The following is a 72,089-nucleotide window of genomic DNA, read 5'->3' as shown; positions in this document are numbered from 1 at the left end:
CAGGTTCCAGTTTCCTAGGAATGTGCCAGAAGATTTAGTGAAGGCATATACAATGAAGCAATGTGCGGTTAGTTTCCGAAATTGGAGGTCGGAGATGAATGTCAATGTCGACGAAAGCTAGTCGGCAGTCTACCTTGGGGTATACCCACGGTAGTAGTTTATCGGTAGACGGTGCGCAAACTACGAACTCGATGGTGACGCAAGACACGGACAAGCTTTTTATCCAGGTTCGGCCGCCGAGTTGGCGTAATACCTACGTCCTGCGTCTGGTTGTATTGGATTGTGTTGAGAGATCATCCACCCTAGGGGGGTCCCTTGCCCCTCCTTATATAGTCTGGAGGGCAGGGTTACAGATCTAGAAACTAATCCTAGTCGGTTACAATTGCCATGGATAATTCGATATCAATTCCTATTCTAACCGACTAGAATCCTGCTTGATCTCCACGTCTTGTTTCCTTGCACGAAACACAGGCTGTCGGATCAAGCCTTGAACTCGTCTCGTAGTGGGCCAAGCTTCCTAGCTGAAGTCTAGCCGTAAGGGTATAGGGGTTTATACCCCCACAGCTAGTCCCCGAGCGCCATGTATTGTGATGTAACACGCCGTCTTGAGCTTCTTCAATCAGAGAGGCTTGTCGTCTTTAATAAGCGGGAAAATCGGCCAAACAGTCGCAACGGTTCCTTGACCGACTCGAGGGACAGTTGATAATCGTCGACATCGAAGAAGCAGGTTGTTCGAAGAATGCATGGTGCTCTAAAAAAAAATTTCTTCCTTGGTGAAGTGTGCCCACTTTGCCTTTCTGAAAGGTTGAAGCATCAAAAAAGGCAAGCAAATTCACCGCTAGGTGAAGTGTGCCCACTTAGTCCCCGAGCCTGGTAGTAGGTGACGTAGGCACGTGGTGCCAGGGTCAAAAGAAAATTCCCCAAAGTAGTTTTGAGACTGAGATGCATCGCTAGATGCATCGTACCGATGTAGTCCCCGAGCTTGCTGGAAGGCGAAGTAAGAGCCTTGTAGCAAGGTCTGAAAAATTGAATTTACCAATCCCCGAGCATGTCATGCTCGTCTGCAATCGAAGATGCCAATCGACCGGTCCCCAGGCACTTAATGTGCTGCGTAGAATTACATGTTATTATACTTGTATGATCAGTCCCCGAGCATCGAGTGCTCAATGGTCGGTGCGTGCCTTAAAGCTTTGAACCGATAGACTGAGCGACCAGTCCCCGAGCGTCGAGTACTCGGTGGTCGGTACAGTCCTTGAAGTTCCGAGATGATAGACTGGGCGACCAGTCCCCGAGCGTCGAGTGCTCGGTGGTCGGTGCAGCCCTTGAAGTTCCGAGCTGATAGACTGGGCGACCAGTCCCCGAGCGTCGAGTACTCGGTGGTCGGTGCAGTCCTTGAAGTTCCGAGCTGATAGACTGGGCGACCAGTCCCCGAGCGTCGAGTACTCGGTGGTCGGTGCAGTCCTTGAAGTTCCGAGCTGATAGACTGGGCGACCAGTCCCCGAGCGTCGAGTGCTCGGTGGTCGGTGCAGTCCCCGGATTGCTGACTCACTGGCGTATGTGTCTTCTTACTTTTGAAAAAGTCTTTCCCATTAAAGTTGACATGACGGGGTCTCCTGACGATATGTCAGACGGATGCATGAAAAGCCGCGCCTGGCAACTGTACAACCGCTCTTTGCATGGTTTGAGAAAAGGAAACCATCAATTGGTACGAAAACTCCGCCGCATTAATTGCCTATAATCATTGTAAACTGAAACGCCGCGTCCGCCGCATGGCCTGCCCACTTCCCGAGAATACAGGAAGTGGGAGAGGTGGGGTCGCGGGTTTATAAGGGCCTAATAGGACCTCCTGTACCGCTTCTCCTGCAATTGCCGTCAAATCTTCCGCTTTCATCTTCTCCAATCTCCTGCACTTTCCTAGCTCCAGCGCGCACTCGCACCTCTAATGGCGAAGAGCGATTCCAGGAAGAGGGCCGAACTGATGGCCAAGGAGTGGAAAAAATCTCGCAGCACCACAAAGTCTCTTGGTGACCTCGTCGACATGGGGCTTCTGCACGGCGCAGAGCTCGGCGGCTGGAGGGCGCCGGAAGGGGAGAGCTACCCCGACCCTCGCGCCGGTGAGATCGTCGTTTTTGAAGATTTCATCAAGAGAGGCTTTGGTGTTCCTGTTCATCCCTTTCTACAGGGTCTTCTTTTGTACTATGAGATCGGGATTTGCAATCTGCACCCGAACTCGATTCTCCTTATTTCCACCTTCATCCATCTGTGCGAGGCCTATGTTGGCATAGAGCCGCACTTTGATCTTTTCCGGTACCTTTTCTGTCTGAGGAAGAAGGGAGCAGTTGGAGGCTCCAAGGTTGCAGGTGGAGTATACCTCAACCTTCGTGATGGGATGAAGAACCGCTACCTGCATTGCCCATGGAACACCTCTTTGACCGAATGGTACAGGAGGTGGTTCTACGTCAGGGAGGAACCGGGCAGCTCCACGTTCTGCGACGTGGGGTACGTTCCCGAGAAGAGGGCGAGCTGGAGCGACCGCCCGGAGTACGACGGTCAAGTGGCGGATCTGATGAAGCTGATCGACTGGTCGCGCCTGGATGGGCTTAGCGTGGTCGGCAACTTCATTTGCCGCCGGGTGATGCCCTGCCAGAAGAGGGTGCACTCGGCGTATGAATATGCCGGAAGCGCAGACCCGACCAGGATGCGGTCGGAGATCCTGGAGAAGGCGGAGGTACAACAGCTGCTGAACGAGCTGTTTAACTTTGCCGATGGGGGCTTCACCCGTAGCAGTGATCGGGTGCAAGCCTTCAAGCTAGGACGACCAGCACCAAAGGTATGTAGCATAGCCCGTTTGATCATTCTTATGTCGTCTGCAGTTGGCTCACCTCTGTTGCTTTTGCAGGTCGGTGATGTCGACCGGTGCGTAGTGTACGCATCACTGGCACCGGGGATGGAAGATCCTGTGGGAGAGGTCCCGTCGGAAGAAGACCGAGCCCGCCCCGTCCCGACCTCCGAGGAGAGGGTAGCGGGGAAAAGGCCATTGCCGGCGAATCCCTTGCCAACGCCGGAGCTGCCGGCAGACCTACCGGCGGAGAGCAGCCAAGCGCCGAAGCGTCGTCGGCTCGTGCGGATCGTCGACGACGACGAGGACGACGAGGAGGCTGCGCCGTCGCTGGTCCGACGGCCTCGGGACCGCCCAGACGCTGCGCCGGTCGCCACTGATCGAGTGGCCAGCGACGCGGCTGCCCCGCAAGTTGCCGAGGTGGGGGCACAGGCGCCGACCGGCCGGGCGAGGAGGAGGTTCACCGCGACCCATCGGCGGTCAGACCTGTAAGTGTTCAACTTACGTATTTTGGACTCCTCTCTCTTTTTTTTTTTTAACTTTTGTTCCTGTAGTGCGGCATCGGATGTCGACCCTGGCCAAACTGCTGGCCAGGGAACGGGCGAGCCTGCCCGCGGTTCTGGGGATGCGGCCCCCCAGACTACGGAGCAGCCGACAGCTGCAGTCGCGCCTGGGAGCACGGAGGGGCTCCCGAGCGCGGCGCCTACTACCACAAGCAGCCCGACCAGGGCTGGGAAGGCTCCCCCAACTGACTCCTCGGAGAGGAGAAAGTCTCCGACCGCTCCTCCTGCCGGGGGGAGTGAAGTCCCCCTGTCACCCCGAGCAGGAGCCTCTCCGACTGCGGGCTCCCCAGGCTTGGTCCAAGGGATGGTGGCGCCTGGGACCACCACCGGGGGTGACGCAGCCCAGGAGGAGGAAACCAGAGCGGCCTCCGACGACGAGGTAGAGGAGATCGAGGGTCGTCCCCGTGATGGCCGCCAACACGTGTATGTGTGGCGCCAACGCGGGGATCACTTTATCGGCCATGAGGAGCTTGCCGAGTCCGAAGAGGCCGCCAGGGTGGAGCGCGCGGCCAAGCGCCTTGTTGACGAAGTCAAGGTAAGCAGCGTTTTGAGCTGCCGCGCGTTCTTTTGCCTTGTCTTCTGCGCATTCTTATATGCTTGCTTTGTAGGACGTCATGAAAACGGCGAAGTACCGGAAACGGTGCTTTGACCAGATAGAAGGCGTCATGGCCGACAACAAGGCCCTTGCCGCTGAGGTGGACCGGTTGCGGGCGGAGGTCGGAGAGAAGGTGGTCGAGATGAGCGCCGAAAAGGAGCGTCGTCTCGACCTCGCTCGTCGCCTGGCCGACCAGTACCGGCTGCAGGAAGGTTAGTCACACGCTCCGAGCAGTTTCGCATACCTGTATAGTTTGCTTTGCTGACCAGTTTAGGATTCACGCAGACTTGGAGGAGGAGGTGGCGAGCCTTCAACAAGAGAAGGAGCGGCTCGGCCAACAGCTCGCCAGTGCACAGGAATCCAGGCGGCGAGCGGAGGAGCAGTTGGGTCGAAAAGACCGGGAGTTAGCTGGTAATGAGTGTCGCCTTGTTGATTGCTGCCTGCCCTGTGCTTGTCTGGTAACGTTTCATTTCGTTTGCAGTGCTCAAGGTGAACACCAAGAAGCACCTGGATGAGCTGATCAGGGACCGGGACTCCTGGAAGGCCAACTGTTGCAAGATCTGGAAGGGAGTGTCCCCGGTCCTGGACCTGATCAGTCCCGAGCTCCCGGAGAGCCAGCCCCGCGCGCCGCAGTTGACCCCAGTCGAGAAGGCGCAACGGGCGTGGGACTGGCTCCAGCAGTTTGTGAAGGACGCCGGGGAGTTTGCCGGCGCGCACGTCCTCAGCATGGTGCGCGCCCACTACCCCCTGGTTGACTTGAGCAGGCTGGAGAAGGGGTACCCGAAGGAAGTCGGCCCACAGGAAGCGGACGAACTTCGGGGTAGTCTGCTGGATTTGTCGTCGACGGTGATCGGCGACATCAACCTGTGCGGAACGGCCACTCCTCCAGACCAGCCGAGCTCAGATAGGTCGGCCAGGGAGTTGTCGGGCGCGTCCGTTGCTGGAGATGGGCGGTCGACGCCTGCGGTCTCGACCAGCCAGGCGCCGGTGGCCCCGACCCCTTCGTCCGGGCAGCTAGGCCAGTAAAGTAGTCTGTAGGAATAGACTAGTATCTGCCCGTCAGGGTGTTTATTGTAAACTTTGTATGTAAAGTTTGTAATAAAGTTTCTTTTTTGTCATGACTGTTGTTTTGAGCGCTGTAAGAATGTCTGAGTGACGTGTCACCGTATTTGTCTTGGTTGTCGCCAAGGGCATCCATTGCAGGAGTTTTGCCGGGTGCTGCGTACAACAACGTATAGGCGAGAGACATAGAATCTTATTATCAAAAACTATAAGATATTTACAAAAGAAAATCATTAAAACTTTATGGATAGAATCGTCGCAGCTTGTCGATGTGCCAAGAGTTAGGCACTCGTGTTCCGTCTGGGTATGCCAATCTGTAGGACGTAGGCCGTGTGACCTCGGTTACCACGAAGGGTCCTTCCCAGGGAGTGGATAACTTGTGCATTGCCTCCTGGTTCGTTTTCCATCGAAGCACCAGATCGCCGACCACAAAGGAACGGTCCTTGACGTTCCTGTTGTAGTATCGCCTGATTGCCGCGAGATATTTTGCTGTTCGGAGGCATGAAACTAAACGATTTTCCTCCATGCAATTGACTTCGAGTTCTCTGGCGTTGTCGGCAGTCGCCTCGTCGTAGTGCTCGATTCTAGGAGATCCGAAGTGTATGTCAGCCGGCAGGACCGCCTCTGCACCGTATACCATGAAGTAGGGAGACACCCCTGTGTTTCGACTGGTCTGGGTTCGGAGGCCCCAGACTACTGCCGGCAATTCTCTCATCCATCGACCGGGTGCTCTGTCGTTTTCAGTGTACAGCCTCTTCTTTAGGGCATCAACAATCATTCCATTAGCACGTTCGACTTGACCATTAGCACGTGGATGTGCTACTGACACATATTTTATGACTATGCCTCTGTCATCGCAGAAATCCCAAAAAGTGGTGCCAGTAAACTGAGTGCCCAGGTCGGTGATTATGCTGTTCGGGACACCAAATCTGTGTATGATTTGATTGAGAAACTCCACGGCCTTCTCGGAGGTTGCCTTGACCAAGGGCATGTATTCGATCCACTTGGAGAACTTGTCGATCAGCACGAAGACAAACTTGAAATTGCCCGGGGCTGGTTTAAATGGTCCGATCATGTCAAGCCCCCAGCAAGCAAAGGGCCAAGACGACGGGATAGTCTGAATTTCATGAGCAGGTACGTGGGTCCTCTTAGCGAAAAACTGACATCCCTCGCAATGCCGAACCAGTTTTTCTGCGTCGCCGACCGCTGTTGGCCAATAAAAGCCTGCTCGGAAAGCCTTTCCGACCAGCGTTCTAGACGCGGCGTGGTTGCCGCAGGATCCAGCGTGTATGTCTTCCAAGAGCTTAATACCATCATCTTGGGGTATACACTTGAGCAGCACTTCGGAGCTTGCGTTTTTCCGCATGAGTTTTCCGTCGACCAGGATGTAGTTCTTTGATCGTCGGATGAGGCGCTCGTTTTCTGTTTTGTCCTGGTAGCCTGTTCCGTCTGATATGTATTTGATGAACGGGGTACGCCAGTCACGCCCACCGGTTGCCGGAGTGGCGTCATTTATGAGCATTGCCTCGGTGGGTTGCTTGTCGACCAGGGGAGGGCTTACGCTTGGCTCATGGATGTCCTGGACAAAAATACCCCGCGGGATCTGGGCCCGAGATGAGCCTAACTTTGACAACGCATCTGCTGCTTGGTTCTTGTCCCGGACCACGTGGATGTACTCTATGCCATAGAAGTTAGTTTCCCATTTGCGAATTTCTTTGCAGTAGAGATCCATCTTTTCGTGGGTTGCGTCCCACTCCTTGTTGAGCTGGTTGATGACCAAGGCAGAGTCGCCGTAGACATAGAGGCGCTTGACCCCCAGTTCAACGGCTAGTCGTATGCCGTGTAAGCATGCTTCGTATTCGGCGACGTTGTTTGACGCCGGGAAAAGGATCCTAAGGACGTAGCGGAGTTTGTCCTTGTTGGGTGATACGAACAGTATCCCAGCGCCTGCACCGTTGATGTTCAAGGACCCATCGAAGAACATGGACCAGTGGTCTGAGACATCGGGAACGGAGGGTTCGTTGAGATCCGTCCATTCGGCAATGAAATCGACCAGGGCTTGGGACTTGACAGTGGTGCGACTCTGGAACTCCAGGGAAAATGGACATAATTCCATTGCCCATTTCACGATTCTGCCATTGGCGTCTTTATTGCGCAGGATGTCACCGAGAGGAAAGCTGGTTGTCACCAGGACTCGATGGCCGTCGAAGTAGTGCTTCAGTTTTCTTGACGTTATCAGAATGGCGTATATAAGCTTCTGTATTTGTGGGTACCTGGCCTTGGATTCGTTTAAAACTTCGCTTATAAAGTAAACGGGTCTCTGGATCTTAAAGACGTGACCTGGTTCATCTCGCTCGACCACTATTGCCGTGGAAACAACCCTGTCGGTTGCAGCAATGTAAAGGAGCAGGTCTTCATTAGGCTGAGGCGCTGTGAGGACAGGCGGTGAAGTGAGGAAGATCTTAAGCTGAGTGAACGCGGCGTTGGCTTCTTCGGTCCAGGAGAATTTTTCTGATGCTTTTAATAATTTGAAGAAAGGGAGGCCTTTTTCTCCCAGCCTCGAGATGAAACGACTGAGGGCGGCCATGCATCCGGTTAGCTTCTGAATGTCCTTGACGTTCTTCGGTGGTCGCATGTCGAGTACGGCTTTGACTTTTGAAGGGTTTGGTCGTATGCCGTCGCGGCTGACGACGTTGCCGAGCAGGAGACCGGAAGGAACGCCAAAAATGCATTTCTTGGGGTTGAGCTTCCACTTGTACCTATTGAGTGCCTTGAAGGTTCGGTCTAAGTTGTCGATCAGGGTGCTCGCGTCCCTTGTTTTTACGACCACGTCATCCACGTAGGCGTCGACGAGGTCATCGCGAATCTCGTCGTGGAGGCATTGCTGGATGGCCCTTTGATAAGTGGCCCCGGCGTTTTTAAGTCCGAAAGACATGGTAGTGTAACAGTATGCGCCGAAGGGTGTGATGAAGGATGTTTTGATCTGATCTTCTTCCTTTAACGAGATCTGGTGATAACCAGAGTAGCAATCTAGAAAGGAGAGGAGTTCGCATCCGGCCGTTGAGTCGACCACCTCGTCGATGCGAGGAAGACCAAAAGGATCTTTAGGACAGTGCTTATTGAGATCGGTGTAATCAACGCACATTCTCCATTCATTATTCTTTTTGCGTACAAGAACCGGATTGGCGAGCCAATCGGGATGATACACCTCTTTTATGAATCCGGCTGCTAGAAGCCGTGTTATCTCTGTCCTAATAGCCTCCTTTTTGTCACGAGCGAACCGTCGCACTTTTTGCTTGATTGGTCTTGCGGTCTTCGAGACGTTTAAGGAGTGCTCGATCAGGTTTCGTGGGACACCGGGCATGTCTGCGGGTTTCCATGCGAAAACGCTCACGTTGTCCCTTAGAAACCTGACGAGCGCGTCTTCCTATTTTGGATCCAGATTAGCCCCGATGAGGGCTGTCTTCTCGGGGTTACCTTCGACCAGCTGCACTTCTTTGTACTCCTTGGATTTCGAATTCTTTCTGGCTGTCTCTTGTTCGGGTAATCGGAGCTGATCGGGGGGCAGCTGTGCGGCTTGGGTTGCTGTTTCTGCCATGCGGATTGAGAGGTCAATTGCCTCGGTGATCCTGAAGCTTTCTTCTTCGCAGGTGTACGCAGTATAGACGTTGCCTCTGACGGTCAGGACGCCCTTCTCCGTGGGCATCTTAAGCACCAGGTATGAGTAGTGCGGGACTGCCATGAACTTTGTCAGTGATGGGCGGCCCAGTATGGCGTGGTAGGTCCCGTCGAAGTCCGCGACTACGAAGTTGATGAACTCCGTCCGGAAGTGATCGGGTGTGCCGAATTGGACAGGCAATGTTATCTGTCCGAGGGGCACCGAACTTTGACCTGGCAAAACCCCCCAGAATTGGGCGTCGTAAGGTTTCAACTGCGCCAGTGATATCTTGAGGGCGGGCAGGCTGTTGCGGAAGAGGATGTCGATGGAGCTTCCCCCGTCCACGAGCACGCGCTCGAATCTGATACTATTGATGCAGGGATCAAGGATCAGTGGGAAACGACCCGGCTCTGGGATAGCAGCCCACTGGTCCTTCCTACTGAACGCGATCTCCCTGTGGGACCAGGCGGGAAATTTCGGGTCTGCGATCAGCCCGTCCGTGCTGTCTATGTTGAGGCAGGCTCTCTTTAACAGTTTTCTTTCTCGCTTGGACTCAGTGGAGACCTTGCCCCCGAAAATGGAGTGAACCACGTCGGTAGGGCTGACATATTGGTGTCGGGGGTCCCTGTCTTGGTCCTCATCCTCGTCTTCGTGGTCGTGCCCGTCGCGTTTGCTACTTTTCTTGGCGGTGTCTTCTTGGGCGGCCCGCCGTGTATAGATACTTTTGAGGACGCGGCACTCTTCCATGGTATGGTTAGACTTCGGGTGTAGCTGGCACGGTCCCTTCAACGTTTTGTTGTAGTCGTCTTGGTAGTCCCGTCGTCCATTGGGACGTTTGATCGTGTTTACTTCGTGGTCGTATTCGCGAGGGCGCTTTCCTCTGAAGTCGTCGCGGCTGTCGCGCCGCCGATCCCAACCTTCTCGGTGATCGCGGTTGTCGGAGCGGCGATGATTTCTATTGTCGTAGCGACCACGACCGTCGTCTCGCCGGGAGGGCTGGTCGGTACCTCTTGCGTCGTCTCGGATTAGTTTTTCTGCGTCATCAGCATCGGCGTAGTTTTTAGCCGTGGCGAGGAGCTCTGCTACTGTTGATGGGCGCTTTCGCAATAGCTTGTTCCTCAGCGCTTCATGGAAACGCAAACCCTTGATAAAGGCTGATATAGCCTCGTCATGAGAAATCTTCGGGATTTTGAGACGCATATCCGAGAATCGTCGGATGTATTCGCGCAGAGGTTCATTCTTCCTGTCTCTTATCCTTTCAAGGTCATACTTGTTTCCGGGCTGCTCGCATGTGGCGATGAAGTTGTCGATGAAAGCCTGACGTAGCTCTTCCCAAGAGTCGAAGGAGTCCTCGGGCAAGCCGAGAAGCCACTGATGACCAGCCTGGTCGAGGACTACGGGGAAGTAATTAGCCATGACGTGCTCATCTCCTGCCGCTGATCGGACGGCGATTTCGTAGAGAGTGATCCAGTTCTCTGGATTTTCCTTGCCGTCGTATTTTTTAAGTTTTTCGAGCTTGAAATTGCGGGGCCACACGACTTGGCGGAGGTGTGACGAGAACTGCCTTAGGCCCGGGGGGCCGTGGGTCGCGTCGTACTCGATGCGGCGCAGGTTTTCGTGGACTGCTCTTTCTGCGGCGCGCCTGTTGATGCGGTCTCGGGCATCTTTGGGAGGGATGTTGTGGCGGAGATCCCTGTGTTGATCTTCTTCTTCTTGGCCGCGTACGCGGTCCTGCTGTCGGCGGCCATCGGCGTCCCGACCGCCATCATCGCGCCGTGAGTCCCCTCGACGGTTGTCGGGGGAGCGGCTGCGGCGACGCCTGCTGGGTGAGGCCCGGCTACGATGAGTCTAGTCGGAGGCAGCTTCCGTATAAGAGGCGTCCTGGACTCTCTTGAGCAGGGTGGCTGTCTGTCCCATTGCGGCGATCAGGTGTGCTCGGATACTGGTCCGGACTCCCTGGCATTCGGGGGTGTTAGGAAGCCGGTCCAGATTGGCCATGGCGACAGCCACGTTGGCGCTTGGCGTTTTGTAGACCGGCTGGTCCCCGACCATGTCGAAGGCATCGTTGAGGTCGCCTGGCGGCGTCTGCTGTTGCTCGTCTGCACGCCGTCGGGCGCGCTCGGCGTTACGCTGTTCGCGGAGTTGCCTCTGGTCATCTGTTTCTCCGTCAACGGCTGGTTCGTCGGCGCTGACATTGAATACAATATCCCCTCGCCGGGGGGGGAATACCGGGAATCGGTCGAAACCCGGAGGGTGCGAAGGGAAATCCGGGTCATAGTCCTCGTCTTCGGTGTTCACAACCTCGGTGGGGACGGAGCCGGTGCTTGAGTTGGTGCTGGAAACCTGGCCGTCCCGTAGCTCTCGGATGGTCACCATGTTGACATGGTGGCAATTGTTCCTTGTCGGCGACCAGCCCGCTTTGGTGAAAACGGATTGGACGTGCCGTTAATAAACAGAGGCCGAGTTGTTCAGGCCGCAAGGATGGTCATCCTTTTTAAGCTCGACGGATCGTCCTGAGGGGGTTGAGGTTATCGTCAGGGATGTTCCCAGCCGTTCGTGTGTGGTGACACGAGTTGGCCGGCGGAATTTCGAAGAATCCGCTTGAGCGGCTTGGTCGGGTCTGCGCAGAACTCCATCTATTAGCTCGGAGACTTCGGATAGCCTGGAGTCGGCGCGATCGAGCGCTTGGAGGAGGCCCGAGCAGTCGATCTCCCTTCCCTTGTAGAGCGGGAGCGGTGGTCGGGAGCTTGGTGTCGTCACGCGCGTGGTCGGAGACGACGTGATCTCAGATTGGATCTGGACCTCTTTCGGAACCGTGGTCGCAAAACCGCCGCTGCGCGTCGTCCACGTGATCTGGCCGACGGTGAACGTGAGGCCTTCGGGCACGGTCGCGGAAGCTGGGATCGTGACCATCTTGTTCGCCGGAAAAGTTGCACGCACACCCCCTACCTGGCGCGCCACTGTCGACGAAAGCTAGTCGGCAGTCTACCTTGGGGTATACCCACGGTAGTAGTTTATCGGTAGACGGTGCGCAAACTACGAACTCGATGGTGACGCAAGACACGGACAAGCTTTTTATCCAGGTTCGGCCGCCGAGTTGGCGTAATACCTACGTCCTGCGTCTGGTTGTATTGGATTGTGTTGAGAGATCATCCCCCCTAGGGGGGTCCCTTGCCCCTCCTTATATAGTCTGGAGGGCAGGGTTACAGATCTAGAAACTAATCCTAGTCGGTTACAATTGCCATGGATAATTCGATATCAATTCCTATTCTAACCGACTAGAATCCTGCTTGATCTCCACGTCTTGTTTCCTTGCACGAAACACAGGCTGTCGGATCAAGCCTTGAACTCGTCTCGTAGTGGGCCAAGCTTCCTAGCTGAAGTCTAGCCGTAAGGGTATAGGGGTTTATACCCCCACAGTCAAGTATGCAAAGACAGGGATGGATCCGACATCCAAATACAATATTACTAAAGGGCAGTGGGCTGTTTTTCTAGAGCAGAGGAATGACCCTAACTTCTTAGCTCGGAGCGAAGCCAACTCCCAGCTCGCAAAGAGGAACAAGTACCACCACCATCTAGGCACAGGTGGTTACCGGCACCAAGTTCCAAAATGGAGGCAAGAAGAGGCTGCGAAGAAGGCAGCAGGGTTGCCAGTGTTGTCCGAGCAAGTCGGTGAAAGGTCCGCGAATTGGATCCGTGCTCGGAAACCAAAGGAAACCGAGACGGGTGTGTCCTTTGAAGACCCAATGCTTGATGAAGCAATGAAGAGCATCTTTGCTGTGGCAGGCATGCAGCAGGAAGGCAAGTTTACGCCACGAAGGGAGAGGGACATCCTTAGTGTTGGCCTCGGTAACCCCGAGCATCCTGGCCGTGTTCGAGGCATCTCATCCAAAGAAGGATGGAAGGATGGATTCGGCCCTCAATGGGCAAATGAGTATAAGAAACGTGATCGGTACAAGGATCAAATGGCAAATTATTTTCAGGAAGAGGCTAAGAAAGACTTCCAAGAGATGATGGGGAAGTTGCTAGAAAATCCTCCTCCTGAGTTGATGCAGAAACTAGCGAGTGCCATGTCAAATGCAGCTACCCAAGTGAGCACTCAAGCTCCCCAAATACAGCTAGTCCTAGTGGTGTCGCAACCGTTGGTGGCATCAAGTGAAACAATCATTCCAAGCAGTGTCGCATCTACGGCAAATAAGGATCACTATCCAGTTGACGACATTGTTAGTTCTACAGCTTGCTCCCTTGTCATAAGATATGGGATTAACAATCATTGTACAAGGGAAGTAGCCACGGGCAAAGCGATCCCAGGAGGACCTAAATACCATGGTGCTGACATCCCTAAAGACTACTGCAGAGTAGAGGTATCAACCGTGGTCCAAGGATATGAGGACGAGATTCTAGACATCCCTGGTCCCGAGGACATTGTGAAACTGGGACAAGCGATAAACAATTTCATCCTATGGCCTCGGAGGGACGTGCAACTAAGGGAGCCACCACCACCCTCTCAAGAGATGCCACTAACCCAAGAGTCGTCAGCTCATGTCGATCCTCTTCCTAACCCACCGCCTTCACCTCCCTAGTCTCTTCCTGACCCACCAGAATCACCTCTCCATGTTTTCCCTGTCCATCAACCATCTCCTCTCCATGATCTTTCTACCCCACAGTCAACACAATCTCCACCACCATTCAATTCCACCCCTTCCCCACAACTCAAAGATCCAGAACCAATAAGTGAGCCACCAAAGGTGCCAAAGAAGAAAGTATTTCCGATACCTAAGTTGATTTCACCATTCGAGCCAAAGAAAAAATCAGCTGGGCAAGTGAGATTTTTGTCAGGCATTTCTTCGAAACGCACAATACAAGAGCATGAGATTTCTGAGCTAGCAAAGTCAGAGGTGCCGGTGCCTAAGGTCATAACTCCTATCAATTTCAAGGTGCCAACTGCAGAAGACTACAAGACTATCCCCAAAAAGTACGTGTGGGGAAAGCCTCTACTCAGTCGGACCAAACTTATGAAGAAACCAAGTGGGATAAAAAGGTTTCATGACTGGTACATGAGAGCCTCTTCTGCTGGCATCGACACCATAAGCATGCGCATACCACAAATAGCATTTCTCAGCTAGAGTACTGACAAATGCATGCTTACATTTGATGACATGTGGGCACTGATGAACCATGAGATGCTAGATGTACAGATCGTAACGGCATTTGCATTGTAAGTGTTACATAGTTACACACATTGTAGTTGCATCAATTTTCAATATCTGACATGCTTCTGTCTTGCAAAATGTTATATGATCAACAAGATATGTATTTTGGTTTGGACCTAAATTATTGTGCCGAAGAAAGGAATGCATATCTCTGCCCAATAGATATAGCCGAAGATCGGCACACATTCTGGATCGGGAATGACAGCACAGAGGTACAAGGTTTGGAAGGTGCAGAACGGGATGAGAAACTCCGAAAGTTGAAACTTGATTTTGAAGCCAAATACGCCTTCTACATTGGACATTCACTAATAAAGTTTCAAGACAGGAAAGCGGTGGTGGCCCCGTACCACTTTGGATAAGTGTGAGTTTACAAATATCTATCTAAATTATTCAAATGCATAAATGCATCATGGATTTAATTCGAGCAGGAGGCACTGGATATGCTTCATCATTTATCCCAAGGAGGGAAGGGTGTTGGTACTAGACTCCGCAGATTACACGAAAGAAAGCTATGCTCCATTCATCAAACTGCTAGAGCTGTAAGTCAAGCTATGCATGCATACTTAAGCATAGTGAGAATTTGACAATAACATGGTGATTCTATTTGAGATCATAGGGTATACAGGTTCTATAAGATAAATCATGGAAAGTGCGAGTCCAAGAGACCAGGGCAACCATTGGAGGTTATACATAACTGGCCGGTACGTATAAAAATTTACTATTATGAATACAAATCATACACATACGACCACAGTTGCAACTATAATTAAATAACCACTCTCCTGTTATACAGTGCATGAAGCAACCACCGTTATCTGTCTCTGTGGCTACTACGTGTGCGAGAACATGAGAGAAAACGGACGATATGCAAGGAACCCTGACAAGGTAATATAAGTAATAGTCTATTAAAGTTGGAAGTCATAAAATATATAATGTTTATAAACTTTCTTTGCAGGTATATAAGCAAGGGATGGCGGAGCGCATGGACGAACGTGCTTTAGACAACATAGTTGAGGACATCTGCTCGTTCATCATGAAGCATGTCATTCCACGTGAAGGCAAATATCATGATGATGAAAGCCAATTATCCAGGCCAGAGTTCCGAGTGCTAACAGAGATTAGTAAGCTCAAACTTACTAAAGAGGGTTATTAGAGGACAGAAACAAACTTTGATGTATATATATATATATATAATGTGTGATGATGGATATACTCTTGTAATTAACTTTATGTCTTTGAGCACCAAACTTTGATGTATACAAATGTATGTATGAGATGAAGTATTTAAATTACATGTTGCTATGTTAGAAGACCAACCAATATCAATATGAAGTATTTAAATTACATGTTGCTATGTTAGAAGACCAACCAATATCAATATATTTAAATAATAACAATAAAATAATAAATAGATAAATTAAAAAATAAATAAATAATATATATTTTAATAGGTTTACACAGGCGGCTCTCTTAGGAAACCGCCTGTGTAAATGAACATTTACACAGGCGGTTTCCTAAGAGAGCCGCCTGTGTAAAAGGTTTATACTGGCGGCTCTCAAGTGACCGCCAGTGGAAATGGACGATTTCTACTGGCCTCCAGCGCAGGCGGATCCGGAAAACGCCTGTAGAAATATGTTACCAACCGCCTGTATAGTGTGCCAATGTACTAGTGTCATAGACTAACTAAGCTTAAAGACATGATTTTATTGATAAACCATGTAATTGGTTATTATTTTTATCTATATTTAATGTTCTGTGCATATGTTATAAAATTCGATGTGATGAGGAATTGTATAAACTTTTGAAATTTTGAAGCCATCTAAAGCCCTTAGCCACATACATAGCATATCGCGAACGCCTGGTAGCCTTGCCTACCTGGCAGCATCAAACAAGCCTTTAGTTTCATTCGGAACGACCAATATGTATAGTCTCTCAATTCTAAATTTGTAAGTTATTTAGTGTTTTTAAGTATATTATTTTTACTACTCACTCTATCTGAAATTGTAAGTCGTTTCAAGAATCTTAGAGAGTCAAAACATCTTAAGTTTAACCAAAGTTATAGAAAAAATTATAAAGTTTTGTGGCGTTAAATAGATATACTATGAAAATATAATTAATAAAGAACTTAATGATACTTAGTTGATATCATAAATGTTATTATCCTATCATATAAATTTGATCAAACTTGAGATGTTTTGACTCTCCAAGATTCTTGAAATGACTTATAATTTGGGACGGAGGGAGTACATATCTAAACATGATATATATCTAGATATATAAGAAAAATTACTCCCTTCGTATAGGATTTGGAAGTCATTTTGTACAAGGATTGGGTCAAAAATTAGGAGTATAAATTATCAATAACTTTTAAATTATTGAGTTTATAAATGTGAAAGTTATACGAATAGATTTATCTTTAAAAAAATACTTTCATAAAAGTATACATATATCATTTTTTCCTAAATATTTTTATAAACGTAAGAGGTCAAAATTGAGTTTTGGAGACCGTGTCGCTGTCCTAAACGACTTCTAAATCCTATACAGGAGTATGTATCTTAAAAAGTCAGTCAAAGTGACTTATAATTTGAAACCAAGGGAGTATATATTATACAATTTAACAACTACTCCCTCTATCTCAAATTATAAGAGGTTTGGCTTTTTTTATCATAAGTTTGATCACTCATCTTATTCAAAAAATTTGTACAAACATAGATAAATTTAAGTCATTCTTGAAGAACTTTTATTAATAACCAAGCCTAGTGATATTTTACAAGTGGTCAAACTTAGTATCAAAAAGGTCAAACATCTTATAATTTGGAATGAATTGAGTATATATTACTTCCTCCATTCCTAAAGAAATTAACAATTGGAGTTGTTAAACTTAAGTTTGACCAAATTTTATAAAAAATAATATTTATGACATAGATTTTGTGGGCAACGGACATGCTGGCTTCTGTTGGCTGAAGTAGCAGTAGTTGAGGCACAGTTGGACATGAACTTTATCGTAGCTATGTCTTGCTGGTTGCAGCTACTGCCTTCTCACAGCTACTCCTCCGTTCCTTTATATCTGTCGTTGTAGCTGCTCAATTAAATATTTAGATGAACTTATGCTAGTCTCAGTGGCCCGTTTCAATGCACTGTTTCCAAAACAAATCCGCTGACAGAGCATCAATGAAACGAATAATGAAACAACCTCCACAATGTATGAGTTTCATCTTGACGTTTCCTAGGTTGGGCAAAACATTTAATTACTGCAAAATGATTAGATCACATGTAAGATGGTGAAACGATTTAGCCCTCAGTGGGGATTTCATCCTGTTTCACCGCGTGGGAAACAACGCCCGCGGGGTTTCACCATGGTGAAACTACTTCCTTCTCTCTCCTCTTCGTTTTATGCAAAAAGTGCAGTTTTGCTGACATGGCGCTCTAATAAATATGCATGACATCCTGATGAAACTCGCACTGAGACTGGCCTTAATCGTACATACATCATACATCTATATCCAGGGTGTGTCCAAGTTCGCCGAGTGTTTGATGCACTTGGTCCAAAGCTAAAACGACTAACATAGTGGGACATAGGGAGTTATAGTCACTAGTACACATAACCACTAAAGAGGTGGTTCCCAACCCCTTTCCATAGGCGGATTGAAGAACCGCCTACGCAGGGTGCCTGTGGAAATAATTATTTTCACAGGCGGATAATATGGAACCGTCTATAGAAATTCATTTCTACAGGAGGTTTATTATGCCACTCGCCTGTAGAATACAAAACCGCCTATTTTAAAATTTTTAAATCTCCCGCCAATTTTTAAATTTTCCCACCAGACTCTATTTTCATTTTATATTTTAATATATACATACAACATACATATATATACACATAATATTAAAACTACTAAAGCCTAGAGATCATGTCAACCATTGCAATATGCAATTCATTTATATATATATACTGTTACTTTATACATAAAGTTACATTAATTACAAACATGATCACACATCAAGTTTTTTCTGTTTACAAACATCAGAGGTTTCACCTATGAAACCTCTGCTCTAATAACCGGATTGAGTTAGCTTTAGCCTACTAATCTCCCTTAGCGCTCCTATTCAGGCTTTGCTAGGGTGTTGGTCTGATCATGATATTTTCCTTCGCAGGAATGACTTCTCTCAAGATGAATTTGCAGAGATCCTCAACTATGTATAAAGTGGCTTCACTCACGCTCTTTGTCTTTTCAAAGTCTTTTTGCTGCGTAGGAAGTTAGAAAACATCATATATTTAAAGTTCATAATACATAATTAATAACCTTAATCACACAACCTTAATTACTTAGAGCATTAATTACCTTATAAGGGTTAGTGACATATCTCCGTCCTCTTTCATGAACTCGTAGACGTAGAATCTACAGTGGACCGATCTGAGTGGTTGCTTATGGCACTATATAAATAAAAAGTGCATATTTGGAGCACTAGTGAAGTCTTTAGAGCATTTTAGCTTATTTTTAATGTCTAAAGCTTGAATATGGATCTGTGTACTAATGAGTCTAACCGAAAGTTAGCTAAAAGCTGAAGGGTCTATTTGGATCTCTAGCTCTAAAAACTTTAGAGCATTTTAGCTTATTTTTAATGTCTAAAGCTTAATGTGAGGTGGACTAAAATTTAGAGCTAACTTTAGACCACCTATTTAGAGGTTTATCTCTAAAATTTAGAGTTTTAAAGTTTTGAGGGAAAGATCAAAAGAAAAAGATAGGTCATGGAATGGAAGAAGCTAAAATAACCTTATCAAACTAGCTGTTACAAGTGCATGCATATATCGCGATCCACCAAACGTGCTACAGTAATATCCTCTGGGAGAGCGATCGAATTATACGCAGCCAAAAGATTACACCAACCACGCGACCATTAATCTAATATAACCGTCATGGTCCAAATGGTAGGATGCGTGTTGCCTTGTTGGTTTGGCCAATAAAAATATTAATAATGCTGGCCAGGCACGTTGCTAACTCTTCTCTCGAGAAGTCGTCCCACCAATTGTTGGGGTGCACGGTGCAGCTCTTGCCGACCTGAGCCGCTGGAAGAGCGCCCGCTGCCGGAGGTGCTCGCGGAGGCGAAGCCAGTCGTGAACGCAGTCCGGCACGACGGCAGCGATGCACCACTGGACCCGGTGCCCGGCGTTGGGTACGCAGAGCGCGCCGTGCCCGATGCAGCCCACGGCCGCGTGCGCGTACGCGTCGGACGTCGGCACAAATGGCGAGAAGCGCTTGGCCTTGGCCACGCTCGACGCCATCTTGGTGTCCACGAACAGCGGGGCCTGCAGTCAGCCACCAGTAATTTTTGTCAAAATGAATTAGTTACTTGTAGAGTTATCCTAAGTTAAAGCATCTACGTTTGACTAATAAATTTATAAAAAAAGACAGATGTATCATTGTATACACCATAAAACATGTTATCATTTGTATTTGATTATTGGGTTCATAGATATTAATATTCTTCTACATAAAGTTGATTAATTAACAAAGATGCTCCAAGTAGTATGCCTTTTTGTTGGTTTTTTTACGAGTAAACCAGAAATATATTAACAGCACAAAGTTGTTAGAACCACTACAGCACTAATGGTTAGAGCACTGATTGCCCGAAGAATGGGACAATCATTTCTATAACTAGGATTAGTATACACTCCTGAATAATTAAGCTGATTGGTTTGTAAATCACAAAGTGCCTATCTTGCTAAGCTAGGGAGTCAGCCATCTGATTTTGGGTCCTTTTGATCCTGCGCACCACTGAGTTTGTTCATGATAATAGAGCAGCAGTGATTTAGGTATATGGCTTAATTCTCCAGTCAGGAGGATTGGAGAGATTGGGGCGGAATCTGCAGCTATGGGTTGGGCAGCAGCTCTGCTCAATCAACTCCAATCCCATCAGGCGACGCTATTGTCAGACAAGCAACAGGTGGTCCACTTCCTTAATGGCCTTTTTGGTGGTTGAGCCCGAGTCCCACAACCACTCACATGATGTCTGATATCGTCTATTCCAAAATGGAGTTCATTAGAGTTTTGTTATAAAAAGTTATGCAATTTTAGCATAGTTTATGAAAAAGATATAGGCATCTATCATATCAATTTAGTTTCGTTAAATTTTTACTGCCTATACAGAGAAGTTTGATTTAGGAGGAAACTAAAACATACTAGTATATTTTAGAACCAAACAGTATTTGTTTCCCTCCTTCATAGAATATAATTTAAACATGATTTGGACTTGTTGCGGTTTATAAGATCATACTTTAACCGATATTTTTTCTTCCAATACAAGATGTATATGCCAACAAAAGTTTAAACATTAAAAGTATTACTTTCTCTATCCAAAAAAAATAAAACTCTAGCATAATACCAAGTTAAAGTACCTCATGTTTGAATAGTCATATATACAAAAAAAAGTATAAATAGTTATCATATCAAATATGTATCATTAGATCTGTCGATATATTTTGATAATATACTTATTTATATGTTTTCATAATATACTTATTTTATATCATAAATATTAATATTTTTACCTATATATTTGGCCAAACTTTTGACACTTTAACCAAGAATGCACGTAGTACATTCTTTTGTGAACAGAGGTACTAGTACAGAATAGAAAGATAATATAGTCGATTTTATATAGTATTATATGTGATTATATATTTGTTGATTATAGGCAATAAAGTCTTGACTTTAAAATATGTGCAGGTCTTATATTAAGGGTGAAGGGAGTAACATCTATAGGAAATATGATAGATCATGGACTAAGGGCATTTCAAGGGTGAGCATTGCTCACCAGTATTTGGAAATTAGTATATTTCATCTGTCTCATATTAAATGATATTTTAAATCTCTCATGGAAACAAATGCTCAAGCCAAAAGACCGAAATATCTTTTAAGAACTCGAGATAAAGATGCGATGCGAAAATAGAAAGATGTATTGGAAAGTAAGAACAAATATTGTTAGAAAAAAGTTGATTGCTATAAAATCATCTATTTTGAGACGGAAGGAGTAATACAATCAAATAGCTCTACCTTTGTATTTTTTTGTGGGACACAAAAAAAATGTGATTTTGTCCATATAGCACATTATTGAACTCATCAACAATGCCTCCCGCGCACTGATAGAAATCCTAGCACTTCAGGCCTTGTTTAGTTGCAAAAATTTTTGTAAAATGAGCATGGTAGCACTTTAGTTTGTATTTGACAAATATTGTCCAATCATTAGACTAAATAGGCTCAAAAGGTTCGTCTCTCAATTACAGGCAAACTATACCATTAGTTATTTTTTAATCTATATTTAATGCTCCATGCATATGCCGCAAGATTCAATGTGATGGAGAATCTAAAAAACTTTGCAAAATTTCTCAGGAACTAAGGCTCTGTTTGGTTCCACCTTATTTTTTAAATTCCCATCACATCAAATGTTTGGACACATGCATGGAGTACTAAATATATATTATTTACAAAATTAAAAACATAGCTAAAAAATAATTTTCGAGACGAATCTTTTAAGCCTAATTAGTCTATGACACTAATTATCCAAGAAAACAAAATACTATAATACTGTTAAATTTTAAAACCTCTAACCAAACAATCACCTAAACAAGGCCTCAGTCTTCAGTAACCATGTGAGCAAGCAAGTAGAGGTGAGATGTAAAAACTACTATAGCAATTAAAACACATGTACCTGTTTCTAACCGTGGCAGTAAAATTATTGACCGTACAAATGCAAGGCTGCAAGCTGCTGCTGCCCCAGCAGCAGTTGTTGTCCCGAAAGAGAAGGGGTTGTTTTTTTTTTGCACACGTATAACAGATCATATAATGATATATTTAATCTTAAGATATAAATATAAGAGCATCTCCAACCATTTGGCAAAATTCGTATCTCAAATCTTATTGTTTGCCAACTCTCAAAATAATATAAGGAGACAAAAAAACTCTCATCTTCAACAGCTTGGCAAATTTTATTTCCAAAAACTCAAAAACCCGTTAACGAACAAAGAGGCCCACTAAGCAAACAAAGAACCCCGCTAAACGAACAAAGAGTCCCGCTAAACGAACAAAGAGCCCTGCTAAGCATAAGGAAAAATATCGATGTCAAGCACGGAGCCCGCACGCATATTTGCATGCTAGATAGTGAAATATGACAAGCTAGAAAAGACGGGGAATTGAGATGACAGAGTGTTGGAGATGATTTTTTCTTACTTTGCTAAAAAATTATGAATGGGAAGTCATTTGCTAAACTATTGGAGATGCTCTATTATCAAATCTGCAGTACTGAACCATTCTACTGCTAAAAGCATTTCCATGAGTTTAGTATAATTTAGTTGCTAAACTAATCAATTTAGCAAGTTAACAAAATAAATAGCAACCTTAATTTTTTGTTCTTCTCCAACAATCTCCTATAATAACTTTCTATTATTTTTTTTGTTTATTGTGTTATTCATAGAAAATTTGAAAAGAAAATTGCATCTAGTCTCAATACTGTACTAACGCGAGCACCGATCCAATCCCAACATTTGGCTTGGCCAGCTACGTATGGCCACCAAGGCATGCGCCGGCAAGGCGTGCCCAACTCCATATGCCTTCCGGCCAAAGACCAATAAACATTGGCGCAGGCAAGCCCTGGGCAGCGGCATTGGACTGCAAGGCAGCGACCATGGAGACAACTACATAGCGGTGGCCGCACCAAAGGGCGTCGGAGAAACACATCATACCAACAATATATCTCACAGCAAAAACAAACTCTCACACGAGAAGGTGACAATAGGTCTATGGAAGAGAAATAGTGAGTTCTCTTGACTTTGCAAATCTATGAGCTGAGAAGAATATTTGACAACTTTTTATTTTTAAAGAGCTCTTTTACTAAACTATTGGAAGAGATTTTTTTTCTCTTTTTGATAAAAATTAAGATAGCGAGTTGTTTTACTAAACTCCTAGAGATGCTCTAATTGTATTAAATATTACCACCCTAGTCCCAAATTATAGATTGTTTTGTCTTTTTCTCTAGGTCATAGCTTTTGCTATGCACCTAGATTTACAATATGCCTAGATACATAATAAAAGTTATGCATCTAGAAAAATCGAAAGAACTTATCAATTGGAACAAAGAAACTATATATGAATGAATATATAAAAATGGCAACTTATCTAAGTTACCTGACATTGGATATCAATCCCTTTGGTTCTGTACTCAACGTAGAGGCTCCTCGAGAATTGAGAAACATACCTGCTTGAAATTTGTACTCCAAATATTAGACATTTATCGTAAAGTTTATTGTGAATACTTTGCATTTTGGATAATATTGACACAGCTCTAGCCAGATCAAACACTATTTTCTAGTATTGGAACTTATTAATAAGTCTAATACATATATGAGCCAAAAACCTTTTTTTGAGAAAGATGTAAACGGACTTTTGTGTTTTAACAATATAATAGTCAAAGTTATAATTTACTAGTAGAATATTGCTAAATGATCAAGTATTTGAGATTGGATTACATTTACCCTTGTGTTAAAAGAAATTCAGTAGAGCTTGCTCGCTCGGTTCTAAGATGAGTGCACCTCTCGTAATTTAGGAGTTAAATATTAAGTTTGACTAGATTTTGTAGAAAAAAATTATTAATATTTGTAAGTCTTTGTAGGATTAGTATGAAAATATACGATGTGATTAATCCAATGATAATTATATACTATAAATCTTAGTACTTTTATATGTAAATTTGGTCGAAGTTAAATTTGTTTGAATCTCGGAAGTGCCAGGTGTAAACTTATTTTAGCACGGAGAGGGTTCCGCCGAACTAGAAAAAACATCATTCCTTGTGTAATAAAGAAATGAGTAGAGTACGGGGCTGGGAGGAGAACATGAATTGCAATAGGACTAATAAAATTCACATAAAAAAAAGATGCCAATTGATTACTACTGTAAATTATTACCGTTTGGTGGCGGCATAGATCGTGTAGAGGGGGAAGGAGGGTATGGCCTCCGTTGACCCAGATCCGATGTTGACGATTGTAACACCCTAAAATTTGCTTGCTTTTAAAATAGATGAATTTGAATTAATTAAATAATTTTTGTGAGCATTATAATATAGAAAAAAAAATAATAAATAAAGTTTGGGATAATAAAATTTAATATAAGTCTAGAAACATGTTGATGCATTCATGCTGCAGCACATATTTTTATGATGTGTGAATTTGTGCAAAGAAATTTATTCAAAATTCAATTTGAAAGAAGCTTTGAAAATTAGTTTGAAAAATTGTTTTGGAAAAAAAAAAAGAAAAATGGAATTCCTTTTCTCTCCCTTCTCTCTTATTCTCGGCCTGCTAGGCCCAACTCTCACCCGCGCCCCCTTTTCTCTCTTGGGTCAAGGCCCAGCCGATAGCCCCCTCCTTTCCTCTTCTCTCTCACCGCCATACGGGACCCACCTGTCAGATCCATCCCCTCCCTCCAACCGTTCCCGCGCTCCCATCACGGCAGTGAAGAAACCGTCGGCCGAAGCCGCGCGCCCCGCTCCCACTCTCCCACGTTCTCCCCGTGCCTCGCTCCCTTTGAGTCGTGCCTGAGCCCGCGCCGTTGCCCCGCATTCATTTCTCCCCCAGACCCCGCTCCCTCTCTCTCCCGGCACTTTGCATCTCGCCGAGCCGCCCGCCATCGCCATTAGCGCCCACTGTTTCTCTGAGGCCATCAAAAACCGCTTGGCGAGCTCCGCAACGCGATCACGAAGCCGTAGGTGCACCTTCCCCTCATTTTCCCGATCTCGGGGTTGTTCTTAACACTGCAGAACGCGCGCAGGGAGTTGCCGTCCGTCGGTTCGTGTGGTGTGCTCGCTCCAAGTTGTCCTCACTTTCGTTTTTGCCTTAGGTGAGTTCCCCTTGCCTCCCTCTATCTCCCCATGCTCTCGGATTTGAGTTTGGTGCTCTAGAACGTTGTCCCGACGAACTCCGGCGGGGCTCGGTCTTTTCCGGCCATGGAGCCACCGTGGTCTCCCTTCTGTTCCGGCCAGCACTCTCTCCCTCCCCCTGAATCGTTCCTCGGCCCTTAGATCTAAAATCAACGGCTATGATTAGAACTTACCCCTTCATGGGGATTTTTATTAAAGAGTCCCTGAAATCTTTACAAACCAACCCGCGGTCCAAAGCGCATAGGAGGAATACGCTTTTCAGATTGGAAAACGTAATTCAGTTCGGGTTGTTTCAAAAGACGTTTTCAGTAATTACCAAATTGCCACTGATTTTCTTTAGCTCATAAAATGTTCGTTTTAACTCTGATTTGACCCGTTCAAATTGCGTTAGATTCGTTTTCGCGAGATCTACGTGTTAGTAAACTTGGTTTAACAATTTGTATCATTTTAATTTTGTGACCCTATTTAATTAATTACTTTTCTAAAGAAAATGTTAGAAAATTCATATCTTCTCTGTTTTAGCTCCGATTCGATCCGTTCAAGTTGCGTTAGTTTTATAATTTCATAAGCTTCGCGTTGGTACCTTTGTTGGCTAGATTCACCACTGTTAGATTCCCTAGTTAATTACAAGTCCGTAAACTACTGTTGAAATCCCGTTAAAGCGTAACTTTCGCGTCGTAACTCCGTTTTTCGTGAATTTCCCGTTGACGTGATCGTAGCAGCACGTAGATGATTTTGGAAAACTTTTATTTAAATTTATTTACTGCTGGTGTACTGTTCTAATTATAATTTTGTTTGCTTCATGTATGTTTGTCCCCGATTGCTTGTGTGTTGATGATCGATGATCGAGTCTAGTCGGTGAGCTTTACTTCGGTAATCAAGATCAGAGCCTTGGAAGCAAGTAAGATCAACAGGAGCAATTGGATTCAAGGCAAGTATAGCATTTGGATTTTAATTCTATGACTATGATCTTGTGACTAGATTAATATAAAGCAACAAATGATAATAATGACTTTTTAGCAACTTGAGGATTTATTCGTAAGTGATAACCGGGATGAAAGTGCAACCATGAGGGCTATAATGGCTCTGGCTTTGGTCAAGTATGAGTAATTTTTCTAGCTTGTTAGAGGTTACCCGTGTGGCGCAAATGGGGGATAGCAGACCGTGGATTCCCTGCGAGTGGTAGAATCACACGGACTGACTACTGAAACCAAGCGGCCCTAACTTGTTAGACGAACCTTTGAAAGACTTCATAGTGATCCCTACCGACCTACCTTGGTAGTGGGTTACGAGGCTGATCACCTCAGGCGAAAGGGTAAATCATGACTCATGGGTAAAGATGTACAACCTCTGCAGAGTGTTAAAAACTGGTATACTAGCCGTGCTCACGGTCACGAGCGGCCTTGGGAACTCTTACATTAAGGGTGATGAATCTTGTGTTAAGAAACTCATTGATTATTGTTTAATGCTCTATATTATTTATGTCACATTGATCATGAGATTGTGGGATCTATACAATCTAGTTGTTATACTTGCGGAGTTCGTCATGGACTCACTCTTGCTATCTCCCCCACACCTCAGGAGAAGTTTTAGGCTTGTGATCAACCAGTCAGTTGGATCCTGTAGAGTGAGGTTAACACCCGAAGTTTGGAGTTCTCTTCCGTGTTTGCTGCCCAAGGTTGTCTCTAATTTATTATCTACGCTATATAATTTATGCGTTGTCCTTTGATATTACCTCTTATTTGTAGCTATATGTGAGGCTTGTCTTCTAAAACTCACATATGGTGCATATCTGATTTTGTTCTTAAAATCGGGTGTTACAAAGTGGTATCAAAGCAATACTGACTGTAGGACGCAAGCCTAGTTAGAATCGGACATTTTAGAATGCTTCTATCTCTGCTTACTTCTTGCTTTCACCTTAACCTTGATAATTGCTAAAATTTATGCTTACCTCTGCCCTATTCTGTTATAAAACTTTGTCTCTATTCTAAATCCTCCCACCTTGTCTATTTAGATGGCTCATAACAAGGAGACCTTTGGCATGAATGAACAAAAGGACTTAGAGATGCCACTCGTAAAAGCATTCGACAAGGAGGAGCTTCTAGCCATGCAAAAGCAAGTAGTGGAAGGAATGACTCATAATGGGAACTCTCAGCAGTGCATCTCAGGACCAGTGAAGAGACAAGTAGCAGAAGCTTGGAAAAATATGAGAACCCATGGAGGTGTTGGTAGTAATACGTCGGGATATCATGATCAATGCCATTGTTGTAGGCACTATGGTTTTCCTTGTCTTCGGAATAGGTCATCTAAAAAGGAAGTTAAGGTAAAACCAAATTGTGGGACTAATGAGGATAAGAAGAGGAAGGCAAAATCACTAGAGCCAGCATTGGGAAATGAACAACATTCAAATCCTAAGTTGTCACATTTAGCTTTGAACTCTGGCCATGAAAATCCAAACCTTGGAGATGAAGAAACTTCTCAAGCTAACCCCACTACTCATGAGGTATGCATAGATGGATGGACCATCACTTATAAAGAGTTTCAACCTCGAAGGATCAACCAAGTTAGGAAGAAAGCTAGCCAGACAGAGACAAACCTTCAGAGTCAGCGAGCTGATAACACACCGAGCAACACCTCAGTGGAAAACGATCTCACGAAGGATCCATCTAAGAAAAAGTGTTATCTCTGCCGACAGGAAGGACACTATGTAAAGTCTTGTCCACAGAAGAACCAACAGTAGTATCATGAAAGAAGCCACACTGTGTTTAAGATATAGGAGTTTGTGCCCTTGTGTAATAAAAACGCTAGTAGCGAAAGTCGAGTTTGTGTGCCTTGTGAACCTTTACTGCTTGGTTGAATTGTCTTTATGCTTATGTTTGATTTGGATCTTTGTAATGAGTGTAATGATCTTGTGAGTTTCTTCACAATTTCATTTAGTTTATATGTCTAAGGCATAAGGATTAATGACATAAATAGTTGGGTTTTGGTTTCTCTCTTGTTACCTTATCCTGCATTTCTAAAGTATCTCATCTTTATCGGTTTATTTCTCTGTTCTTGGATGACTAAAAATCATGAGAAAATTCTGGATGATAGTAGACTTCAGAATCTTTCTCTGACCGCAAGAATCACCCTCATAGCTATTATGGTTTGGAAGTTACAAAAACCACAAGACGATACAGATGTCCTGTCAAGAATCTGGACCAGTTTTGGTTGCCTGCTGTTTTGGACAAATATAACTATAGAATTTGGAAAAGTGTTCTATAGAAAGGTTGTAGCAAATTATCTAAGCTTTCTAGCGGTATAAGCTATAACCTTACTGGATTAACAGAACAAGAGTTATGTCCATTTTACTGCGCTGGTGATTTTCATATCGCGAGGAAAATCAGGATATTTGTTTCTTCCTTGCACATAATTTCCTTGGGATGTCAAAAGAGTCTCAATGCAAGACAACTTGTCAAGAAAAAGTGCAAGCTACCTTCCTTGTGCCTCCTAGTCGACCTTTCTTAAGGGGGGTAGTACCTTGATATCACGGGTTGATGCATTCTCAATTTATCTTGAAGAGAGTGTTGTCTCTTGAGATATTCTATGATTATGATCATCTCTCCTTCTCGTGCTACTGATGTTGGTCACCTGATGACAGGGAGTGTAGTGTCCCATGGATCAGGAGCCCTATATGATGCCTCTTACTGATACGTGGGAAGAGAATGATGATCCTGCCCTTGATGGATGTTATGAGTATGATGAAACTGAGTACTATCAAAATAATGGTACTGAAGAGCAAGTTGGAAGTGAAACAAATCAGAATCCACAACGGCGAAAGAGAAAGAGGAAAAGCCGTAAGAAGCCTACTCATGGAAATAAGGTGCAACGAGACTATATCAATGGAAGACTGAGAAATGTGGATAGGCATAACATTCATGGAGTTACCAAAGTGGTTGGTGGCTATATTCAAGTAGACTCAGTGCAAGTTTTTGCTCTGTTTGACCCGGGTGCTTCGCATTCTTTCATTTCCACCGACCTCGTAAAGACAATCGAGAGGTTGAAGTGCCCAACGAGGAAGCCTTTGTTAGTGCATACCCCAATGGGAGAAATACAAGCAGATCAAGTGTGCTCAAATATCAATCTGGTCATAAGCAATGAAAACTTCACTGTAAACCTCGTTGTGCTAGAGTCACTTGGTATTCCCTTGGTCCTTGGTAATGGATGGTTGTGTGCACACAAAGGAGTGATCTATGGTACCCAGTACAAAATGCTCTTAACAGCACCGTCAGGAAAAAGAATTGAGTATCATGGTGGTCCACTCCTACCTGATGAAGCAAATGCATATTAAGTTTCTATGTCTCTTGGAGTTGTAAGCTAAAAGAAATTAGTAGTCAAGATAGACTTTGGTCAATTATGAATAATAGTTCTTCAATGGAAATTTTGTTCACGAGATGTGACCTTGAGGTATAAGTGTTTAAGTTTGGTATGCAAGTTGTGAAGTTGAAAGGATTATCAAGATATTTTCCTGTTTCTCTCAGAGGATCGGAGCCTCTTCCGAATCTCGAGGACGAGATTCATTTTAAGGGGGTAGAATTGTAACACCCTAAAATTTGCTTGCTTTTAAAATAGATGAATTTGAATTAATTAAATAATTTTTGTGAGCATTATAATATAGAAAAAAAAATAATAAATAAAGTTTGGGATAATAAAATTTAATATAAGTCTAGAAACATGTTGATGCATTCATGCTGCAGCACATATTTTTATGATGTGTGAATTTGTGCAAAGAAATTTATTCAAAATTCAATTTGAAAGAAGCTTTGAAAATTAGTTTGAAAAATTGTTTTGGAAAAAAAAAAGAAAAATGGAATTCCTTTTCTCTCCCTTCTCTCTTATTCTCGGCCTGCTAGGCCCAACTCTCACCCGCGCCCCCTTTTCTCTCTTGGGTCAAGGCCCAGCCGATAGCCCCCTCCTTTCCTCTTCTCTCTCACCGCCATACGGGACCCACCTGTCAGATCCATCCCCTCCCTCCAACCGTTCCCGCGCTCCCATCACGGCAGTGAAGAAACCGTCGGCCGAAGCCGCGCGCCCCGCTCCCACTCTCCCACGTTCTCCCCGTGCCTCGCTCCCTTTGAGTCGTGCCTGAGCCCGCGCCGTTGCCCCGCATTCATTTCTCCCCCAGACCCCGCTCCCTCTCTCTCCCGGCACTTTGCATCTCGCCGAGCCGCCCGCCATCGCCATTAGCGCCCACTGTTTCTCTGAGGCCATCAAAAACCGCTTGGCGAGCTCCGCAACGCGATCACGAAGCCGTAGGTGCACCTTCCCCTCATTTTCCCGATCTCGGGGTTGTTCTTAACACTGCAGAACGCGCGCAGGGAGTTGCCGTCCGTCGGTTCGTGTGGTGTGCTCGCTCCAAGTTGTCCTCACTTTCGTTTTTGCCTTAGGTGAGTTCCCCTTGCCTCCCTCTATCTCCCCATGCTCTCGGATTTGAGTTTGGTGCTCTAGAACGTTGTCCCGACGAACTCCGGCGGGGCTCGGTCTTTTCCGGCCATGGAGCCACCGTGGTCTCCCTTCTGTTCCGGCCAGCACTCTCTCCCTCCCCCTGAATCGTTCCTCGGCCCTTAGATCTAAAATCAACGGCTATGATTAGAACTTACCCCTTCATGGGGATTTTTATTAAAGAGTCCCTGAAATCTTTACAAACCAACCCGCGGTCCAAAGCGCATAGGAGGAATACGCTTTTCAGATTGGAAAACGTAATTCAGTTCGGGTTGTTTCAAAAGACGTTTTCAGTAATTACCAAATTGCCACTGATTTTCTTTAGCTCATAAAATGTTCGTTTTAACTCTGATTTGACCCGTTCAAATTGCGTTAGATTCGTTTTCGCGAGATCTACGTGTTAGTAAACTTGGTTTAACAATTTGTATCATTTTAATTTTGTGACCCTATTTAATTAATTACTTTTCTAAAGAAAATGTTAGAAAATTCATATCTTCTCTGTTTTAGCTCCGATTCGATCCGTTCAAGTTGCGTTAGTTTTATAATTTCATAAGCTTCGCGTTGGTACCTTTGTTGGCTAGATTCACCACTGTTAGATTCCCTAGTTAATTACAAGTCCGTAAACTACTGTTGAAATCCCGTTAAAGCGTAACTTTCGCGTCGTAACTCCGTTTTTCGTGAATTTCCCGTTGACGTGATCGTAGCAGCACGTAGATGATTTTGGAAAACTTTTATTTAAATTTATTTACTGCTGGTGTACTGTTCTAATTATAATTTTGTTTGCTTCATGTATGTTTGTCCCCGATTGCTTGTGTGTTGATGATCGATGATCGAGTCTAGTCGGTGAGCTTTACTTCGGTAATCAAGATCAGAGCCTTGGAAGCAAGTAAGATCAACAGGAGCAATTGGATTCAAGGCAAGTATAGCATTTGGATTTTAATTCTATGACTATGATCTTGTGACTAGATTAATATAAAGCAACAAATGATAATAATGACTTTTTAGCAACTTGAGGATTTATTCGTAAGTGATAACCGGGATGAAAGTGCAACCATGAGGGCTATAATGGCTCTGGCTTTGGTCAAGTATGAGTAATTTTTCTAGCTTGTTAGAGGTTACCCGTGTGGCGCAAATGGGGGATAGCAGACCGTGGATTCCCTGCGAGTGGTAGAATCACACGGACTGACTACTGAAACCAAGCGGCCCTAACTTGTTAGACGAACCTTTGAAAGACTTCATAGTGATCCCTACCGACCTACCTTGGTAGTGGGTTACGAGGCTGATCACCTCAGGCGAAAGGGTAAATCATGACTCATGGGTAAAGATGTACAACCTCTGCAGAGTGTTAAAAACTGGTATACTAGCCGTGCTCACGGTCACGAGCGGCCTTGGGAACTCTTACATTAAGGGTGATGAATCTTGTGTTAAGAAACTCATTGATTATTGTTTAATGCTCTATATTATTTATGTCACATTGATCATGAGATTGTGGGATCTATACAATCTAGTTGTTATACTTGCGGAGTTCGTCATGGACTCACTCTTGCTATCTCCCCCACACCTCAGGAGAAGTTTTAGGCTTGTGATCAACCAGTCAGTTGGATCCTGTAGAGTGAGGTTAACACCCGAAGTTTGGAGTTCTCTTCCGTGTTTGCTGCCCAAGGTTGTCTCTAATTTATTATCTACGCTATATAATTTATGCGTTGTCCTTTGATATTACCTCTTATTTGTAGCTATATGTGAGGCTTGTCTTCTAAAACTCACATATGGTGCATATCTGATTTTGTTCTTAAAATCGGGTGTTACAACGATGCACTACTGCATACGGAGGCTTTGCCGAGAGCCACAGACTCTCGGCAAAGGCAATCCTGCTCTCGGCAAAGCCTTTGCCGAGAGGGACTCTCGGCAAAGCCCTATCGGCACATCTCTTATCGGCAAAACGGTCTTTGCCGAGAGTCATTCATCGGGCTCTCGGCAAAGAGTTTGCCGAGAGGCAAACCGAGCTCTCGGCAAAGAAAAGTAGTCGTTACGGCTGTTGGCGGTTGACGGCAACTTTGCCGAGAGCTACCTGACCAAGCTCTCGGCAAAGAAATTTAATTTTTTTTTCCTGGGAAAGGTCTTTGCCGAGAGCTGGCAGGAGAGCTCTCGGCAAAGTATTTAATTTTTTTTTTAAACCTCTTTGCCGAGAGCCTCCAGAGGGCTCTCGGCAAAGCTGGTTATTTTGGCCATGCAGGTGGGCTTCTTTGCCGAGAGCCCTGGCCCCGGCTCTCGGCAAATCGACCATTTTTCAGCTTTGCCGAGAATCTCTCTCGGCAAATCGACCACTTTTTCAGCTTTGCCGAGAGATGCTCTCGGTAAATGGACCAAAATATTTTTTTTCTATTTTTTCATCCAATTTCTACTGAGAAGATCATATGACACATATATTTTCAGAAAATAATATATTTCACATCCAGGAGCCTATAGCTCACATAATCGACATCGATGACAATATATACCACATAAATGATTATTTCCATCACTTTGTCCATCGTAACAAGTTCAAATACTCCAAACTAAAGTCACATACATCCAAACTAACTCCAACATGTTCAATAACCACATTCCACAAAGTTCACATGTTTAAACAAAATAAATCCATCACCACATACTCCACATACTCCAAACTAACTGCATCTCAAGCTAAGTCGACCTGACTCACTGTGAAGGCCCCCAATTGATATGAGGGACACCTTGGCCGCGTACCGCAGGAGAGCCATCATCTGGAGGTGTCGGCGAGATGGCAGGTGTTGGAGAAATGCCAGGTGCCGCGTTTGAACCCGCTGACGGAGGCTGCACAAAGGAGAACATAGTTTATTAGACAAGATGACGGCAATAACTAGTTTAGGACTTACTTGTGTCATTGAGTTTCCTCACAGGAGTATTAATAGGAGTAGTAAATACATGAGAGGGTGGACGTGGAGCCAGTAGCGTAGCTGGAAGGGCTACACCCGTTTGGGCCCCAACCGACTGTAGGAACGCTATCATATCTGCCATCTGTTGCTGATGGGCAAGCTGGTCGGCCTCTCGCTGGCGCTCTTGAGCCTCCAACCGCTCAGCCATCCTTTGCTGCTCGGCCCTTGATGCTTCGAGCTCAGCCTACAACATTGGAAATCAAATGTTAGAGTAATGCAAAGGTAACAAAAGCAACGCGAAGTAGAACTATTGAAAAATGACGAACAACCTGGAGTGCGTCGACCCGGTGCTGTGCCGGCTCCGGCCGTGGGCGTACGGGTGGGCGGATGCTCACGCTCGTGGTCGATGCTCGGATCTGGGAGAGGGTGGGAGTAGTCGACCTGTCGATGACGCTGTTGCCAATCCAGTAGCGCCCATGCTTCTTGCCGCCTCCTATCCTCATGACAAGGTCTCCATCAATGTCATCGGTGGATGGATCGTAGTCCGGGCCATGGACCTGCCTTGCCGCCTGCGCGTAGGCGGTGACCTTGTCGTAGACGCCCGCGTTGGTGTACGCCTCGGGCGGGTCGTCCACGCTGAAGGAGACGTCAGACGACGCCGGGCCCTTGTGGGACATGCCATACGCGGCGAACAAGGAGCAAGGCTGTCCCCCGTGTGCCGCCGACTGCGAGAAAGATAGCAACAGGGTTACAAATGAGGCATAATTGAATGAATTGAAACATTACCACGTACCCATGCTTGTGCGTATCCAGAGAGGCTACGGTTCCCCTGATGGTGTGCTACACCAGGCATACGTCGACGCCTTTCCTGGGCCGCCCTGTGCGCCTCACGAAACACGGGGTCCAGCCACTTGTCCACCATCGCCTCCCAGGCGTCAGGACAGTTAGCGCACCACCAGGCCCTCATCTTCACATCAAGTATGTTACATATAAGAATATGAAACAATGCACTGATAAAAGGCTAAGGAATCAATATGAGAATCTACCTCTTCATCCATGTACTGCTCACGGGTCAAATCTATTTCCCTTGCCTCCGCCTTGGTCTTCCTCTGTCCAAGCCTTGTCGCATAGTAGTTGATGACGGTCTGGACGCGCACGTCGTAGTGCATCTCACTGACGCGCGTCCTTGCAGACGCGGCAACCACGGTGTCGGCATAGTCCTGGTCAATTCCATCCTCTAGTTTGAAGTGGCGCTGCATATAGACATGGCATTATTGCAATGATAGACCAAAGATGCAATGTATTGAGACTTGTAGTGCGAGGAAGACTTACCCAGAACTCCTTGATAACCTTATTGGCCACATTGCCTTCTTGCGTGTCGGTGGCGGCCGCGTAGTGAGCAAACGTGTAGGCCGGCTCCTCCTTCCCCGCGAACTTGACAATTCCAGGGAAGTGTTCCCTGCACAAGAGACCTAGGATGCTGTTGACATGGCGAGTGCCACCACGTGCCCCTGACACAATAGTCCAGTTCCTGTAAAAGTCATTAAGAAAACATTTAAGTTTATATCTCCATGATCAACATACCATAGGAAGTAGTAATAGTATGTAAGTAACTTACTTAGTCCCCTCGGGACGAATCACAGCGCGTAGGGCTGGGTGTGGTGGCTGAGGGAGGGACGCGGGTCCTCGCAAGTAGACGCTCGACGTAGTCGAGGAAGTGCTACCTGCAGTCCTGCCCTCTGCCCCTGCCTCCTCCTCCTCCTCCTCCTCCTCCTCCTCCTCCTCCTCCTGCTCCTGCTCCTCCTGGACCCTCTCAGCACCTGCCTCCTCCTCCACCTCGTCCTCCTCCTCCTCCTCTACAGGAGGCGTCACAGGAGGAGGAGGCACCGGCTGGCGGCTCCTGCGTCCACGCCTCCTCTGAGACGGCTCCGGAATGTCCTCTTCAACTACGTGTTTGGGTTGAAGTTGTAATCTTCATCGTTCGGTATAGGTAGTCGGCCATGTGGCGATACCTTGTGCACAATGTACCAACCCTTGAGATCAACATTGGTTTGGCAAGCATAGGAGAGATAATAAACCTGTGTGGCCTGTGACGCCACAATATACACATCTTCTCCTAGATAGGCAGAATCCTGTCGAATTTCGACAAGGCCAAGATGAGGGGTCTTTCTTGTTACTGTAGGATCAAACCAATGGCATTTGAATATGACAGCACGAAGATTTGTGCGTCCATAGAATGAAATTTCAAACATTTCTTCAACTCTTCCATAATAGTCTAGGCCATCAGTGCCAGGCGTCAAAACTCCACTATTTGTGGTTCTTCGATTGGGCCGACTTCGCTCATATGCTGATGTGTGAAATCGATACCCATTGACATCATAACTAGTATATGACTTAACCTTAAAGGCTAGGCCGCCGGCAACCTGTCTGAGCTCATCACTCATAGACGCATCGGTGCGGGACTGCAAGTTCAAGCAGGATAGATCGCTCTATTAGTTGAACATACGAGGTACTGAATAAAAAGAGGTATTTTCAACAGTACCTTGGTTTTGAACCAACCAATGAAATCAGGGCTCCCTGGCCCCGCACCCTTTGAGAGAAGGGTATCTAATTCTTGCGGGGTAGGGTCCCTTGCTTGTTGCCAGTACTGATGAAGAAATTCCCTGTAACGAGAATCGAGGTTAGAAGGAGAATTCTAAGGAATTATTGAAACTAGTCTGTTAAGAACTTACCCAATGTACGGGTCCACCTCGTCAAGGTTGGTCAAGACATATAGCATGATACAACGCCAATCTTTCATCGTCAATTTCTTTGTGGTTGGTGCACTTGCCCTTCCAAGTTGCCCTCTGAAAAGGCTTAGGGTCGATTCATTTTCGTCTTCATTGTAACGAGGGGTTGGATTATGCACGCTTGGAAGCATCTCAGAATAGTACAATGTTGTGAAGTTTGAAACCTCCTCCAAAACGAATGCACTTGCAATGGAAGCCTCAATTTTGCCTTTGTTTCTGCATTTTTTGCGAACAGTCTTGAGTGTTCTCTCGACTGTATAGCACCAATGGCCCTGCACAGGCCCCCCCATTCGTGCCTCATACGGAAGGTGCAATATCAAATGTTGCATCGGATTGAAGAAGCTGGGTGGAAAGATCTTCTCTAGCTTACAAAGCAAGACAGGTGCCGCTTTTTCTAAGTCTTTAATCACGGTCCGAGATATTTCCTTAGCACAAAGCTGTCGGAAGAAGAAGCTCAACTCTGCCAACACTATCCATACACCCTCAGGGACAAAGCCTCGAACCATCGCCGGAAGAAGCCGCTCAATCCATACGTGAAAGTCATGACTCTTCATCCCGTTGACTTTTAGAGTACTTAAGTTCACTCCCCTCCTCACATTCGCTGCATACCCATCAGGGAACATTAGCGTCTGAATCCATTGAAGGACTTCCCTCCTTTGTTTGGCAGTCAAGACGTAATCAGCCTTAGGTCGTTTCCAATTCTTTCCGTTTGCAGGAGGCCGCATCTCTTGAGTTGGCCTATCGCATAACGTTGCCAGGTCCACTCTAGCCTTAGGGTTGTCCTTTGACTTTTCAGTTTCCATCAGGGTTTCCCACAGTGCCTTGGCGACATTCTTTTCAGTGTGCATTACATCAATGTAATGTGGCATAAGAAGATCCTTATAATAGGGGAGCCTCGTCAAGCCCGATTTATGAGTCCACATATGATGCTCATTATACCCTTCGAAACGATCAACTCCTTCCTCAAGCATGAGAGCCTCTATCTGATCATAAACCTCAGCACCAGTGAACATTTGCGGTTGAGGATCTGTCACTACGACACCTTTCCTAAAGTTCTTAATGTCATGCCGAAATGGATGGTCAATAGGGAGGAATTGACGGTGTTGGTCAAATGACGAATACTTGCCACCCTTGTTGAGCCAGATGAACTTCACACGATCCTTGCATAATGGACATGGGAATTTACCGTGAACACACCAGCCACAGAATATACCGTACGCTAGGAAGTCATGTATGGAGTACTGGTACCAAACATGCAATTTGAAGGGCTTCTGTGTAGCCCGATCATATGTCCATACCCCTTCGTTCCAAGCACTGATTAATTCATCAATCACAGGCTCCATGAACACACCCATATGTTTCCCTGGGTGCCCAGGAATTATCAACGACAAGAATATGTGCTTACGTCGGAAGGCGACACCGGGGGGGAGATTGAGTGGGATAACAAACACAGGCCAACATGAGTATGGGGCAGCCATCAATCCATAGGGATTGAACCCATCTGTTGCCAGCGCAACACGCACATTACGAGCCTCTTCTGCTTTGTCATGGTGAATTTTATCAAAGTGGACCCATGCTTCACCATCAGCCGGATGCACCAGCTTATCAGGATTGTATCGTTTGCCCTCTTTATGCCACGTCATCTGTTTCGCATATGTCTCGCTCATGTATAGCCGTTGGATCCTCGGAACGAACGGGAGGTGGTGTTGGACTTTGACGGGGATCGCAAGTTGTTTCTTCTGGCCATCCCCAGAGCCAGCCTCTAGATATCTGGAGGAGTTGCACTTTGGACAGTATTTTGCATCCTTGTAATCTTTCCTAAATAGAACACAGTTTTTTGGACAGACATGTATCTGCTCGTAGGGCATCTTAAGTCCAGCAAGGAGTTTCTGGCACTCGTACAAGTTCTTTGGCAGAACGTGGTCAGTTGGCAGCAGGCTACCAACCACAGTCAGCATTACATTGAAGAATTCTCGACTCATGTTAGCATCGGACTTAAACGCCATCAAGCGTCCGATGGCATCGAGCTGACAAATGTCAGTTTGACCGTGAAGAGGTTTCTGTGCTGAAGACAACATGTTGTAGAACGCCTTTGCACATTCCTCGGTCTCCTCATCTGCACGTCCATCAAAGAACTGTGCCTGCTGATAGTCATCTAACATGTCTGCGACCCCGGCATCATCATCAACATGCTCGATGCGTGGTCTGACGACCTCCTCTCTTGTCCGATGGGCTTCACCATGGTAGACCCACCGAGTATAGTTCGGCATAAATCCATTCTTCAAAAGGTGTTGACCCATTCTTATCTTGTCTTGCCATCTCCTATTTGCACATTTCATGCAGGGACACAACACTCTATTGCTTCCTTTCGTAGCCGGTCCAAATGCACTCTCCAAAAAAGCCTCAGTCTTCGTGAACCATTCATTGGTGAAATCAGTCTGACTTCTACGGCCCGTGTACATCCACTGACGATCATCCATCCTCTAACATATATAGCGACGAGTAATGTGACTTGCAGATAAAAGGTGTACCTAACATCTAATAGGATAGGATAGGTCCTAATCCCACCCGCGTATGCGTAGTAGGGTTAGTTTCCATAGTCTGCTCTGATCCGAGACAGAATTTCGGCAGCACCTCCCCGCTGTTCTCCAGATACACGTCCTACCATGGAGAGTGTGTATCCAAAGAACAACGTCAAGGTGGTGCCGAAACTCTATGTCGGATATGAGCAAACCATGGAAACTATCCCTACTACGCATACGCGGGCTGTCCAAAGAACGTGGACAATCCGAAACTGATACGGTCAGAGAGATATGCAGTAATCTGCATACCTCCAACCGTACCTATTTCGGACGGGAGACGCCTAACTGGGTCACGTGATCTACGACAAGAAACCCTAAACCCTAAAAAAGAATGCAGGTAAAGTAGAAGATGCGGGACGAGAGGGTATACCTAGTGCGAAGGTGTAGCAGAGACACTCCGGGTCCGCTCCTATGCACACACCTCTCTGCAAAATGAAACACACATTTAAGGTCAAATTTTCGGCAGCACCTCCCTTGCGTGGAGAGGAACCCAAACCCTGCAAAAGCAACGACACGATGGCCGGTAACCACAAATCATGTCAACCGAAAAGGCACGAAGGCCGACACCATCCACCATCATCAACACACTAACACCACATGTATATCAAGTCACTACTAACTACTAACTACTATTAACTAATAAAACTAAAAACTACTATAACTACTAACTACTAACTACTATTAACTAATAAAACTAATAACTACTATAACTACTAACTACTCTAACTACTACTACTAACACTACACACACTAGTACTAACACTACTGACCATTACCTTGGTGGCGGTGGAGTTGGCCGACGCGGTGCTCCGACGACGACACGGATGGCCGCCGATGACGAACAGCTCCGGCGGTGGAGCCCCTCCTCTCTCTTCCTCCTCCTCCCTCCTTCCCCTGCCTGCTCCTCCCTTCCTCTTCCTCTTCTGTCTCCTCCCTCTCGGGTGGGGGGCTGGCGGTGGGCACTGGGCACTGCGGGTGGGGGGCTGGTGGGGGCGGGTGGGAGGTCGGCGAGGGCGGGCTGTAGGGGGCGAGCTGGGTGGCAGCGGGGAGCGGCGGGGGGACGCCGCCGGCCCGGACGCGGGTTGCGGGCAGGGTGGCGGCGGGCAGGGGGCGAGGTGGGGGCGGAGTTGGGGGTGGTGGGTGGCGGGACGGGAGACGGGTGGAGGCCGCCGGCACGGAGGCAGAGGGCGGCGGGTCGCGGCCGGGAGGGGGCGGCGGGTGGCGGTGGCTGCTGGCGCGGCGTGTGAGTGTGTGTGCGGAGTTTGCGGGCGGGTGTGGTTGGGCAGGTCAAGTGAACCGTGATTTGCCGAGAGCCAGATCAAGGCGGCTCTCGGCAGAAGGAACGGTGTTAACCCCGTCAAGCTCTTTGCCGAGAGCTCTAACCAGGCTCTCGGCAAAGAGTCCACTATGCCGAGCGTCTGCCTATGCCGAGAGTTGTGCTCTCGGCAAAGACCTGTTTGCCGAGAGTATTTGTTCACCGAGAGTGACTGTTGGCAAATTTCGTGTTTGCCGAGAGTCCGATAGGATGCTCTCGGCAAACTTTAAAGCTCTAGACAAATGTACTGTTTCCCGTAGTGATGGCGCCCCTCCGGCGAGCCACCATCCCTGGCAGCACCGCCGCCGTGACCTCGGTCAGCGCCCACAGGTTCACCCGTATCATCTTCACCCACGCGTCCACGTCGAACTCATGCAGGTACACGGCGCACGGCTTCGCCACGCCGGCGTTGTTGACCAGGACCCCCACTTCAAGCCCGTCCACGGCCTCGCGGAGCCGCCGCATCGCCTCTTCACCTGCCGCCAAATGTTTATCACACCATCAGCGCCTGGGAGTGGGAGCACGCAGTTGTTTTGTTACAACAGAAACAGATTCGATCATGCGTATCGAGTTTGTTTCATTTCACCTTGAGCCGTGGAGACGACGGAGAGGTCGAACACGACCGTCTTGGTCTGCACGCCGGCGTGAGTCTTGGCGATGGTGTCCGAGACGTCCCGGAGCTTGTCGGGGTCGCGGCCGACGAGGACGACGTTGAGGCCCCGGCGCGCGAGCTCGAAGGCCATGGATCTGCCGATGCCGGATGTCGGCCCCGTGACCACGGCCCACGCGCCGTAGCGGCGGCGAAGGTCCGTCGGCCGGCGCACCAAGTTGGGGAGGCCGAGGTAGGACAGCAGGCGAAGTGTGACGGCGCCGAGGTAGAGGGCGCCCAGGACCGCCAAGAAGTGGAACCATGGATATCGCTGCAGCTGCTGGATGTCACTAGGGTGGTGGACATCCATGTCTCTGAGACTCTCAGGCGGCAGACTCTCTCGGATCCCTGTTGTGACTGCTCTCGCTCCTCTTGTTTTGTGCGGCAACACTGTTAGCACGCGCCTCTTTCAATGAATGTGGACGCACCATGCTGCTGAATTTCTGTGAGCCTTATGGAACTTACCATAAAACAATGAAATATGTAACTTTTTTTATGTAACTTACCAGTTAGCAAAGCTCTTATTTCATCGAGGCATAGGAATTACACCCCACAAGGAGATCCTGTTTCGTGCTATATCCAAACCTTGATGGTCACAAGCCCTGCATATTATACATTTACTAGGTAGCACATCCGTGCGTTGCTACGGAACAACTAAACTTCTCCTACAACTAAAAAGAACAAAAGTAAGACCACCATATGGTGCGACTTTTTTTTGGGTCGCTACCCCCGCCCCGATGTGCGATTCAAACCCGTGCGTAGTAGGAGGTGGAAGGGTCAAAATTGAATAAAAAACAAGATAGGATTCCTGATGCAAATTTACAATACAGAAATAAAGAAAAAGAAAAGATTCCTCATATAAAATCTCAGTCATGTAAAGGAAACAAAATTAATCGCACGCTCTAAAGGAAAAAATCGCGCACGGTACCAATCCTCGCCCGACGCCCTCGCACTCGCCCTCGCCCAACGCCCTCGCACTCGCCCTCGCCCGACGTCACCCCTCTCCCTCGATCGTCCTGGGTCCTCGCCGCCCTCGCCCTCGCCCCCGACGCCCGACGGCCGACCTGCGTTGCCAGGTCTGGAGAGTCGCCCTCGCCGGAGAGTCGCCCTCGCCCCCGACACCGTCGCTCTCGCCTCCGACGCCCGACCCGCCACCAACGCCGTCGCCCACCGTCGCCCTCGCCCTCGCCCCCGACGCCCGACGGCCGACCTGCGTTGCCAGGTCTGGAGAGTCGCCCTCGCCCTCGCCCCCGACACCGTCGCCCTCGCCTCCGACGCCCGACGCCCGCATTCCCTGGTCTGGAGAGTCGCCCTCGCCCTCGCTCCCGACGCCCTCGCCGACCTGCGCCTTGTCCTCGCCCGACGCCATCGCACGACCTGCGTTGCTAGGTCGCCCTCGCCCGACGCCCGAGCCCGACCTGCGTTGCCCACCTCAGCCCTACGTCCGTCCATGAAGCCGTCAATCCGGCGTTTTTACAGTCCTGGAGTCGCCCTCGTCTTTGCGTTTCCTGGCCAGTCCACAACCATAAAACAAGGTGAGTTAGACAACTGAAATCATGTCAATTGGAGTTACACGTTCTTGAAGCACATACAAAACTGTGTATTTTGAAAACTGTGTATTTATACACATCATTTTGTTTCAAAGTAACTAATATTAATTGTAAAATTTTAGACTGGGGGTGCAGCTATTCAAAATAAAAATTTTAAAATACACAGTTCAAAGTAACTAATATTAATTGTAAAATTTTAGACTGGGGGTGCAGCTATTGAAAATAAAAATTTTAAAACGGCTCTTTACACAGCTTGCAGGCAGAGAAAAATATGTTGTAATAATGGTTGGTAGACAAGAGAATAAATTGTCAGTTACACAAGAAATTTCTAAAATAATGCTCAGTAAATGTTCTCTGTTTTGTTTTCGGATCAGTACATAGTTTTGTTCCCTATAAATTAGCGGCCAAAATAGACATGCTAATTGCTGTAATTTATGGTCTTTTCTTTGATTCTTCATTTCACATGCTGCCACCTAGCAGTCACTATTTTCCTTTGGATCGGCGGGACACATAGTTGGGATGGACACGTCAATGGCAAACAGTGATCGTGTACCTCTCGGGGACCTTACAAATACAACACGTCGAGGTATATAAACTTTCAACTACGTCCCTGTAGGTTTTAAGTTTTTATTTTGTCAACTACTTACATGTACCTATTCGGGGTTGGTGCCACTAGATGGGGGTCATAATGATCAGAAGAGACAGATAGAGAACGATATGCAATGAGTTTTGATGAAAAGGGAGGTGAAAGAAACAAAAAACCATGTCAGTTGAGTAACCAAGAAAATGTTGAGCTTAGAAAAATTATGGCTACCAATTCAATAGGTATGATGAAATTGCAAAGTGTCACTGTATTTGTCATACATGTGATAATTATTAACAATTGGTATTTTTAAACTTATAGATACCAATAGTGACTGGCTCCATAGGCAATCAACTTACAGTACTGGCCTATCAGGTACACTACCTGCTAATTAAAATATTTATTATGCTACAGTACATATCCATTGAGTCAGGGACGAAGCCAGAAAAAATTATAGGAGGAGCTAGACAAAATTGCTACATCGACTTAACTTTACTATAACCGCTCACAATAGAAAAAATATATATTAGCTTGAAGTAGTCTTATATTAATTCACAAAATATATCTAAAAATAAAGTCTCAGCCCACCCTACCTTATAAATTTGTGTCTAAAATTAGAAGAAAAACACTAGAAGCTCCACGAATCAACAGCGGTAGGGGGAGGGGGCTAAAGCCCCCCTAGCCCCACCGCTAGCTTCGTCCATGCATTGAGTTGCACTAGATTGCATGGTTCAATTTTAAATATATGGTTATATTTTTAGATGGTACGGAACCTTTAAGTTGCATTGGTGGCATAGATGACCTGCGTGATGTAGACAGTGACGAAGATATCAACGCTACTCATGAAACGGGTACACTTTTATTACTACAGTCTAATATTCTTTGTGAATCTTACTTGTGTTACTTTCTTACGGTTGTGATTAGACACCGTCCTAGCATGCGTTGATTAAGATAATATTCCATGATATTTAGGTTCTAGAGATGCAACCAGTCTCATCAACCAGTCTACCATGTGTCCAAAAGAGCATAAGCGTGATCGTGATAGAGCATGGAAAGCAGCAATGCCTCCTGAACAAAGGGCGCTACTAAATAAGAGACGACGTGAATTATATGCACAAAAAAATCTATCAAAAAAGTCTACAGTGCAACTACAAATGACTCCAAATGTAACTTTCCTGACAACAGGTATAGCCATAATATTAAGGAATTCTCTTTGCAAAAAAAATTTCTATGCTATCGTAGTATACTTATGAGCGCAATGGCACCATCGTCTGTTCACGATAAGTATACTACGATAGCAATGGCACCATCCTCTGTTCACGATAAGTATTCTACGATAGTGACAAATTTCTATGAACAGACGATGGTGCCATTGCTCTCATAATCCAAAATTTCTTGCTACAGCATGACAAATTCTTACAAAAAGATTGGGTATGTTGAAATAATGGTGTCATATATGTTGAATTTTGTGTCCTTGCAATTTTTATCTAATGTGTATATAAACCTCTGTTCATATTGTATGCAGTTTTTCATGCGGATTATTCTTAAAAAATTTTATGGAGTATTGGACTGGCATTGAATTATTAGACAATTTCAATCAGGTAATCTAGCACCCTAGCTGCGGGTTTGTAATTAATATTTAACTAGGTTCATACTATATAATATGTAGGATGATATGAAAGCGTTTATACTAAAGCTTGCGGCGATCTTGCTATCGTCTGACTTAAATAAACGAAAGGGTTATCCATATCTTGATAGCGATAAAAATATTGGAAGCCCAAGCGACTGTACCATAATAGAAAACCCAAATATGGCTGATCAAGCATCCGCGAAAAAGAGAAAACATTCTAAGGAAGTCGAATGCTCGGTGGTTCAAACGGACACCCAACATATACAGACACACAACAAATCCTCACAAGTCCCTGTCCTCCAAGAAGATGATGAGTTTTGGGCGTTTGATGTCATGAAAGATATGCCAATGAGTAAGGAAGAGATGACTGAGTTACTATGTAATTACGTCATGGCAATTCAGAATGAAGCGATTCTGAAGTAAGCTACTTGCTATTTTAATTACTTTATTTACTAATGATAGTATGGTCTCTTATATGACGCAAATAATCATCTATGTCTGAGCAGGAAGCCTTGGGTTAAAGGTTTTCATCCCTCTATGATTGCTCTAAGTGTTCAGGATCTGCAAGAGTTGTTAATGAGCAATCGAGACATCCCTGAGAACTGTTTCGAAATAGGGCTTCGTTTTCAGACGGCTCGAGAGTACAATATAATGAAAAAAATACAATAATATTACAAAGCATCACATGGACCTAAGATTTTGTGTAAGTACAATTTTGCATGGAGCCTAACTTCAACACAAAACAAGTTAGATGCTATATTATATTTTTTCGTAAGTCATACTAATATTGACTCTCGACATCCTTTGCTTTCAGAGAATGTGTGCTTTAACAAAGATGCCATAATATCGTAAAAAATACAAAATTGAGCGAAATGGTTGCTGCGATTGGTATATGTGAGGATATGGAGTACAACTTAGCACAATGCAGATACGTAAGTCTTTTGCTCATCATTTTATTGATTGTTTTCTATAGACTATTCTAATCGTTATTGTGTTTGCAGTTTCTTTTGCCATGGCTATCCTTTCGAAAATATATGCTTTATGTTTTCGATCAGCAAGAAAAAATACTTATCATGATTGACCCTAGACCTGTTGAAGAGTGGTGTAAAGACACACCAGCGATTATGTATGCCAAATACACTTTTGGATTTAGCTACAACTACACGGCCACAGTAAATAAACATATTCCTGGATGGGATGAGGATGTTTTCAAATGGAAATTTAAACATGCAGAAAACATTGTAGAGGACATAGATGGGTTGTTGACACTTGCTAACACCACTTGAATACTAGGTTATCATCCCCAGCATGGCACTAGAGTGTACTATGGTATTTATACGCACACAGATAATCCGCAAGCGCACGGATACCGTTGAAGCTTTTACCCGGTTAAAGGTTTTATCGTATCCACAGGGAAACGGGAGAACCAACTACGCTCTAACTTAACCAAGATAGATAGATAGGTGTGAATAGGAAAGATGGTAGAATTGAATAAGAACAATATTAAAGGTAAGATAACAATAGGTGATAATATGGGAATAGAGAGTAGAGCAATCTAGTATATGGGCGATGGTAGCAGAATAGAGAGAATAACTATGGTTTCTCTACTTCAAAGGGGTATGTCTATGTCTGGGACGAACCACGTGATAAGATTACACCGCAAAGGATGCTTATCCATAGGCCGATAAACCCTACCCGTCCTGCTAACGAGAGGTGGACTACAGAGGACCAACGTAACTGTCACCTACGCGGCCTACCACACGATCCAGCTAGACAGGGGATATCCACAAGTAATCTAGATCTAAGCACCTCGCTTACACCTATACTACAACTCTCACCTATAGCGTCCTATAGATTAAAGTACTCAAAAGAGTTGTGAACTAGAACATACATGATTAGTAATTGCATAATGAATTAGAAGTAGATTACCAGAGTCATCCCATGAGCAAGCTTGATTAGAGCTTGATCATGGCGAAGTACAACCGGAGGAAGAACCGACAGGCCGGCCTCTCCTCTAATCCTCCTTCGCTCTCCATCTCGCTACTATCTAGATCTACTCTAGTTTAGAGAAGAGAGGAGAGCTCTCATCTCCAAACCCTAGTTTTGCTCTGTCTATGAATAATGAATAATGATCAAGGGGTGCCTCCTCCAGGGGCCAGGGGGTCTGGTTATATAGTCCCCTCAAGTGAACCTGGACCGTCAGATCAAACCGACATTGATTGAATGGTTATTCTTGATCCTTTAGGTCGGTGGAGATCTCACGAGAGAAAGAGTCCTGATTGGGCTCTAGGTTAGGGCGGGTGCCTAGGGCAGGAGGGCGGGCGCCCTGCCTCTGGCCCCGTTCGGCCTCCGCTTCCTTCCCGTGGCTTCTGGAGTCTTCTAGATGTAAGATAATTGTGCGACACGTTAATATCTCTATGTAATCCCGACGTGTGGGCCTTTCTTCCGTATTTCCTGATAACCCCCTGCAGAAATAGACAAACACCAAAACTCGTAGAATTCTGTCAGATAAAACCCTAAGTCTAGATGTTGATTTCATTTGGGTCCTTTTCTTTGTTTATTTGATAATTAAATTTGACACTTAAGGACCGTCAACAAACTCCCCCAAGCTTACCTCTTGCTCGTCCCTGAGCAAGGATAGACTCAGCAATGGATCAGAAGTTGTTGCAATATCTTAAAAATTTGACGGTACACATGCTTTTAAATAAGATCTCATCTCTGAGTTAGAGTAAACTGTCAAGAACTAAAACTTACTTACTTTACCTTTCACCATGGGACTTGTAACCATCACTTCTGTTTTGAGTAGTTAAAAGATAGAACAGTCTAGCCAAGTGCCATGTCTCTTATTCTTGATCAGCTATAGCTCTGGAGTTTTTGCAGATTTTTAAATAAAACTCAGAGATTCCTTGTATAACTCTCTAAATCTCTCTTTTGTGGTATTTCTGGATCTTTACTAAGGCAGTGATGGTATATGCCTTCTCTCAAGATATGTGGTATTTGCGGTATGAGGCATAGTGATATTGCCTTCTCTCTCACCCTACTCTAATAAGGTTTTAATATCTGGAGCTCATAGGTGGGAGATAAAGTATACATACTTACAAGACATTTATTGTATAGTCAAACCATGGATCCAAAGAAACAAATCAATAAGCCAAATCAAGATGTGCATGTGTGGCGAATGAATGGTGTATGGTGATGATGGTGATAACAATGGTGAAAGTCTAATTCTACTTTTGCTCTTTTGAGGGGATACATACCTTCCTTGCTTTTTGAAACTTTATGAGGAGAATGAGATGCTCTTCTTTTTCTTTCCTCTCAGGTGGATATCTTGTACCCCTAATTCTACTGTCGGACACTTATCCATTTTTACCTCTCGTCTCACTTTTTCTTTCTTTCGAGATTCCGGGCACTTGCCCCTTTTTATTTCCTCGTTTATTTTTTTTCTTTTCTTCTCTTTTCTTTTTTTTCAGAGCACTCATCTCTTGAGATTATATAGCAAGTGGTAGTAGCAAGATAACTTGAGCATTTATTTCGCAAGGGAAAACAGAAATATTTTTGGCTATTCTCTCCCGGATTAGGAGTACAATATTTTTGGGTGGTTCTGGAGATGGACATGGATGGATATATGTGGATGGTACTTCCGGAGTAGAAGTAGCATATATGAGTGAACGTGCAAGTGAATCTTGATTTAACCACATGACAAGCTCCTAAGGGTCTACACAGCTTGACCACACTCAATGCTCATAAGCAGTAAATAGTAAATGTGTGGCTCAAAGTCTAGCAAGCATGTATATATGGCTGTGGTAGGAATTTAAACTCTTATCATACAGGAACTCATCATGCAATATTTTAAAGATTTTTCAAAGATAAAATTCTCCTGAATTCTAGCATCTCTAGGAACAGATAAACAGCAGCTCAACCTTCCCATATCATATCCGTTAACAACTTAGATTTCAGATCAAGTTTTCATCCCACAAGTTTAGATCTAGAGCAAGCTTTAAATTATAACAGTTATGTCTAAACTTGAGAGAGAACTTCAAATTTGCAAATTAGGCAGAGCAACTATTCATCATATCCCTGCTAGAGTTTTATTATTAAGATTCAGATTAGCATAGCCACTTTATTTATTTATTAAACACACTAAGCAAAAGATATATATATATAAGCACAAAATCTTTATTTGGTTTTTCATAGTTTATGTATTTTAATATTCTAACATAATATAAGTATAAAGATAGGTAGAAATATGTAACACCCTAAAATTTGCTTGTTTTAAATAGTTGAATTTGATTTTATAGTCAATTTTGTGAGCATCAAAATATAGGAAAAATAAATAAATTTGGAGAATTAAAAATTTAATATAAGTTTAGAAAATTTTTGTTGCATACATGCTGGTGCATTTCTTTTATGTGATGATTGTTTTAAAAACCAAAATATCTTGTGCAAGAAAATATTTGAAGAAAAAGAAATGCATTTGGAAAATATGTTTAAAAAAAAGAAAAGAAATGGAATCCCCTCCCCCTTCCTCCTTTTCGGCCTTTCTGGCCTAGATCTTACCCCCCCGAGCTCCCCTTCTTGGGCCAGGCCCAGTCAGCTGGCCGGTTTCCCCCTCCCTCTCTCTATCGCCGACAGGCCGGGCCCACCTGTCATCCCCTTCCTCCATCCAACCGCCCCTCCTTCTCTCCTTTCTCAGCAACCGCAAGCCGAGCCGAAGCCCCCCCCCCGCTCCCACGATCCCCTCTCCCCCCCGCGTCTCGGCTAGAAGAAGAGGACGCCCGCACCCGCACCCGAGCCGTTCTCCCCATCTACTTCGCCTTCCCCTCCCTTTCTCCATCTGGTTTGGAAGCCCCGAGCGCCGCCGAGATCGCCGCCGTGGTGGAGAACTCGTTTGGCCGAGCTTCTTCCCCCGTAATCCCCTTGCCGAACTCCGTTTTGGTCGTGCGAAGTTGCCAACCATCTCCCCCTCATTTTTCTCATTTTGGTTCATTCTCTAATCGCCGCCGATGTGCATAGGAGCTTCCTCGCCGCCGTACCGCGTGGACCGCCGCCGTCGAGCTGTCCTAGTCCTTGCTCTCGGCATTGTTGGGTTCGCGGTAAGGTCCTCTTGCCCCCCGTGCTCTTGGATCGAAGTTTGGTCCACCGTAGGGCGTTTTCTCTTTCTCCGGCGATCTCCCAGCCATGGCGCCGCCGCGGAGGCCCTGCTCCGGCTGGCCGGCCGGCGAGCCCTCCCCTCTCTCTTCCTCAGTCTCGATCTGCGCCGTGGATTTCTAATCGGGCGGCCGAGAGCGCCCCGTACCCCTTCGGGGGTAGTTTTGTTAAAGAGACCCTCTTCTTTTCGCGATTTAGTCCGCCGTCCTTAGCACATTAGGTAGGTTACGCTTTGGCGCGTAGAAAGCGTATTTCCTGTCGGGTTAGATTAAAATACGCTTTCAGGAATTTACAGATTTGCCACTGAACTTGTTTTGGCCATAAAATAATCGTTTTAACTCCGATTTGACTCGTTCAAATTGCGTTAGATTCGTAATTAAATTCCCTACATGTTAGTACCACTGTTACTGTAGTTTGCAACTTTTTAATTTCAGGGTTAGGTTTAATTAATTAAATGCCTATAGGAAATCACTGTAAATTCGTAACTTGATCGTTTTAGTTCCGATTTTCGTGATCTTCGTATCTATGTGATCGTAGCAAAACGTAGGTTCTGTATTTAAATATATTATTTCATTTTTGATCTGTTGGTGTACTGTTCTAATTGTAATCTTGTTTGCTTCGTGTATGTCTGTCATCGATTGTTTGTGTGTTGATGATCGATGATCGAGAGTAGACGGTGAGTTTTACTTCGGTGATCAAGATCAGAGTCTTGGAAGCAAGTAAGATCAGCAAGACTAGCAGGAGCAATTGGATCAAGGCAAGTATAGCATTTGGATTTTAATTCTATGACTATGATCTTGTGACTAGATTGATATAAAGCAACAAATGATAATAATAACTTTTTAACAACTTGAGGATTTATTCGTAAGTGATAACCGGGATGAAAGTGCAACCATGAGGGCTATAATGGCTCTGGCTTTAGTCAAGTATGAGTAACTTTTCTAGCTTGTTAGAGGTTACCCGTGTGGCGCAAATGGGGGATAGCAGACCGTGGATCCCCTGCGGGGTAGAATCACATGGACTGACTACCGAAACCAAGCGGCCCTAACTTGTTAGACGAACCTTTGAAAGACTTCATAGTGATCCCTGCCGACCTACCTTGGTAGTGGGTTACGAGCCTGATCACCTCAGGCGAAAGGGTAAATCATGACTCAAGGGTAAAGATGTACAACCTCTGCAGAGTGTTAAAAACTGGTATACTAGCCGTGCTCACGGTCACGAGCGGCCTTGGGAACTCTTACATTAAGGGTGATGAATCTTGTGTTAAGAAACTCATTGATTATTGTTTAATACTCTATATTATTTATGTCACACTGATCATGAGACCGTGGGATCTATACAATCTAGTTGTTATACTTGCGGAGTTCGTCTTGAACTCACTCTTGCTATCTCCCCCACACCTTAGGAGAAGTTTTGGGCTTGTGATCAACCAGTCAGTTGGATCCTGTAGAGTGAGGTTAACACCCGAAGTTTGGAGTTCTCTTCCGTATTTGCTGCCCACGGTTGTTTCTAACTTATTAAGTATGTTTTATAATATATGCGTTGTCCTTTGATATTACCCCTTATTTGTAGCTATATGTGAGGCTGGTCTTCTAAAACTCACATATGGTGCATATCTGATTTTGTTCTTAAAATCGGGTGTTACAAAATACTTAGCGAGATAAATGGAGGTGCTCTCCCCCAAGCTGAATTTTGACGTAATTTCTCTTGATGTAGCTAGCAGGTGGCAGAGGTGTATTTGAAAGTCTGCAGCATTCTAACAGCGATTAGAATGTCCTCCGTCTGCTAGTCTTCTTGATTCTTAAATTTTGTGGAGCTCAAATAAACAACAAAGCTTGTGGAACTAATTAAGTGTTAGCATAAATATCTAGCCTTCATCATGTTGAGCTTCCTCAATAAATATTACTCCCTGTTTTTATATTTTTATTTTATAAAGCAGAAAATAAATATTTATTTTATTTTTATGCCACCACAGTGAAGGTACTTATGGGTTTTATGCCAGTCGTATACTCACATGGGGCTTAGTATTTTTTAACATTTTTATTTTCTTTTCAAGATAGCATGATTAACTAATAATCTATTTAAGGAAAGTAAATAATTAAAGGGAAAAGGGAATGCAGAAAGGATAAATATGGATAACTACCGATCTTACCTTTCGGCGAGGGTTCAATGTTTTAAGTCTTCTTAACAAGACTTCTCACCGTGTTCATTCTTCAAGTGCGTCATTTGATTTAGGTGTGGACCTTGACGTCTGCACCTCTTCGTTTGCCCAACAGTTCGAAGTGCGGCATTGGCAGTATCCTGCTCAGTGTGTTTGTGCTCTTAGATCCAGGTCCTTCACTTGGTAGAGTCTGAGAGTTATAAAACTCCTCCATGTTTTGCTCGAAGTGTACCTACTCATAGAGACAAGGCAGAGATCAAGTGCATGGGTCCTGTTGGTGGAAAACACCAACAGAACCTAAAGTGTATTTGTTCTTCTCTAACCCTAAGCATAGTGAGCAAGACAAAGTTGATGGATGAAAAGTTCATGAGTGTAGCACTTATAACATTTGTCAGATCAGATCACTCAACCTTATGGAAAGATAATCTATCTATGTATATGTCTTTTTCTTTATATCTCTTAATGATTGAATGTGTAACATTTTAGCTCATATGATTAGGAGTGTGGGATCATGGAGGTAGTACTAAGAACAAGGATTAAAGGACTAAACATATTGAATTAGTTGGGTTGGTTAATCTAGAGTTGTAAATCATACATGTTTGTCTCTTTTATTTATATGAACGCCAGAACCAAGGAGAAACTTATAAATGTGATAGTCAAGTACCTTAAGATGTTACCTTGCTTGAAGAGTGATGGTACAGTATCACCTTGTGGAAGCTTTCCTTTCTTAGCGGTTGTGCATCGTGTTTGTGGCACCCTCCATGGATCATCTCTCTATGATGAATGAGCTATGTCCTTCTTGTGCAAATTGTTAAACTTCATGTGTCACTCTCTTTGTCTCTGATGTGAGTTTATCTCAGGACTTTCCAAATCGATATTGAAAGTTTTTCTGCAGGGGTTAGTCCGACAAAAATATACCAATGTCTACACAAGCAGTTTTTAGTTCAATAACCGAACTAGACTCCATGTCTAATCAGATTAAGGAAGGCTGTTTAACCTAAGCACCATGCTTAATTTAAAAGCTAATAGAAGTGTGTGCAGTACTTCCAAACTAACACTTACTAGTAAATAGACAAAGGTAACATGACAGCATTTATAGACATCTACTCAAGTGGAGATGAAGTAGTGTGATTAGTATTTAACAAATTGAGCATGTCTTAAAGGTAGGGACAACCAACATAGCAACATGGCAAAGGATGTTTTTATGTAAAGTACTCCCCCAAGCTTGAATTTTGCAGAATTCAAGTTTGGATGAATTTAATTCAGTGTTGCATGATGATTGGTTGGACATACCTTGTACTTGCTTGTCATTCATCTGATCTTCTTGTTCCAATCCTGGAAAGGTTAGTGACAAGAATACCCGAAGGAATATTTTTACAATTATCCTTATATGCTCAATACACAAGGTAATGTTGCAAATAATTAAAAACTCATGTTATGATCTGATCAGTGCTTATTTTAGGACACCAAACTTGTCCTTAGGAAACCATCAATTTATGTCGGCGAAGTGGTTTCCCTTCCAACGCTGACCTAAATCAAGATCAACTCAACGAGATCTGCAATATTTATTATAGACATATGCATCGACAACCGCCCTTTTAAAGTTTTTATAAATAGAAAGGAAGAGGGGGTTGGAGATCTCAAATGTGGTGATGTTGGAGAGACCAATAGATTGGGAAGATGTTGCATATGAGCATGGAGTGAATGAAGTGGCTATGAAATAAATTCCATGCTCATTAATGTTATCTTCGTCTCCAATCTGAATATTTGGAGTTTCTCCTGGATTGGTCTCACCTATGTCCTCTTCTGTAGTTGGATGAATCTCACCTTCAAAGGGAGTCAAGAACTCATCATTTGAAATTGAGCCAAAGTCAGAGTCCATTAAGGCTTCTTCCTTATCCATCAATTCTACACATTCTAGCCATTTAGAACTTGTGATCAAGACAGGGGAGCTGTTAAAATCTTCTATATGGCTTAGCTCTCCTTCACTTGATATGTCATCCTCGACTTCTTCATAACAGGAACCAGGACATTCTCTAAGAGAACCATTATTGCAAGGATTTGAATTATCCCTACTTGAAGGTCTCTTATGGAACCAGAAGTCTAAACCATCAATATCTAAAAGATTTAAGGTCGGAATTCCTTCCTCCCTTGGAGAATTTTGGGGTATTGATGGTTTAGGATCGATAGCTAAAGTTTGGGATTGAAGTGGTTGTGATCTGGCTATCGAAACTTCTTCTTTTTGTCTAGGAACTGGTTCTGTCTCTTTCTCAAGGATATAAAAGCTAGGAGACTTTCCACTTAATAAATCAATCAAATTCCAAGCTTCACTAGCAGATAGGTGGTGGAAAGATCCTCCAGAGGCTGCATGAAGGGTTTGCTTATCTTCCCTACTAAGGCCCTCAAAAAAATGAATTAGAAGAACTTCTTCTGGAATAGAAAGCTTTGGGCCAGTGAGAGTAAGGTTAATAAAGCGGTCCCATGATTTGCCAAGAGATTCTTCTTCCAGTTGTCTAAAAGAAAGAATCTCACGCCGAAGTTCCACCACTTTGGAGATTGGAAAATATTTTAAAAGAAAACTATTATGTAACTCCTTCCAATCTCCATAAACACTCCCAACTTTGAGTTTATACCAATGTCTAGCTTTTTCTGTTAAAGAGAACGGAAAGAGCTTCCATTTAAGGGTCTCATCGGACATGCCTTCTATGCGAAGGAGGTCACAGACTCTATAAAACTCTCTTAGGTGTGTGTATGGGTTTTCCTCACCTTCTCCTGAGAAAGGTTGTTTTTGAACAAATTCTATGTATTTGGGGTCTATCTCAAAACTAGATACTATGATAGGCTTTGAAGATTTTGGTGGTTCGAGATGTGTGCCCGTAGGTCTATGAAATTCATAGATAGACATGTTTGAATTCATGATAGACCAGAGATCAAGGATTAGATAAGAAGAAAGATTAGCAGAGATAAGGCAAAAGATAAAAGGAAAAGTATATATATATATATTTTTTAGAAAATGATTAAGCTAGTTCGTAGTCAACTCAGCAACTGTTTCCCCGACAACGGTGCCAAAAATGCTTGTTGACACTTGCTAACACCACTTGAATACTAGGTTGTCATCCCCAGCATGGCACTAGAGTGTACTATGGTATTTATACGCACACAGATAATCTGCAAGCGCACGGATACCGTTGAAGCTTTTACCCGGTTAAAGGTTTTATCGTATCCACAGGGAAACGGGAGAACCAACTACGCTCTAACTTAACCAAGACAGATAAATAGGTGTGAATAGGAAAGATGGTAGAATTGAATAAGAACAATATTAAAGGTAAGATAACAATAGGTGATAATATGGGAATAGAGAGTAGAGCAATCTAGTATATGGGCGATGGTAGCAGAATAGAGAGAATAACTATGGTTTCTCTACTTCAAAGGGGTATGTCTATGTCTGGGACGAACCACGTGATAAGATTACACCGCAAAGGATGCTCATCCATAGGCCGATAAACCCTACCTGTCCTGCTAACGAGAGGTGGACTACAGAGGACCAACGTAACTGTCACCTACGCGGCCTACCACACGATCCAGCTAGACAGGAGATATCCACAAGTAATCTAGATCTAAGCACCTCGCTTACACCTATACTACAACTCTCACCTATAGCGTCCTATAGATTAAAGTACTCAAAAGAGTTGTGAACCAGAACATATATGATTAGTAATTGCATAATGAATTAGAAGTAGATTACCAGAGTCATCCCATGAGCAAGCTTGATTAGAGCTTGATCATGGCAAAGTACAACCGGAGGAAGAACCGACAGGCCGGCCTCTCCTCTAATCCTCCTTCGCTCTCCATCTCGCTACTATCTAGATCTACTCTAGTTTAGAGAAGAGGGGAGAGCTCTCATCTCCAAACCCTAGCTTTTGCTCTGTCTATGAATAATGAATAATGATCAAGGGGTGCCTCCTCCAGGGGCCAGGGGTCTGGTTATATACTCCCCTCAAGTGAACCTGGGCCGTCGGATCAAACCGACATTGATTGAACGGTTATTCTTGATCCTTTAGGTCGGTGGAGATCTCACGAGAGAAAGAGTCCTGATTGGGCTCCAGGTCAGGGCGGGCGCCCTGCCTCTGGCCCCGTTTGGCCTCCGCTTCCTTCCCGTGGCTTCTGGAGTCTTCTAGATGTAAGATAATTGTGCGGCACGTTAATATATCTATGTAATCCCGACGTGTGGGCCTTTCTTCCGTATTTCCTGATAACCCCCTGCAGAAATAGACAAACACCAAAACTCGTGGAATTCTGTCAGATAAAACCCTAAGTCTAGATGTTGATTTCATTTGGATCCTTTTCTTTGTTTATTTGATAATTAAATTTGATACTTAAGGACCGTCAACATGGGTAAATAACTCAAAATCACTGACGCTTACAATAACAAACACCTATGGTTTAACTATTTCTATATATTGCTGATCGTGAATCTTGATACAGGTACTTAAGTGGATTTCTCATCCTACAGTGTATGTCTACATGGAATAGACCACAAGCCACACACATTTATACCGTGAGTATAACACTTTGTCTCAGTTTTTATAAAAGTTTTTTCATAAAAACATAGTATTATCCATGCAACACACACTAAAATTTATATATATACTCAACTGTGTGACAGGATGGTATGGAGATGCGGCGGAACTTATTTGTGGATTTACTAGCGCACGAAAGAAATGGATATCGAAGATTTCTTCCTACTGATATTAAACATTATCTTGGTTGTATCACGGAAAGGTCTATAAAGTAGAATTTGTGAACCTATAACGTCATGCTCTCCGTGACCGTGTTTGATTTCACGAACTTTGTTTCTTTAAGTTAAATGTAACTTTATAGTTGGTATTTAAGTTTTATTATAATATTATTATCTTATTGTGCGATCCATGTATTTTAAATAAAAAATGTTAGCTATCCCGTAGCAATGCACGGGCACGCTACACCTAGTTTATACTAAAAACACAAAGTTCGCAATGTGAAATTAAACAGACATTTAAATGATATTTAATCCAAAAGACAAAGTTCATGAACAAACTATTAGTATCTACAATTAGTAACTCAATGAGATATAGGCAATTATTTATCTTGATACAAAATACTTGTAATGAACAAACTATAATTCTAGCAATACTATAATGGGACCATCATAAGTCAAAATTTACAAAAAAGCTACTCACCATTCAGGACTACGTACATTCACTGCAGCCATATACTGCAAGTTAAATCTAAGAGATTGCCTGGCATACATCAACATAATGAAGACATCATCTTTCTTAGAGAGTGTATCAATCTGAGTCAGGCAGTGTGGTACTCCACCAACTATACAGTTGTAGTGCTGAATCCCTCCTAACATAGTGAGCCTGTGATTCATCAGTTCAACGAGCTTGTCGTGTGACTCCACTCTTTTTTTTACATCATCACTGAGGACCACAATTGAAAACTATGGAGCCATTCAACAACTGTCCCATATCACTTTAACTACAAACCATATGCAAACTTCGTTGAAATTGAGAAAAGCATGAATCAGAAAAGCACAAAGAAAAAATAATGGAACTTGCAGATGGCAGGGCATAGCCACATAGCTGCACATGGATGCATTTGCAACAGAGAAGAAAATAATGGAACCTGTAGTTGGTAGAGCATAGCCACATAGCTGCACATGGATGTCATTGTTTCCATTGTGGAATAACCAAATTAAAAAAAATCATGAATAATTAGTTCTTTGTTCATCTTTGCTGCCCATAAAACACAACATCCAGGATTTGATTGATGAATGAAGTTGTATTTGAATAAATTAAGTGGTGTGACAAGGCATAGTTCAATTAATAACTAATTTAACTGAAACTATGGAGGCCAATGTGTAGGTCGTCCCTGGAAAAGTAGGGCCAAGCTTAAGATCGCCAAAATGACTGTGACCCCTTCTATGAGATAATTTTTAGTGAGCACTACAGACAAAATTAGATGTTACTGACAAATTCACATGGCCAAATAGTAAAGCAGGTAGTATGGAATATTGTGGCTGCAAATCTCAATGGTTCAAAAATGCGGGACTTGCGACTTGAGACGGAGACGGGCGAGCGAACAACCAGTGGGCCTTCCCTGATACTAAAATCTTTTTTTCCTATTTTTAAAAACCAATTTCGTATTTTCTAGAAAAAGATTTCTACAGGCGGTTGGCATAACTGAACCGCCTGTGAAAAAATTTATTTCCACAGCTGTAACACCCAAAAATTTGGTTTTCAATTAATAGGATTTAATTTGAATTATTTGAATATTTTTTTTGAGCATTTAAATTTAGCACTTAAATAATTTTTGTGAAAAATAAAATTCATCATAAGTTTAGTAAACTCGATTGTGCATTCATGCTGAAATATATTTTATTTTGTGTTGATTACTTTTGGTTTGTATTTATTTGCTTTCAAAATTCTATTGGAAAAAGGATTTGAAAAAGAAAACAAAGAAGAAAAAGAAAAAAAACCAGCGCTGCTTTCCCCCTGGCTTGCTCCTTCCCTTCCCCGCGGCCCAGCACCCCCTTTTCTTTCCCCTTCGGCCCAACTCGCGAACCAGCCGAACAGACAGCCCAAGCCGCGCGCGGCCTGCTTCCCTCCCCTCCCTTCTCCCACCGCTGACGGCCGGGTCTAGCTTTCTTCTCTCACTGACAGCCTGGGCCCGCTTGGCAGCGTCCCATCCCTCTTTCCCTTCTTCTTCCCCGTGGCGTAGTCACCCGGGACTCTCACCGGAGCGGCATCGATCCCGTTTTCTCTGGGATTTCCTACCCTATTCGTCGAGCCGAGCCTTATAAAGCCTCGTGCCCCTTCTCTAGACCCCCTTTTCCCTTCTACACGCTCGGGAGCCGCTCCCATCTATCGGGGTGGCCAATTTGGATCTCGTCGTGAGCTAAGTCTACCGCCACCATGGTCCTTGGTTTCTTCTGCTCGTGAGCCATCTACGATTGCTCCCCGAGCTCCGCAAAGTGCTCCCGATTCTGTAGGTGCTCTTTTACCTTTTCTTCTTGTTTTCTGGGTTGTTCTTAACGCCGCCGATCTCGTGCAGGGGGTCGCATCCGCCAATCCACACCGCAAGCCTTCCCTGAGCCTTATTGGTTCGAATAAAGTCCCTAGACGGGTTCGGGGTAAGCTCCTTTGCATGTTGGTAGTTTTCTTTCGAAGTTTGGAGGCTGGAATCGCTCAAACCAAGAACTCCGGCGAGCCTCCAATGGTGCCGCCGTGAGGGGTCACCGCCGGCAGCTGGTTCTTTTTCTCTCTCTCTCTTGCATCTAATCTAAGCCGTCCCTCGATGATCCAACGGCTCACGGAGGCCGATACCCTTTCAGGTGGAATTTTTGTTAAAGATCCCTTACTCTTTCCTGGAATCAACCCGCCGTCCCTTGGCACCCTCTGGAAAGCTCGTTTCGCTGTTTGGAAAGGGTAATCTCGTCGGTTCAGGCTGGAATACGCTTTCTGGTATTTACTAAACTGCCACTGGATTTGTTTAGCTCATAAAATTTTTGTTTTAAATCTGATTTGACTCATTCAAATTTCGTTAGATTCGTATTTACAAGCTCTACATGTTAGAAGTATTTATTCTCTGTTTTGAAACTTTTTATTTTCACAGTAGCATTTAATTAATTATTTATCTATAGGAAATCTTAGAAAATCATAACTTCACCGTTTTAACTCCGATTTTCGTGAACTTTACGTTTGTGTTATCGTAGCGCTGCGTAGAACATTTTGATAAACTTTTATATTTTTTTACCACTGTTTGTTGTATTGTTCTAAATATAACTTGTTTGCTTCGTGTATGATTGTCTATATTGGATTGCGTGTTGTTGACTGATGATCGGGTATAGACGGTGAGCGATACGTTGGTGATCAAGATCAAGCTTTTAACGACCAGCAGCAGGCTCAGGAGAGTTTTGATCAAGGCAAGTATAACTTGGGATCATCCTTGTTACCTATTCACTTATAACTACATATATATATCATATGCATGCTATCACCTTGTCGACCTTAGCAAAATCATAGATGATTGTTATCCTGAATTCCTTGTTACCTATTTGGATATGCATTTGGGTAGTTCTTGCTAGTGCTTGATTATAATCCATGATCTTGTAACATGAATATTTGGATATACAATAAACAATAAAATAAGCTTTCTAGCAACTTGAACATAAAGGGTGGAAAGAACTCTGGCTTTTGCTAGATTGATCTTGACCCTCCATAAGGACTTATCCCTTGGCAAAAGCTGGGACAACTCGTACAACTATGAGGGCTATATGGCTCTGGTTTTAGCTCAGTATGAGGATCTTTTTCTAGCTTGTTAGCGGTTACCTTAAATGGCCTAAGAATGGCTAGACACGTTGGGTATAGTGTGGCCTCTGTCCATGTGTATAGGCTGCGGGTTATGTGCCATGGAAGGGGGGCTCTATATCTGTCTGCCGAGTGAATCTAATGGCCCTAACTTGTTAGACGAAACCTTTGAAAGGCTTCATAGTGATCCCTGCCGACCTCCCTAGGATGGGGGTTAAGAGACTTGCAACCTCGGGCGAAAGGGTAAATCATGACTCATGGGTAAAGATATACAACCTCTGCAGAGTGTTAAATCTGGTATACTAGCCGTGCCCACGGATACGGGCGGCCCGGAAAACTGACGGAATAGATGGACACTGATGAACATGATTAATGATGATAAATGATGGTTTATTATGTTGTTTATATGTGTTATTCATAATTACTGTATACAATTGATCATTTGGTTATGAGATTAATTATGCTACCTTGATATTTGCTATTCAATGATTAAATATGCAATCTACTTATAAAAGCTAAATGTAGTCAAACCAGTGTCAGCTAACTGAGCCTCATGAACCCCTGGTTATACTTGTTGAGTACGATATGTGCTCACTCTTGCTATTTCCCCAAACCTCAGGAGAAGTTTAGGCTTGTGATCAACCAGTCAGTTGGATCCTGTGGAGAGAAGTTAATACCCGAAATTTGGAGTTGTTTTATCCGCTGTTTGCTATTAAAGGTTATCTCTTTTATACTAAGTATGTTATATATTTATGCAATGTGTCTTTTCATATTACCCCTTATTTGTAGCTATATGTGAGATTTGTTTTCTAAAACTCACATATGGTGTATATCTGGTTTTATCCTTAAAATCGGGTATTACACCACCAAACACAGGCGGTTCGCCAAACCGCCTGTAAAAAGGAGTTACGAACCGCCTGTATAGTACCTCTGTGTACTGTTGACGGTCCTTAAGTATCAAATTTAATTATCAAATAAATAAAGAAAAGGATCTAAATGAAATCAATATCTAGACTTAGGGTTTTATCTGACAGAATTCCACGAGTTTTGGTGTTTGTCTATTTCTGCAGGGGGTTATCAGGAAATATGGAAGAAAGGCCCACACGTCGGGATTACATAGAGATATTAACGTGCCGCGCAATTATCTTACATCTAGAAGACTCCAGAAGCCACGAGACCGAAGCGGAGGCGAAACGGGGCCAGAGGCAGGGCGCCCGCCCTGTTCCCCTGGGTGCCCGCCCACCTCTGGAGTCCAATCAGGACTCTGCTTCGTGGGGGATCTCCACCGACCTAAAGGATGAATCTAAACCATACAATCTATGTCGGTTTGATCCAACGGCCCATATTCACTTGAAGGGACTATAAAACCAGACCCCCTGGCCCCTGGAGGAGAGAGCCTCTCAACCCTAATTTATTGTTCCTCAAGGGAGAAGAAGCCTCTGATCAAGATTAGAGCCACCACATCAATTAGACATCTAGATTAGCATAGCTACATAGGATTAGAACTTGAAGGAGTCAATTCTCTAATTGTGCTTCTAATTGCTTTCTAATTATCTTTGTTCTTCAGTATTATGAATATGACTTTGTTCTACTTCAATATATTGCTTATGACTTTGCTCTACTTGCATATATTCAAGATTATATTGTTCTTAGTTTATCATAGTTATGTACTTGGCTTAGTTAGATTGGATCTATATACATGCTTAGGATCGTATAGCGTTTATCCATCGGATCCATGGGTAAATGATAGATATTGTGTAGGCGTGGTGCTTATACCGTATTTATCTGCGATTGTACCCAATATGCCAGATCGTGGGGTAGTTCGTGATAGTGACAGCTTCATTGATTCTTATATAGTCCCCCTCTCGTGTATTGGGCTGGCAGAGCAACATTATTACAGGGGAGTGATTGCTATGTTTCTCATTTACCTTGCTAATATCACTATGCATGGGCGTAGTCTTGTCTCACAATGATTGCTAAGTATGCTTGCACTAACTATGATATGCTAGACTATATAGTTGAGAATAACTTAGGGAATATTCTTGTAGTTCGTTCTAATACCATGCTAATGACTTTCTAGAGTATCTAATTGAGGTGCTTATCATATTTATATGTGGCTGATCAGATTAATTATCTTTGTCACTATTATTATTTCATATATCTTTTATGTGACACTTATCCTTGTATGAAGAGTTAGATAAAAGTTCTCAATTATACATGCAATGATAGATGCTCAATCTCATATTCTATACTGTAATCAATATTGATGATTGTTAATCCCTTCCCAGTGGTAAAAATTTAAATAACGATACCTGGAATACTTCTCGGTTAAAATGCTACATCGGTATTAATCTGTGCGCTTGCAGATCTCATTCATTATTTATTTAGAAGAGCAATTGCATATTTCAATACCGCGTCTCTCATGTCATGCTGGGGATGACAACTTGGCTTAAGTGGTGTGAGGGATAGGTTTGGCATTTTTGGCACCGTTACTAGATTTAGAGAAGTTAGTCTACTTTTGGTAATGATGTTAAGAATACCCAACAAGCATTTTTGGCGCCGTTGCCGGGGAAGGTTGATTACTAATCAGGAATGGAATAAAAGATTTTGAGTTATCATTCGCATCACTAATATGATTGAGCTTATCTATTCTCTCATACAGTTTTACCCTGATATTTTTCTATTTTATCTTATGCAGGGGAATGTATGAATAGAAGACATCTTCCAGGAAATTTTGTTGACAATCCCGAAGCATTATTCAAGAAGACGAGAGCCAAGCTCAAGAAGAGATCATCAACACTTCAGCAAGAAGCTTCATCTAATCAAGAAGATCACCGGAACTTGTCTTCAGAGTTCGAGGCCATGGTGAACAAATCAATCCGCGAGTTCTCAGCTCCCACTACGGACAACATCCGCACTGGACCTGCTGCAGAGATCGACGGCAACTTTGAGCTCAAGCCTGGACTTATCAACATGGTGCAATCCAACCAGTTCTGTGGGAAGGCACACGAAGATGCTAGTGCTCATCTACAACACTTCCTGGAAATTTGCAACACATTCACCATATCAAGAGTTTCCAAAGATGCTATACTACTTCGCCTCTTCCCATTCTCACTGTTAGGGAGAGCGAAGCAGTGGTTCTACGCTACAAAGGAGAAGAATACTACGTGGGCACTATGCTCAACAAACTTCCTGGCTAAGTTCTTTCCCATGGGCATGACCAATGCTCTCCGTGGGAAGATTACAAGTTTTCAGCAACAAAGTGATGAATCTGTTCCAGAAGCATGGGAGCGCTTCCTAGACTACATCCTAGAATGTCCCCATCATGGAATGGAGAGTTGGCTACTGATGTAGACATTCTATCATGGGCTCGGCAACAGTGCCCGAGAGACCATGGATGCTGCAGCTGGAGGAGCATTCTTATCACTTACTATACCACAAGCCACAGCTCTTGTGGAGAAGATGGCGTCCAGTCAAAGCTGGAATGAAGAGAGGACCCAGACACGCAAGAGAGGTAGAGGTATGCATCAGCTGAAGGAGGTAGACATGCTGTCTGCAAAGCTAGACCTGCTCATGAAGAAGCTCGATGATAGAGCCGGAGATAAGAAAGAAGTTATGCACATCTACGACTCTCACATGACTTGTGAGGAGTGTGGAGACACTGGACACTCAGGCAATCACTGCCCTGAGATGCTTGAGGATGTGAACTACATCATCATCAACAACAACAACCACTACAACCGTCCTCAACAAAATCAAGGTTGGAATCAACAGAGGCCTAACTACTCAGGTAATTATCAAGGTAACAATTCTTACAACAATAATAATAATTTTCCACCTCTGAGAGAGTTAGTGTCTAATCAAGGAAAGCTAATGGATAACCTATCTAAGAAATTGGCATCTAATGATAAAATGCTAGAAAATATAAATAATAGAATGGATAATTTCTCTACTGCCATCAAGAATCAAATTAGCTTTAATAAAATGATTGAATCTCAATTAAATCAAATAGCTGTTGCTGTTCCTGCTACTAACCCCGGTATACCATCACAACCGGAAGGATTAGAATCTGCAAATCTTGTAGACATGTTTGATGCAGGTAATTGGAGTAACCCTGTCACTGAATTCTCTACTGACCTTCTGCTGGTCAAGAGAGGCGATCCAGGACGCCCCGTCATCCCGATCTCCATCGGCATGGTGGACGTTCCAGAAGCACTCTGTGACTTTGGCTCTAGTGTCAACATTATACCCAGGGTACTCTATGAGAAATTCTTTACATATCCTTTATTAGAGACAACCATGTGTTTGCAGTTTGCAGATCAGACGATAACTTTTCCAAAAGGAATAGTGAAGAACCTTTGTGTCTGAGTTGGTACCTTGTATGCCCTAGCAGACTTCGTAGTGGTAGAGACCGGTAATGATGAGAGAGCACCCATCATCTTAGGGAGGCCATTCTTGAACACCACGGGAGCTATCATCTACGCCAGTGCTGCCAAGATCAGTTTTTACATCAAAGGGAGGAAGGAGACATTTTTCTTCAAGAACAAGACTACACAAATCCCAGATCAATCCAGACGTGAATCAAGGAAGAGGACCAATAGGAGGAACAGGAACAAGCAAGTGTGGACCGAGTCAGCTAAGATGGTCACTGCAGTTCATAGAGGCCAAGATCAACAACTTAAGTCACCGTTTTTGAATAAGAAGGACGACCCAGGAATGCCAAGCATCTCCTACTCCATAAATGGATACAACTTCTACAAGACGACTTGTGACACCGGATCTGGCGTCAACATAATGGCCACAGTCACCTATCGGCTCTTGTTCGGGACCATGCCCCTAAAACCAACATACATTCAGCTCCAGATGGCAGATCAGACATTTCGAGAAGTTAAAGGAACAGTATCTGATGTCCCAGTCAAAATAGACGATCATTTTGTCTACACAGACTTTCAGGTTATTGACATGGGAGAAGACGAATAGATCCACCCATCATCCTTGGAAGACCGTTCCTCAGCACTGTTAAAGCAATTATCTACATTGGAACTGGAGAAGTCCATATGCACTTTCCCTCAGAGAAGGTACGCCGTTATTTTACTGACCCTAACTATATCGTTGAAGAATCTAAGCAGGTCAGAAAGAGACGCAACTGCAACCAGAGGAGGCAGATCATCAAGGACGGATGGGCAGACTACGAAGGAGAAGTGATAAGGTCAGAAGACGTAGAGTTTAAACAGAATTATCCAGAGGAGACTGAAGCACCGAGTCAGGTATGGAAAGAGAAGATAACTATACATGAAGAGGAGGCGCCGCCGGAAGTACCGACTCCGCCACCCAACGAACCTCAGGACAATTAAGGAAAGAGGAGAGTCCCGTTCGGAGGACTTAAAAACACTGAAAGCCTTGCCAAGAGGTAAACTTGGTAGTTATCCTTTCCCTTTCAATTATTTCAAATAGTTTATTTAGTTAATCATGTTCATGCTATCCTAAAAAGAAAATAAAAATGCAAAAAATAGTAAGCCCTATGTGAGTATACGAGTGGCATAAAACCCATAAGTACATTCACTGTGGTGGCATAAAAATAAAATAAATATTTCATTTCTACTTTATAAAACAAAAATATAAAAAAAAACAGGGAGTAATAATTATTAAGGAGTCTCAACATGATAAAGGCTAGATATTTATGCTAACACTTAATCAGTTCCACAAGCTTTGTTGTCTATTTGAGCTCCACAGAATTTAAGAATCAAGAAGACTAGCAGACGGAGGACATTCTAATCGCTGTCAGAATGCTGCTGACTTTCAAATACACCTCTGCCACCTGCTAGCTACATCAAGAGAAATTACATCAAAATTCAGCTTGGGGGAGAGCACCCCCATTTATCTCGATAAGTATTTCTATCTATCTTTATACTTATATTATATTAGAATATAAATATACATAACTATGAAAAACCAAATAAAGATTTTGTGCTTATATATATATATATATCTCTTTTGCTTAGTGTGTTTAATAAATAAATAAAGTGGCTATGCTAATCTGTATCTAAATAAAACACTAGCATGGATATGATGAATAGTTGCTCTGCCTAATTTGCACATTTTAAGTTCTCTTTCAAGTTTAGATATAAGTGTTATAATTTAAAGCTTGCTCTAGACCTAAACTTGTGGGATGAAAACTTGATCTGAAGTCTAAGTTGTTAACGGATATGATATGGGAAGGTTGAGCTGCTGTTTATCTGTTTCTAGAGATGCTAGAATTCTGGAGAATTTTATCTTTGAAAATCTTTAAAATGTTGCATGATGAGTTCCTGTATGATGAGAGTTTTAAATTCCTACCACAGCCATATATACATGCTTGCTAGACTTTGAACCACACATTTACTATTTACTGCTTATGAGCATTGAGTGTGGTCAAGCTGTGTAGACCTTAGGAGCTTGTCCTGTGGTTAAATCAAGATTTCACTTGCACGTTCACTCATATATGCTACTTCTACTCCGGAAGTACCATCCACATATATCCATCCATTTCCATCTCCAGAATCACCCAAAAATATTCTACTCCTAATCCGGGAGAGAATAGAAAAAAATATTTCTGTTTTCCCTTGTGAAATAAATGCTCAAGTTATCTTGTTACTACCACTTGCTATCTTATCTCATGAGATGATTGCTCTAAAAAAAAGAGATATCAGGAAATAAAAAGGGGCAAGTGCCCGGAACCTCGAAAGAAAAGAAAAAGTGAGACGAGAGGTAAAAATGGACAAGTGTCCGACAGTAGAATTAGGGGTACAAGATACCCACCTGAGAGAAAAGAAAAAGAAGAGCATCTCATTCTCCTCATAAAATTTCAAAAAGCAAGGAAGGTATGTATCCCCTCAAAGAGCAAAAGTAGAATTAGACTTCCACCATTGTTATCACCATCATCACTATACACGCCACACATGCACATCTTGATTTGGCTTATTGATTCGTTTCTTTGGATCCATGGTTTGACTATGCAATAAATGTCTTGTCAGTATGTATACTTTATCTCTCACCTATGAGCTCCAGATATTAAAGCCTTATTAGAGTAGGGTGAGAGAGAAGGCAATGTCACTATGCCTTATACCACAAATACCACATATTTTGAGAGAAGGCGTATACCATCACAGGATCTAGAAATACTACAAAAGAGAGATCTGAGAGAATCATACAAGGAATCTCTGAGTTTTATTTGAAAATCTGCAAAAACACCAGAGCTATAGCTGATCAAGAATAAGAGACATGGCACTTGACTAGACTGTTCTATCTTTTAACCACTCAAGACAGAAGTGACGGTTACAAGTCCCATGGTGAAGGTAAAGTAAGTAAGTTTTAAGTCTTGACAGTTTACTCTAACTCAGAGATGAGATCTTATTTAAAAAGCATGTGTACCGTCAATTTTTAAAGATATTGCAACAACTTATGATCCATAGCTGAGTCTATCCTTGCTCAGGGACGAGCAAGAGGTAAGCTTGGGGGAGTTTGTTGACGGTCCTTAAGTATCAAATTTAATTATCAAATAAATAAAGAAAAGGATTGTTGACGGTCCTTAAGTACTAAAATTAATAATCAAATAAACATGAAAAAGGATCAACATGAAACAAACATCTAGAATTAGGGTTTTATCTGACAGAATTCCACGAGTTTTGGTGTTTATCTATTTCTGCAGGGGTTTATCAGAAAATATGGAGAGAAGGCCCACATGTCATGTTTACAACGAGATAATTACGTGCCGCGCAATTTTCCTCAATCTAGAAGGATCCAGAAGCCACGGGAACGAACGGGACGCGAATCGGGCTCGGGGGCTGGGCGCCCGCCCAGGGTTGGAGGCCAAACAGGACTCTGCTTCGGGACAATCCTCCACCGACCTAAAGGATCAATCTAAACCATACAATCTATGTCGGTTTGATCCAATGGCTCACGTTCACTTGAGGGGACTATAAAACCAGACCCCCTGGCCCCTGGAGGAGAGGAGGAGAAATCATTATTCAGAGGTAGCCATCAAAGTTAGGGTTTAGATCTCTCTCCCCCAGAGAATTAGAATTAGCTACTCCCTAATCCTTCAAGTTTAGAGGTTGATTAGATAGCAATTAGAGAAGTAGAGCACAACGCTCTGGATTCGGATCTTCGGTAATAAAGATTGGTATTATTCATATCTTTCTCTAATTCTATTGTTCTAATTGCATTATGTCTTTAATTATTATGTTCTTAGTTTGCTCTAGTTCTATATTTGATATAGTTCTAATTGATAATGAGTTTATGTATAAGTTTGCAAAGCGCTTAGCTCTTGACGCGAGGGAGTTAGGTGATAGATCACATGTGAGCGTGGTGCTTAGATGTTATTTATCTGCAAATGTATCCTATTGGCCGAGTCGTGTGGTAGTTCGTGATAGTGACAGCTTCGTTGATTCTTATATAGTCCACCCTCCGTTGATAGGACAGGCAGAACCGGTATTGTGGAGTAAGTCATGCGATGTTCTGATTTACTTTATCAATGTTCCTTATACATGAATGAAGAGTCTTTTATGCTATATATGATCTTGTAGATAACTAGAGTAGATTATGACTTAGTAGTTAGTAGATAACTTAGAATCCATTCTCTAGCTAATCCGACATCACCTACATATATGAGGAGTAGTCTATTTTCTAATCGCTGTGCTATCTACCCATGAACTTATACTTTATTATCATTATCTTTATGGTTTACCCCCTGCTAAAGTATGTGACTGTGTGACGAGTTTCTCATTAGTAATCATGTTCTTGCAAGTTTATCTCTAGTCTATGCCTTGATAGATTTTGCCCCCTTTTATTTTAATTCCATCTTTCTTGAGATCCCCTAAGCAAAATTATAAATAACGATACCTGGAATACTTATCCTGGTGAAATGCTACAATGAGGTGTTTTATCTGTGCGCTTGCGGATAGAATAGATTATTTTCTAGAGAGCCTTTACATTCATAAATACCTTTGTACACTCTGGCGCCATGCTAGGGATGACAACCTAGTATTTAAGTGGTGTTAGCTAGTGTCAACAAGCATTTCTGGCGCCGTTGCCGGGGACATGTTAGAACACTTATAGGAATTATATGAGTCTCAGGAATAAGTCGTAAAAGGGGAATAAAGGAGTAATATTAAGGGAAGCCAGAAAATCAATCAAGGTTATTCATATAAAATATTAGACTAGACTATAGAGAAATAATTGCATACAACAGCTACTAAGTGAGAAATCATAACAAGGCACCGCTGCTTTGGCAGGTTCACCCTGTTGTTTTTCTATGATTATATTTTTATACAGGGTATAACAGGATTGACTTTGGGTACATTCAACTCTCCATCATCAGAACCAAAGCAATCAAGAGAAGAAGAAGCTAGCTACCAATTGCTAAAGCTATGGCAGAAAAGACCTTACAAGAATTCTCTGCTCCAAGTCTTGACAACATTCCAACTGGTCCAAGATTTGCAGTAGAAGAAGGAATACCCGAGTTTGAGCTCAAGTCAAGCCTCATCAATTTGGTGCAAGCTACACAATTCAGTGGAAAGGCACATGAAGATGCTAGTGCACACTTGCAGAATTTCTTAGAGATTGGAAGCACAATCCACATCAACGGAGTTGACAAAGACGTCATACTGCTTCGCCTTTTTCCATTCTCACTAGAAGGAAAAGCGAGGAAGTGGTTCTACACTCATCAAGATAACATCAACAAATGGGCGAACTTGTCAGATGCCTTTCTATCAAAGTTTTTCCCTATAGGCAAAACAACTGCCTTAAGAGGAAATATTGTCAGTTTCCAACAGCAGAAGACAGAAGCCATTTCAGAAGCATGAGAGCGTTTTCAAGGATACATATCAGATTGTCCTCACCATGGAATGGCCACATGGTTACTTATGCAGACCTTCTACCATGGATTAACCCAGAAGGCTCGTGAGTGCCTAGATGCATCTGCTAAAGGATCATTCTTGGAGCTTACAATTGGAAAAGCAGAGATACTTTTGGATAAGATAGCAGAAAATCAAAGCTCAACAATGTCATCAAACTGAAGAAATACCAGAAGAAGTAAAAGCATTATCAACTAAGATGGACAATTTGCTCCATTGGATTGACCAGAGGGCCAAGTTTAAAGAAGATCAAAGGGCCATTGAGACAGCATACAAATATCAACCAACTTCTAGTCAACCCAATAGCAAAGGTATGAATTCAGGTAATACTGTCAAGCAACTTTCATTAAAAGAGATAATTGCTCAACAAACCAAAATTAATGATGAAGTTAAACAAAGGCTAGATACAAATGAATCATCTCTAAAAGATATATACAATAAAATGGATTTTCTACTAACTGCCTTTGATGAGCAAAACACTCTTAATAAAAGGGTAGAGCTTAAATTAATAAAGTTAGCTGCTGCACTGCCTGTTGCTACTAACATTGAGCAGGTAAAGAATATAACTACTAGAGGAGGTAAAGCTACCAGAGATCCACCATACCCAAAAGAGAAACAAAGAACATCAGCACCAGTGCAACCAGCAGTGATAGAAGAAGAAAGCCCAGTTGGAGCAGAAGATCTGCTACAACCACCAAGAACTGGAGAAATGAGGAAAGATTTTTACGACACCAACTATTTGCCATTTCCTAGAAGAAACAGAGGACTGCAGTCGGATGAGCAGTTTGGTAAGTTTGTAGAGGTCATTCAGAAATTATATGTCAACATACCTCTACTCGATGCCATACAGGTACCTACATATGCAAAGTACATCAGAGATATTCTTAACAAGAAGAGACCACTACCCACCACTGAGGTTATCAAGCTGACAAAAGAATGTAGTGCGGCCATCCTCAATAAACCACCAAAGAAGAAGGAAGATCCTGGATGTCCCACTATAGATTGCTCGATCGGAAACCAACACTTCAACAATGCACTTTGTGATCTCGGAGCAAGTGTCAGTGTGATGCCAGCATCAGTCTACAAAAAGCTTGATCATGCAACCTTAGAACCAACATCAATGTGCCTACAACTAGCGGATCAATCGGTTCGACACCCGTTGGGCATCGCCGAGAACATTCCAGTCAAGATCAGAGATTTCCTGGTGCCAGTAGACTTCGTAGTACTGGACATGAGTCCTGACTCAAAAGTGTCCATCATCCTTGGAAGGCCATTTCTGAGCACTGCCAATGCCCACATTGATGTCGGGAAAGGAGAAATCAAGTTCAACATAAACGGTCAAGAAGAACACTTCACATTCAAACCCAGACCAGAGAGAGACTCTACAGTAAAGGAAGTTCATGAAGAACCACTGGAGACACCATCTCCGGAGGAAGGTAACTCAGAAGATTAAAAGATTTGGAGGTCCAGCTTGGGGGACCTAAAAATCCCAAAGCCTCACCGGGAGGTAAATCGGTAATTATCCGCATTATTAATTTTCTCATATTTAAATTCTTGCATAGTTAAATCTTGCATTAGTCATATATATTCATAGCATAATTATAATAATCAAAAAGCCCCATATAAATAATATTTGTGGTGTGTAACAACCCATATTTATTAATTATTGTGGAGGCACAAAAATATTTTCCATTATCATTAAGTTTCAATTCTCATAGATTTTCCTGCATTATATTGATCTTCTAGAAGCATGACCCACACTCTTTGGGTCCCACATGTCATACACTTCACCTCACATACATCCCATCATATAATTTCATCCACCAATATATTTCCACTCACCTGACATCTTTCCACCGTTCAACCACTACCAACACAACATTATTTTGCGTAAGATCAAAGCAAGGAAGCAAGTGGAGGAAGCACACCCAGGATGGACACCAGTGGTGGGCGCCCGCCCACCTACCTTGGGCGCCCGCCCTGTCCCCTGCTCAGCCTATAAAAGGCCACCTCCAGCTCCCCTTCTCTTCACACACACATTCCAGAAAACCACACAAGTCTCAGTTTCCCGAGAAGGAGTTTTTGTAGTGAAGAGAAGAAAGTAGAGAGAAAGAGAAGAGTGGAAGGGAAGGTTGGAGTTCTTTTGAGAGAGTGATTGTCACCTAGCAAATAGTGATCCCGCTGTCCAAGTGGAAGTAAAAGTTGTT

The 72,089-nt window shown here is 43.9% G+C and overlaps 1 protein-coding gene across 1 annotated transcript; it reads right to left on the bottom strand.

Annotated features, from left to right (window-relative positions):
• Window positions 18,927-40,876, bottom strand: LOC8072816 (very-long-chain 3-oxoacyl-CoA reductase-like protein At1g24470). The gene is made up of 5 exons (XM_002436864.2): window positions 40,504-40,876; window positions 40,184-40,393; window positions 23,889-23,967; window positions 23,113-23,182; window positions 18,927-19,238 (listed from the first exon to the last, which is right to left on the bottom strand). The coding sequence occupies exons 1-5, from the start codon at window positions 40,874-40,876 to the stop codon at window positions 18,927-18,929; spliced, it is 1,044 nt and encodes a 347-aa protein (XP_002436909.2).

The sequence above is a fragment of the Sorghum bicolor genome, chromosome 10 (assembly GCF_000003195.3).
Source record: "Sorghum bicolor cultivar BTx623 chromosome 10, Sorghum_bicolor_NCBIv3, whole genome shotgun sequence".
Classification (NCBI taxonomy): Eukaryota; Viridiplantae; Streptophyta; class Magnoliopsida; order Poales; family Poaceae; genus Sorghum; species Sorghum bicolor.
Note: the sequence above shows the minus strand (reverse complement) of the source record. Positions and strands in the feature narration are given on the sequence as shown.

Excerpts from the sequence above, each read along its gene's own strand:
- LOC8072816 (XM_002436864.2), bottom strand. The coding sequence starts at position 40,876 with ATGGATGTCCACCACCCTAGTGACATCCAGCAGCTGCAGCGATATCCA. Across the intron at positions 40,394-40,503 it reads CGTCGTCTCCACGGCTCAAG|GTGAAGAGGCGATGCGGCGG; the intron begins GTGAAATGAAAC and ends ATTTGGCGGCAG. Across the intron at positions 23,968-40,183 it reads GGTGGCTCGCCGGAGGGGCG|CAATCGTCAACATCGGATCT; the intron begins CCATCACTACGG and ends TTTAGGGTGTTA.